Below are 72,089 nucleotides of genomic sequence, written 5' to 3'. Positions count from 1 at the left end.
CGTCTCTCATGCTTTCTTGATCTTTTCAATCATTTCCGCCATGTTCGCATTTTTCCGCTAAGTGTTGAGAGGAGTTATTCACAAGAATCCGAGCAAGGGAGAGTTTGGACCTGTCGGTGGGCCCGCATTGAGCATTTGTTAAGATTTGGATCAAACAGGGGGGTCCGCATATTGTTTTGATGAAAGGCATAAACGAAACCAATATCCATGGAGGGCATAGTGTATTTCCTCTGGCATGGGCCCATTATTATGAAAAATAAAAATCTTAAGGTGGCAGCCCATCAATTGGACAAGGTGGATCATTCTACGGAGATAATACCATTTGGACCGGTTGAGATCATCTTACGAAGAAGGTTTGAGGAATACAAATTGCTTTTATTATAGATCAATAAATTGGATGGTTTGGATCATCTAATGAAGAAGATCTATAGGGCGTGGTTAATCTATCGGATGATTTGGATCAGCCCATAGGATTGATTAGTGGAGCACAAACTAAATCACATTGCAGCCCACTGTTTGAACGGTCAAGATCATCAATTGTCGCCCATCAAATGAACGGTTCGGATCATCAAATGGGAGTGATTTAAAAATGGGATAACATATTCACATTTTGGTCCCTTATTCGGACGGATCGGATCAGCCAATGGAAATGTTCTGAAGGGTGCAACCAATTTGCATTTTGGCCTAGCACTTGGACAGCTTGGATCATCCAACGGAAATAATTTAGGGGGCGCAACCCATTTGTACTGTTACCTAACATTTGAATGGTGTTGATCATCCCATCTATGCACGTCCGGCCTTTACTGGGTGTTGTTATTAATTTTATACGAGTTGCGCGATTTGTGGCTTTTGCATGGATTAGATAATGGAAAGAAAAAGAGACAAGGATCCTCAATTTAAAAAGTGATTTTTAATTTCCTTGTTTAATGCCTCTATGGAGGTCCTCCCTCTTTTTCCTCCGTGCCTTGGGGAGCTTGTTCCCCTTTGCTTGGCTTTTAAGCCCCCTTATTCTGTTGCACATGCATGGAGAAGGAAAAGAGGGAATATTTTAAGAAAAGATAGCAAGTGATTTTTATATTTCTTGGTTGCACATGATGGAGAAGGAAAAGAGGGAATATTTTAAGAAAAGATAGCAAGTGATTTTTATATTTCTTGGTTGCACATGCATGGAGAAGGAAAAGAGGGAATATTTTAAGAAAAGATAGCAAGTGTAGAGAGGAGGGAAGGCTCGGTTTCTTTGGGGTGGGTGGCCACAGCAGCTTAAAAGGAAAGAAGCTCGATCTTTTTTTGAGGAGGGAAGTTGGGGGGAAGCAGCCGGCCACCTCTCCCTGGGGTTTTTCCATCTCCCCTTCTCCCTTGGTGTTTGGATTTTGACCTCTATCCCTCATCTTCCCCCAAGGCTCAAGAGCCCATTAATTAAAAAAACAAAAAACAAAACAGAGAGCCAGCCATCTCACGGCCGCTCTCTCCTCTGTTTTTTTTCTCTCCTCGTTCCCACTCTCCCTTTGTTACTCACCATCTCTCGCCCACTCCTCATGACTCTCGGCTTCTCACTCTCCTTTCACCACCCTACGTTCACCCTCTTCCCCCAATATCTCTCACCACAGCAGTCTTCCTTTTTTAAAAAAAAAGAAAAAGATAAAGAGAGAAGACGTGAACAAGAACAGAGCATCGCATGCTCTGTTTTTTGTTCTCTCTCTCTCTCTCTCTGTCTCTGTCTCTGTCTCTCTCTCTTCAATATACTCTTTCTCTCTCTCTCTCACACTCACCCTCTGTTTTTTTCAACTTCCCAACACCCTCTGTTTTTTCTCTTCCCACCTTCTCAACATCTCCCATCTCACCCTCAATAGCAGCCTCTCTCATCTCTCAAATCTTTCTCTTTCCACCCTTTCAACATCCTCTATCTCTCCATCGCTCAGCCGCTCACCCCCTCTCCTCTCCTCGAAACAGCAGCGAAGGTCCCTCCTAAAAACAGCGGCTCCTCATCACTCTATCTCTCTCATTTCTCAAGTTCTATCTCACACTCTGCTACTCTCACTCTCTCTCTATTTCTCTCTCAACCACTTTCACTTTCTCACTCTCATTCCCCATCTCTCACACACTCTCTATCTCTCCTGTGAAGAAAATGAGAGAGAAAAATAAAAATAAAAAAAACAAAGAAAAAGAGAAGAAGGAAACGGAACGGATCGAGCGGCGGCGCGATTTTTGGATTTTTCGTCCCTCGGATTCGGCGGAGATCTCCACCACAGGTAGGTACACTGTTCTCGAAATATTTCTGAATTTTTATTTTTCCGAAAATCGTGAAAACTCTTCAAAAAACATCTTTTTGACGAAGAAAAATAAATTATATACTAAACAGATTCCAAAATTAATGAAATTTCGTGGAAAACTAATATGGAACTGATACTTTCTACCATGAATTTTTAAAGATTTTTGGATTTCGTTTGGTATATTATTTTATTCTTTCTTTGAAAATTAACAGATTTTGGAAGAATTGTTACTGACATGATATCACAGCTAAAATTCTCAAAATTTTTACAGTAGTCTTTGATTTCATATTTCTTGTTTCTGTAAAATTTTCAAGTGATTTGGATCTTTTTTCATATGGGATGTAGTGTTAATTCATAATCTGGTTTGAAAATTGAAAAATTCGAAATTGGTAGTAAATAGTATTTAAAATTCATGAAATTCTCACAGAATGCTATTTTTAATCATATCTCATTTCTGTAGAAATTTCCATGAATTTAGATTCCTATTTCTAGCAGTTTCTGTGTTATTTTTGCAATCTGATCAATTAATTGTTAAATCAAAATTAAATATGAGTTTAATGTAAAAATCTGTAAAAATCTTTCAGTAAGCTACATCTCATCATATCTTGCTGCTGTAAAAGTTTTAACTCATTTGAAATTCGTTTGCAACAGTTTCACTTGTAAAATCATTCATATGTTTAAAATTGATAAAATTCATTGAAAATCCGAAATTAATCGAAAATCATCTGAAAATCTCTAAAGAATCTTAAATCTCTGTCACATATCAATTCCTTAATCCATTGAAACAGAAATCTTAGGATCTTTAGATTTCCTTGGAAAAATGGCCAGTGCATCCATAATCGTATCCCAATTGCAACCGATTTTTGACAATTTGAATATTTAAGCTATAGCACGTTGTTGGCTCCGAGGTTACTGTCCACGGAAATCCTGAGATATGCCAGGCAATAAGGTGTTATAACCTAAGTATTAAATTGCGCAAGGAAAGAGCACACGATTCCCTTCCTTGGATGCTATTCTGGGCCGAAATTAGTAAACCCTAGAGCCGTTGGTAATCCTTAAGTGTTCATAAACTGAAAATCCTTAAAATCTGAAATTCATTAACCTTGAGAATTTAAATCGATTTGTCTTGTGTCTTTCTGAACCGTTGGATCGCGGTTTCCATCGTAAGAACCATTAGAGCCCAATTTACAAACACTTACGTCATGTCGTGTCCTAAGTTTTAGGGAGTCTTAGGTTTTAGGGAGTCCTAGAGTTAGGAGTCCAGCCTCATCACGGACGCTTGCTATGGATAGCAACCGTACCATAGGTCTAGTTACACTAGTCACCCGATCTTTCCCTAGGACAAGCCTAGTAAACTAGGATGTAGGCAAACCTGCATTAGTCTAAGGGACAACTTGCATTTAGATAAGAATCATATAGCATCTTAGATGAAATCCTAAGATAATAAAATCCTCAACTTGAATTAAATAATTCTTCTTAAAACTGTTGAAACAATCAAACCAGTCTAGATCGGTGTCTTAGTTGAGTTAGGCATAAGTAGCTTAGCTTAGGTACACCGAACTACGTCGACTCTGATCCTAGTGAGGCTTGGGTACGTAGGCAGTTTGGATGTCTGATGGCATACCAACCGCGAGTCGGCACCACAACAAATTGTGGTGTTTTGTATATTAGTTTTCATGTAAATGCTTAATCAAATCACTTAGGGCTTTCCATGAAATTAGAATTCTAGGAGAACTTTCACTTAGATTGAATCCAGACAAATTAATAAATCAAGATACACATCTAGGATTCACATTGAAATTAGATTCTAGGATGCATGTCACTTAGTTCGCACATTAACATAGAGTTGAATGAGCCATTTAAAATAAATTTAAAAGAGTTAGCTTTTGGAATCGAAGACCGATTATTGGGCAGGAATGGTGCATGTGGCGGATAACTCCCCATACCTTCCATTCTCGTAACCAGGTAGCGAGTCTAGATTTCTGGTTAATGATGGGTCATAGATCCCACATCTAGGTGGCGACTATGTCAGTCTCTTTTGTGTGGAATTCGGATTGCCTTAGTGATCCCAAGTTCACATAAAAGATGAATTAAAATCAATAATAAAAATGCACACGCCAATCGCGTGGGTACGAGAGACCAAGAGAGAGCGCGTGGCGGCTCGCGCCCCGCCCCTCTCGCGGGATCGGGTCCCACAGTTTGGCGACTCTGCTGGGGACCACCTAACTTCATTAAAATTTCAAAAGATAATTCATTTGAATTTATTTTAACTGGCTCATAAAAACTCTATACTTGTTAGATTAGTTTGTCTTGTTTTATTTTCTCATCACATTTCACTTGAACTTAATCTAACAAAACCTGAAGGTATCATAGATTGCGCAAACATATTGCACACACTTACATCACTTGCATCTAAACCCCTGCATCTCACATGCACACACGTCCTATTTTAGGAACCCGGAGTGTTATCTAGCATGGTTGACTGGGATTTCATCACCTGGTGCCTCTGTGCTAGAGAAGCATTCCACCCTTAGCCTAGTACCTTTATGGTACGTAAACGGATCTCTTGTTCACGTACTGATACGCCGGACACTGGTACAGTATATCGAACAGGGATTCGCGCTAAGGGAACTCTTGGCCTTACCCCTAGATTAACCCACACATGCATGTAGTATACGAACACATGTGCATCACGTGTGTGAGCCTACTTTAGGATATCTTACCCATTTGTGTCTAGATTTGGCCGTGGTCATTCTTCCAATGGCTACGATCGGTCCTTAGATACACGAACAAAGTCATGAGTCGAGATCCTCTCTCCACTCCGCTAGATTAGGATTAGGGTTGATGCCTTCAGGTAACACTGTTAAAATGTGCGAGATTAAAAAAAAAACTTTCCCTTTGGGGTTAGGATATAAATCCCATCATTTCCAAAGATCTCATAGGATTAGTCATTCATGATCTATCCGTTGAAAGCAATCTTATGCTCTCTCATTTAATCTCTTGATCGTGCGTCTTTCATTCTTCTGTCATACGATTCGATCGTATCTTCATGCCATCCCCTAACTGGCAGGAGCGGAATCTCACAATCTTTCGATTATGCAATCTCATGATCTGATTATGCCTGATCTTGATGATCTGATTGTACTTGTACCCTTAGTCTTTTCTTACTCCAGGGGCAACCTTTTTCAAGAATATTTTGCTAAGTCCTTCAGAGTTCACTCTCATAATCCTTGAACTAGGGGCATTCCCCTATGCGAATCAGTCATCATTGTCATGTCTTGGTCCTCTAGGATTCATTCTATTGTCCCAACTACTTGCTTAAATGTGTAATCTTTGTTTCAGTCATTGAGAATGAACACTCCTTGAATGTCAAGCTCATATACCGTTCTTATTGTTTCCATGTCAGGACTATTCACAGCTGAAAATCCAAGAAAGCTTCTTGGATTTGAATCTATTCGTGGTCAGTAAGGAAGCTAATTCCCCATTTTCTTTGGAAGCGTCTCCAATCCTCTTTTTCCTACCTATGGCGGATTCAATAAAAAATTTCCAACTCTTTCATGTCAAAGAAACGCTGGCCCAGCTTGTCCAACAGATGAAGGAATTGAAGGAAGAAAATCAATTCATCAAAACTCGACTTACTGAGAAATTGAGTCCAACCACTGTTGTTTCTAAGGGCAAAAATCCGAACCTCTCCATGGTTATGGGTTCGGAAGAACTAATTGTGAACCTCTCTAGACAAGTGGCTGCGTTAACAGAAGAAGTTCATCAGATGAAGCAACAAATGCAAACCTGGTATTGTCAATCCCAAGGCTCTGAACATTTCGCTGATAAAAATACCAAACCCCAAGATGTTGTTACCAGAAACTCTGTCTCTCAGCACCAGCAGGATTCTGTTTGGCCCTTAGTTCTTGAATACGACCAAGAGCCGCCATCTGAAACTCCTAAAAGAGAATTCACCGACTTGCCGATCTCGCGACCCGATGCTTTGAAATGGTTGCTCAAGGAAAGAATGATAACACTATTGGGATCAGAGCCTGTTCCTAATCCTCTTCCCAGTCTCGGGACCTTCCAAATGAAAGAATTTTGTGATTATCATTTACTTCAGGGTCATGCAACTGATGAATGCCTCAGCTTGAAATATGATGTTCAAGACCTTATAGACATGGGGCTCCTCGACCCTCAAAATCTTTTGTCAAGCGGCGAAGCTCCATCCTTTTCTGATGACCGCAAACCGTGGTTTGAGCAAATGAAGAGACAGTCTCGCGATAATCGCAACCAGCAATGCACAATGATGGGTCGAAATATATTGAGCCCGGTCTCCATAAGTCAGGAAATCAAAGTGGCCACAACACATGGGGCTTATAGCGGGGGCAATTGTACTTCAAAAAATATCCACGGACTACAAAATCCTATGGCATTCAAATACAATCAGTTAACGGCTACACCTAAGCAAGCGCTCAAGAAGGAATTTACCCCTCTCTCGTTTCCACCATCAGTCATTTTGCAGCAAGGGTTAGCTTCAGGTCACATTATCCTACCTGGCATTAGGGCTCCTCCTAATCCTTTACCAGCAAATTGGAGAGTGGACCAGTATTGTGAATACCATAGAGGCCCTGGCCACCTTACTGATAATTGCATTGCTTTAAAATTTAGGATCCAAAAGTTGATTGATGAAAGAAATTAGCCTACCTGAATCATGCAGTACTGCCGCCAGCTGATCGCAATGCTTAGATAACTGATGGTTCAAAGGTGCACAGGTCCGGTTGCAATGAAAAGAATCAGAAGTTGAAAGTACCATTTATGAGCCTGCTTTCGCCGAGCCTCCAAAGCCAGACAGTTGCAGCAGTCTCAGTCCTTTTGTTATTTTAATTAAGTCCAGTCATGATGTCAAGTCCAGTTATTAAGTGCAGTCTTCTAAAAGTTTGAATAAATTTCTAGTCCAGTTGAGTCGTTTCTTACTTTTATTTTTGAGTCGAGAGCGTGAATTCTGAGTCTGTTCAGGATAAGTCTTATCAGATGTGGTCCTTTTCAATTCAATGAAACTTGCTTTCTCTATACATTCCAACGTGTGCTTCTAACTTTAATAACCAATGAGAATAATACTCCCTCCTCAAATGAGGAAGAGGATGCCGACGAAACTCCTCTCGAGTTGCAGCCTATGCTCAAACAAGAGGAGGAGCGCCGATCCCAGCTTTTCAAAGATAAAATTGAAGTGGTAAACACTGGCACTGAAACTTTGATTTAGTGAATGCTGATTGAAAATACATTACCCTCTGAAGAGTGTGAAGAATTGATAAAATTATTTCAAGAATAAGAAGATTGCCTAGAAAAGCTACGATCGATACCAGGGGCAAGACATAGATGGAAAGCTCAAAGAAAATGAAGAAAGTGAGGAGACATATGCTATACAAGGGGCATAGAGTGGAAACAACTTTCATATTTCCAATCAATGACCTTGGTTCTCAAATTCATAACATAAAGCCAACAAATTCAAGATAAGAAGTTCAAGAGCAAGCATTGAAAAGTGATCATCAGATATCAAGAGTACGAATCCATAGATGGAGGATGTCAAAGAACATGTTTTGCTCTATTAAAAGTCGAAAGCACGTATTAGAATCTTGGAAGAAGAAGATCCATTATCTCTTACCTGGAAATGCCGTCAAACTCCGTAAAAAAAAAAGAAATAAATAATCAGTACCAGAGGGACCCTAGTAACCTAGATCGATTCCCAATTTGAACATCGGAAGGCCTCCTTTGGCCGAATAAATCCCAAAATCAGAACCCAACGTCAAAAGAATACCGGTTTGCAAACCCTTCGAGCCTGAATCAAATTTTCTTGAAAACCCATCAAACTCGGGGCATTCGCCCCAAACTACGCGAGACCTGATCCCTATACTGGGGTACGTAGGCAACTCGGTTGAACCGAGTTCAGTCGATTCAAAAAAAAAAAGAAAAAGAAAGGAAAAGAAATTCAATCCTTTCAAAAAAAAAGAAAAAAAAAGAGGAACAAGTTCCAAAAGAAGAGAAGTTAATTATTCCAGAAAGAAAAGAAAAAAAGAAAAAAATCAATTAACCTTCAAACAATTTATCTTCAAACTAGGGGCATTCGCCCTGAACTACACACGACCTGATTCCTACCTTGGGATATGTAGGCAACTTGTTCACAGGTTCGGTCGAAATCTTTGTTGAACCTTAAGCCATTCTTTGAAAAGCCCTATCCTACCTATAAAGTCCTTCCGGTGTTCAGAACTAATGAGCTAGGTCCCGAAACACAAAAAGTAAAAAAAAATGAAAAAAAAAGAAAAAGAACGGAGTTTGAAGATCTGCTAGACCGAAAACCTGAAAGGGCTGTCTAGGCAAAATTTAAGATCATTCCCCTGCTAAGTTGAAAACCCGAAAGGGCGGCTTAGGCAAAAGCTAAGGGGATAGCCTGCTGGATCGAAAACCTCGAATGGTGGTTCAGGCAAAAGTTAAGGCTAGCGCGGTCCGCCAAGTTAAAAACCCTGAAGAGGTGACTTGGTCATGGTAAGAGAATCAGTATAAGAAGGCTACAGCCGGTATCAAGACTGAAGATCAACTGAAGTTCAAGCAAATTCAAGTGATATCCTCAAAACTGGGGGCATTGAAGCTAAGCAATCTTAGGGGTCGTAATTAAATTCTTGAGGCATTACTGTTTCGAGGAAGAAGTCCAGTGTTTACGATTTCAAAAAAAAAAAAAAACATTCCTTGAAAGGATAGACTTACCAAATAAAACGTTAACTAAGTCAGAAGCATTACTGTGTCTGTCAGTGTAGTTAGTCAATCTTTGTCATTCTACGTTCACTCCTTCAGGGCTGCTAAATCCTTTGAGTAGTGCCTTTCATCTAAGTTTTCTCTTTAGAAAAAGTCAATCGTCGTTCCTATGTCCAAATGATGTAACTGTCTTGGTGAAGGAGACCCGGCCTAGGCGGCTCCCTTCAATTGTACCTGAAAGAGCTCGAGAATTTAGTCAAACAGCTTCATTTCAAAGAAGATCAGCTCAGAAAAATTCAGAAGTGGAAACATCAGAAAGCCCAGCTTCCGTAAAAAGATCATACCCCAGGAAGGCACTTTAAGCTTGGAAGAGCCTCAGATGCAATGGTGGCTGAGCCAATTTCTCAGAAAGATGAACCATTAAAATTCAGAATCTCCTTCCAGTTAGTTAAATACCTATCTCCTACATACTCTAGTGGTTTGATTGAGGTCAAGATTTACTTAGCAGGGGAATGATCTTAAATTTTGCCTACACCGCCCTTTCAGGTTTTCAGTCTAGCAGATCTTCAAACTCCGTTCTTTTTCTTATTCATTATTTTTTTTAAATTGTGTCTCGGGACCTAGCTCATTAGTTCTGAACACCAGAAGGACTTTATAGGTAAGATAGGGCTTTTCAAAGAATGGTTTAAGGCTCAACAAAGATTTCGACCGAACCTGTGAACAGGTTGCCTACATATCCCAAGGTAGGAATCATGTCGTGTGTAGTTCAGGGCGAATGCCCCTAGTTTGAAGATAAATTGTTTGGAACTTGTCCATCTTTTTTTTTTTTTCTGAAAGGATTGAATTTTTTTTTTTTTGAATCGACCGAACTCGGTTCAACCGAGTTGCCTACGTACCCCAGTATAGGGATCAGGTCTCGCGTAGTTCGGGGCGAATGCCCCGAGTTTGATGGGTTTTCAAGAAAATTTGATTCAGGCTCAAAGGGTTTGCAAACCGATATTCTTTCGACGTTGGGTTCTGATTTTGAGATTTATTCGGCCAAAGGAGGCCTTCCGATGTTCAAATTGGGAATCGATCTAGGTTACTAGGGTCCCTCTGGTACTGATTATTTATTTCTTTTTTTTTTTACGGAGTTTGACGGCATTTCCAGGTAAGAGATAATGTATCTTCTTCTTCCAAGATTCTAATACGTGCTTTCGACTTTCATAGAGCAAAACATGTTCTTTGACATCCTCCATCTATGGATTCGTACTCTTGATATCTGATGATCACTTTTCAATGCTTGCTCTTGAACTTCTTATCTTGAATTTGTTGGCTTTATGTTATGAATTTGAGAACCAAGGTCATTGATTGGAAATATGAAAGTTGTTTCCACTCTATGCCCCTTGTATAGCATATGTCTCCTCACTTTCTTCATTTTCTTTGAGCTTTCCATCTATGTCTTGCCCCTGGTATCGGTCGTAGCTTTTCTAGGCAATCTTCTTATTCTTGAAATAATTTTATCAATTCTTCACACTCTTCAGAGGGTAATGTATTTTCAATCGGCATTCACTAAATCAAAGTTTCAGTGCCAGTGTTTACCACTTCAATTTTATCTTTGAAAAGCTGGGATCGGCGCTCCTCCTCTTGTTTGAGCATAGGCTGCAACTCGAGAGGAGTTTCGTCGGCATCCTCTTCCTCATTTGAGGAGGGAGTATTATTCTCATTGGTTATTAAAGTTAGAAGCACACGTTGGAATGTATAGAGAAAGCAAGTTTCATTGAATTGAAAAAGACCACATCTGATAAGACTTATCCTGAACAGACTCAGAATTCACGCTCTCGACTCAAAAATAAAAGTAAGAAACGACTCAACTGGACTAGAAATTTATTCAAACTTTTAGAAGACTGCACTTAATAACTGGACTTGACATCATGACTGGACTTAATTAAAATAACAAAAGGACTGAGACTGCTGCAACTGTCTGGCTTTGGAGGCTCGGCGAAAGCAGGCTCATAAATGGTACTTTCAACTTCTGATTATTTTCATTGCAACCGGACCTGTGCACCTTTGAACCCTCAGTTATCTAAGCATTGTGATCAGCTGGCGGCAGTACTGCATGATTCAGGTAGGCTAATTTCTTTCATCAATCAACTTTTGGATCCTAAATTTTAAAGCAATGCAATTATCAGTAAGGTGGCCAGGGCCTCTATGGTATTCACAATACTGGTCCACTCTCCAATTTGCTGGTAAAGGATTAGGAGGAGCCCTAATGCCAGGTAGGATAATGTGACCTGAAGCTAACCCTTGCTGCAAAATGACTGATGGTAGAAACGAGAGAGGGGTAAATTCCTTCTTGAGCGCTTGCTTAGGTGTAGCCGTTAACTGATTGTATTTGAATGCCATAGGATTTTGTAGTCCGTGGATATTTTTTGAAGTACAATTGCCCCCGCTATAAGCCCCATGTGTTGTGGCCACTTTGATTTCCTGACTTATGGAGACCGGGCTCAATATATTTCGACCCATCATTGTGCATTGCTGGTTGCGATTATCGCGAGACTGTCTCTTCATTTGCTCAAACCACGGTTTGCGGTCATCAGAAAAGGATGGAGCTTCGCCGCTTGACAAAAGATTTTGAGGGTCGAGGAGCCCCATGTCTATAAGGTCTTGAATATCATATTTCAAGCTGAGGCATTCATCAGTTGCATGACCCTGACATAAATGATAATCACAAAATTCTTTCATTTGGAAGGTCCTGAGACTGGGAAGAGGATTAGGAACAGGCTCTGATCCCAATAGTGTTATCATTCTTTCATTGAGCAACCATTTCAAAGCATCAGGTCGCGAGATCGGCAAGTCGGTGAATTCTCTTTTAGGAGTTTCAGATGGCGGCTCTTGGTCGTATTCAAGAACTAAGGGCCAAACAGAATCCTGCTGGTGCTGAGAGACAGAGTTTCTGGTAACAACATCTCATCACCTTTTTTTATATAGTGAAAAACTTAGTGGAGAGGTGGAAATAAACAATGAGAATGGTGGGTGTGGTGGAGAAATAAACAATGAAAATGGTGGGTGTGGTGGAGAATAATGGAATATATAATGGTAATGGTGGGAATGGTGGTGGGAATAATGGAATATATAATGATAATGGAGATAATGGTGTTATTTTAAAGGGAAAAATGAAGTTAGTGGAAATGGTAGAGAAAGTTAAGTCATGCTAATGGTGAGTCCCACTTTGGGGGTTCCGCAAGTAATGGGTCCTGCCGATATTGGGTCCTGTTTGGTGGGTCCAATGTGGGCCCCCCCGGTTGATTCGAATTTAAACAAATGTTCAATGCGGGCCCACCAAACGGGTCTAAATTTAATCAAAATGCATCATGCGGCCCCACCAAATGGGTCCAACTTCTTTCTTGCTCGGATTCTTATGAATAATCTTTCTCAACATTTAGCGGAAAAATGCGAAAAACGACGGAAACGACCAAAAATATTTAGAAATGTAACAAACGGACGCGGGAAGGAAAGACATTGGAAAACCGATGGAAAAACCCTAATTTCTTAAGGCAGAGCAAAATGGGGTGTCTACACGCCCAAGCATAACGAACTTGGGTCCGGTCAAAATGGGGTGTCTACAGAGAGCCGTCGATCTTCCTCGGCAAATCGTTTTTCCAAAGATTTAGCAAATCGGTGATCCAAATGAACCAACTGATTCGATCAATTTTGGATCAACGACCAAAACTATTAAACCATGACATCTACACCAATTAAGATTTTTTATTTTTTATTTTTTATTTTTTGTTAAAGACGATGAAATACTAACTTCTTTGCTGATTAAGGCGGGGAAAAATGGGGTGTCCACATCTTGTTCAAACAAAGAAAGGCGTCAAGCGCATCTCCAATGTTTTCTATGTTCCCGGTCTAAAGCACAATCTCTTAAGTGTTGGGCAACTTCTAATGAAAGGGCACGATGTTCATTTCAAGAAAGATGTATGTGAAATCAAAGACAAGAATCATGTTCTCATAGCCACGGTGAGAATGACTCAAAACAAGATGTTTCCTCTAAAGTTTCAAAGTAAAGCTTTTCCTTGCTTCAACACTATTGTCAAAGATATGTCATGGCTATGACGTCTTCGCTATGGTCACTTGAGCTTTAGCACTTTATCTCTCATGAACAAGAAGCATATGGTGAGAGGCATGCCGAACATCGACCGCCAAGATCAAATGTGTGAAGGATGTGCACTTGGAAAGCATCAAAGAGACTCTTCTCCCATTGAAAAGGCATGGAGAGCATCAAATTCTCTTGAGCTAGTGCATTCGGATTTATGCGTGTAGACACCCCATTTTGACCGGACCCATTTTAACCGGACCCAAGTTCGCTATGCTTGGGCGTGTAGACACCCCATTTTGCTCTGCCTTAAGAAATTAGGGTTTTTCCATCGGTTTTCCAATGTCTTTCCTTCCCGCGTCCGTTTGTTACATTTCTAAATATTTTTGGTCGTTTCCGTCGTGTTTCGCATTTTCCCGCTAAATGTTGAGAAAGATTATTCATAAGAATCCGAGCAAGAAAGAAGTTGGACCCATTTGGTGGGGCCGCATGATGCATTTTGATTAAATTTGGACCCGTTTGGTGGGCCCGCATTGAACATTTGTTTAAATTCGAATCAACCGGGGGGGCCCACATTGGACCCACCAAACAGGACCCAATATCGGCAGGACCCATTACTTGCGGAACCCCCAAAGTGGGACTCACCATTAGCATGACTTAACTTTCTCTACCATTTCCACTAACTTCATTTTTCCCTTTAAAATAACACCATTATCTCCATTATCATTATATATTCCATTATTCCCACCACCATTCCCACCATTACCATTATATATTCCATTATTCCCCACCACACCCACCATTCTCATTGTTTATTTCTACCTCTCCACTAAGTTTTTCACTATATAAAGAGAGGTGATGAGAGGAAGAAAAAAGAAAAGAGGGGAGAAAGAAAATAAGAGAGGGAGAGAAAATAAGAGAGAGAGAGAGAGAGAGAGGAAAATATAAAAACAAAGAAGGAAGCGGAGCGGATCGCACGTCGGCCAGATTTTCGGATTTCTTCGGCTCTCGGATTCGGCGGAGATCTCCACCACAGGTAGGTACATTGTTCTCGATATATTTCCGAATTTTTCTGAAAATCGTGAAAACTCTTCAAAAAATATCTTTTTGACGAAGAAAAATAAATTATATACTAAACAGATTCCAAAATTAATGAAATTTCGTGGAAAACTAATATGGTACTGATACTTTCTACCATGAATTTTTAAATATTTTTGGATTTCGTTTGGTATATTATTTTATTCTTTCTTTGAAAATTAACAGATTTTGGGTGAATTGTTACTGACATGAGATCACAGCTAAAATTCTCAAAATTTTTACAGTAGTCTTTGATTTCATATTTCTTATTTCTGTAACATTTTCAAGTGATTTGGATCTGTTTTCATATGGGATGTAGTGTTAATTCATAATCTGGTCTGAAAATTGAAAAATCCGAAATTGGTAGTAAATAGTCTTTAAAATTCATGAAATTCTCACAGAATGCTATTTTTATTCATATCTCATTTCTGTAGAAATTTCCATGAATTTAGATTTCTATTTCTAGTAGTTTCTGTTTTATTTTTACAATTTGGTCAATTAATTGTTAAATCAAAATTAAATATGAGCTTAATGTAAAAATCTGTAAAAATCTTCCAGTAAGCTAAATCTCATCATATCTTGCTGCTGTAGAATTTTCAACTCATTTTGAATTTTTTTGCAACAGTTTCACTTGTAAAATCACTCATATGCTTAAAATTGATAAAATCCATTGAAAATTCGAAATTAATTAACAATCATTGTGAAAATTTCCAAAGAACCTTAAATTCTGTCACATGTTCACTCCTTAATCCATTGAAACATAAATTTTTAGGATCTTTAGATTTCCCTGGAAAAATGGCCAGTGCATCCATAATCGTATCCCAATTGCAACCGATCTTTCACAATTTAGATATTTAAGCTATAGCATGCTGTTGGCTCCGAGGTTACTGTCCACGGAAATCCTGAGATTTGCCCGGCAATAAGATGCTATAACCTAAGTATTAAATTGCACATAGAAAGAGCGCACGATTCTCTCCCTTGGATGCCATTCTGGGCCGAAATTGGTGAACCCTAGAACCGTTGGTATTCCTTAAATGTCCAGAAACTGAAAATCTTCGAAATCTGAAATTCATTAACTCCAAGAACTGAAATCGATTCATCTCGTGTCTCTCGGAACCGTTGGATTACGGTTTCCGTCATAAGAACCATTAGAGCCCAATTTAGGAACACTGGTGTCATGTCGTGTCCTACGTTTTAAGGAGTCTTAGGTTTAGGGAGTCCTAGAGTCAGGAGTCCAGCCTCATCACGGACGCTTGCTATGAATAGCAACCGTACCATAAGTCTAGTTACACTAGTCACCCACTCTTTCCCTAGGACAAGCCTAGTAAACTAGGATGTAGGCTAACCTGCATTAGTCTAAGGAACAACTTGCATTTAGATAAGAATCATATAGCATCTTAGATGAAATCCTAAGATAATAAAATCCTCAACTTGAATTAAATAACTACTTTAAAACTGTTGAAACAGTCAAATCCGTCTAAGTCGGTGTCCTAGTTGAGTTAGGCATAAGTAGCTTAGCTTAGGTGCACCGAACTACGTCGACTCTGATCCCAGTGAGGCTTGGGTACGTAGGCAGCTTGGATGTCTGATGGCATACCAACCGCGAGTCGGCACCACAACAAATTGTGGGGTTTTGTATATTAATTTTATTGTAAATTCTTAAATAAATCACTTAGGATTTTCTATGAAATTAGAATTTTAGGAGAACTTTCACTTAGATTGAATCCAAACCAATCAAGAAATCAAGATACACATTTAGGATTCACATTGAAATTAGATCATAGGGTGCATGTCACATAGATAGCACATTAACAAGGAGTTGAATGAGCCATTTAAAATAAATTTAAAAGAGTTAACTTTTGAAATTGAAGACCGATTATCGGGCAGGAATGGTGCATGTGGTGGATAATTCCCCATACCTTCCATTCTTGTAACCAGGTAGCGAGTCTAGATTTCTGGTTAATTATGGGTCCTAGATCCCACATCTAGGTGGCGACTCTGTCAGTCTCTTTTGTGTGGAATTCGGATTGCTTTAGTGATCCCAAGTTCACATAAAAGACGAATTAAAATCAATAATAAAAGGCACACGCCAATCGCGTGGGTACGAGAGACCAAGGGAGAGTGCGTGGCGGCTCGCGCCCCACGCCCCTCTCGCGGGATCGGGTCCCACAGGTTGGCGACTCTGCTGGGGACCACCTAACTTCATTACAATTCCAAAGGATAACTCATTTGAATCTATTTTAACTGGCTCATGAAAATTCTATCTCTTTTATGCTTGTTAGATTAGTTTGTATGCTTTATTTTCTCATCACATTTACTCAAACTTAATCTAACAAAACCTGAAGGCATCATAGATTGCGCAAACTTATTGCACACACTTACATCACTTTCATCTAAACCCCTGCATCTCACATGCACACACGTCCTATTTTAGGAACCCGGAGTGTTATCTAGCATGGTTGACTGGGATTTCATCACCTGGTGCCTCTGTGCTAGAGAAGCATTCCACCCTTAGCCTAGTACCTTTATGGTACGTAAACGGATCTCTTGTTCACGTACTGATACGCCGGACACTGGTACAGTATATCGAACATGGATTCGCGCTAAGGAAACTCTTGGCCTTACCCCTAGATTAACCCACACATGCATGTAGTATACGAACACATGTGCATCACGTGTGTGAGCCTAGTTTAGGATATCTTACCCAATTGTGTGTGTGAGCCTAGTTTAGGATATCCTACCCATTTGTGTCTAGATTAGGCCGTAGTCCATCTTCCTATGGCTACGATCGGTCCTAGGTACACAAACAAAGTCATGAGTCGAGATCTCAAGCTCTTTGGCTACGATGGATATTAGAAGAACTCAAACATCCACAACAAGGTGGTACGGGTTTATTTTGTGATAATAGTTCGGCGATTTCACTCACAAAGAACCCAGTTTTTCATGACAAAAGCAAGCACATAAGGATCAAGTATCATTTCATTCGAGACTTGGTAAATGATAGAGTTGTCAACATTCATTTTTGTAAGACTTGAGATCAAGTTGCGGATATTTTTACAAAGGCTTTGAAGACCGATTCATTCATCAAGATGAAGGCAAAACTCGGTATTGTAGTGGTCTAGCTTAAGGGGGGCTGTTGGAAATTTAATCTTGACCACTTGATCTTGATCATCTATCCACTTGACTTTCTTGGCTTGGAAGACAAGACTTGACAACATTGGAAATCTCCTTTGTGACATTTAATGGCCTAGGGACTATCTTTTGTGTTTTGAAATTGTGCTAGTCATTTACTTTTCATGTAATAGTGTGTTAGTGGTGCTTAGGAAAGCTAATAATAATTAAGAAAAGTTAATTTCAGATTTGTAATGAGGGCTAAGATTTAGACCTTGTATCTTCCTCATTTGTAAGTTCTTTTAGTGAAATTTGAAGGGTTTTGAGTAGTACAACAACTTGGGTTACTTTCTTTGTGTGTTTGACATCAAGAGAACAATCTTCTTGTCTTGAAACTCATCTTCTCCCTCCAACCTCGTTGGTTTCATTCCAACACTGCTTTCACCAAGCAGTAGTGTCCCTTCATAAAGGGACCGTATGTTCAGGAGGTATATCTTGTCAAACCAGGATAAGGGAGCCCAGTCCTAACTGCATATTCACATGCACATAAATGACCTAGGCTAGCAAAGTTGAACCCCTTTTTAGGACACTAACAGGAGAATAACATGTAAAGGTACTACTGGGTTGCTTCCGCTCATGCGATGATGAAAAAGCCACTCCGGAAGAATCTGTTCCGGAATCTATCTTTCATCATGTCTAAGATCTATCCACCTTCTACTGTGCAAGGAAACAATATCCTTGGTATCCTCCCTATATGTTTCACTTAAAAATCCAATCCATCTGTCATGTGCTATGGTCACTGATGGGGTGCGACAGCGCAGCAGCCTGTTAGCTTCCAACACGTGGCTAGAGGAGGGCCCACCGCAGGACCCTCGCCAGCAGGGGTAGTTTGGTAATTCCCTCGGGGTAGGTGAACCCGAACCTATAGCTGGTCGACACCTGCGTTGGAGGCATTAACTCCCTACCTACCCCAAACCTTCCTTATAAAAAGGCTTCCAAAGCTCATAAATCGGGTATTGAAATTCTCACCCACCACTCTTAAAAACACCCTCTTCACTCCGGCTCATACTGACTTGAGTGTCGAAGGGCCTGTCCGGAGTACACTCCGGGTCGGTCATTCTGACCTCGTTTGCTCCTGTGCAGCACACAGCTCGTCCGGACTCTACTTCCCCCCAGCTCGGCTCTTACGTCACTGCCATATCTGTTAACCGATTTTGGGCATAACAGATTGGCGCCATCCGTGGGACCCCTGAACTAAAGGCTGTTCCAACCACTTCACAAAAATGGCAGGACGCAAGAGTGCGCGGGTGCCAACCGCACGGACCACCCGAGCCGTGCTACCCGGCAGGACTCGGAGTGAGCGACTCGCCTCGCTGGTAGTGGTAGCCTCCGCCACGGCTGAACAAAACCAGCCTCGCTCCGTAAATCTTAACTCCATGCCGACTCCAGAGCAAGTCCAAGCTCTCTTCCAACAGATGACCGCTCTCGTTGGTCAGTATCAGCAGCTGCTCCAGGCGCCTCCCCAACCTCCTCCGGAAGCTCCACAACCTGTCCTCGAAAGGCCAGAAATCCACAGGGGAGGGTCGTCGCGTCGTAGTGAAGACCGGACTCACCATTCCCCCGGACAAGTCCGTCACCCCATAGCCAGGCATGCGCAGACAGAGCCGCACCGCCGTAGGAGGTCTAGGTCTCGCTCTGCGCAAAGGCGCCGAGCTCATGAGGAGCGCGCGCCACGGGCGAAATCAGGGTCCCGTCGTCGGAGCCCGGAGAGCCACTCCGGCTCTGCCGCAGGCCAATCCGTGGGGAGAAACAGGTCACCAGAACATAAAGACGACCCGGTGATGCGAAGGATAGAAGAGATGGGCCACAGAATCGAAGAGCTGGCTAAGGATCAAGGCCGGCCTGTGTCTAGGGCGTTCTCGAGCAGAACGCCGTTCACCGACGATGTGATGAGTGCCCCAGCACCAATGGGGTTTAAAATGCCAGCTATCCCGCAGTATGATGGGACCACTGACCCCGTCGACCATTTGGAGACGTTCCGGACATTGATGCTCCTCCACGGTGCGTCAGACAGTTTCCTCTGTAGAGCATTCCCGACAACCCTCACAGGTGCAGCTAGGGATTGGTACTCAAGGATCCGACCGAACTCCATCAATAACTTCGAGGACTTCGGAGAAGACCTAGTTCGTCACTTCATGAGCAGCCGCAGGCCAAGGAAAACAGCAGCATCCCTGATGACCTTGCGGCAGGAGGATAATGAACCTCTCAAAGCCTTCGTCAGCCGCTTCAACAGGGAGGCACTCCAAGTGCCAGATTTGGACCCCTCGGCCGCTACGAACGCGCTTCTCGCGGGTGCTAGATCGAATGATTTCCGCCGAGCAGTGGCCGGCCGGAATCCTCACTCCCTGGCAGACCTAATGTCCGGGGCAGAGGAGTACATATCTGTAGAAGATACACTGGCAGCTCTGGATTCGAGTCGGAGGAGAGCCTCTGATGACAGGAACCAAGACAAGCCCCATGCTAAGCAGCGCAGGGACGACAAGGTCGTCAGAAGGGACAAATCCCCGCACAGGAGGGAAGAAAACTTCACCCCTCTCAACACCTCCCGGAGGCATATACTGGCGGCCATCAGCGGAGAAGAGTTCATAAAATGGCCAACTCCAATGATCTCCAAGGGAAACAGGAGAGACAAATCGAAGTACTGCCGGTTCCACAGGGACCACGGACACGATACAGACAATTGCCGACAGCTGAAGGAGGAGATCGAGCAGTTAATCAGCAGAGGCTACTTGAAAAAATATGTCCGGAGTGACACCCGCAGGAGTGACCCCAAGGAGAAGGGTCCCCAGGGCCGAAGCCCTCGGCGGTCTCAACCGCCCCCAGTCCGAAGACAGTCTCCATCGCCGCCCAGTCCACCGCCAGAAGCACACGGCTCCCAACCAAGAGGAGTCATTGGCACAATCATGGGCGGCCCGGCGGCTGGAGGCACCTCCTCCGCTGCTCGGAAAGCATATGCGCGCCGGGTCAATGCCGTGCATACATGCAGCAAGAAAGCGAAGACGGAGAATGAGATCTCCTTCTCGGACGCGGACCTTGACGGCCTGATATTACCACATGACGACGCCCTAGTCCTGACTATGCTCGTCGCAAACTGGGAGCTGAGGAAAATCCTGGTAGACAACGGGAGCTCAGCCGACATTTTGTACTATCACGCCTTCGAAAGAATGATGATAGGTGACGACCGCTTAAAGCCCGCAAACTCAGATCTTTTCGGCTTTTCAGGAGAAGTAGTCAAGGTTGAGGGACAAATCGAGCTCCCTGTCCTCGTCGGAGAACCGCCCTGCCAGGCCTTCGCCATGGTCAACTTCCTAGTAGTGAGGGCCACCTCGGTCTATAACGCTATTTTAGGACGGTCCCCATTCAACCTGTCCTTCGGAACAGAGGCGGTAATACCTGTCGATGTAGGCACCCCGTCCGCTAGAATTTCCAACTTCAACGAACAGCTCAACGGTGACGGGCTCCGCGCGAATCTTGACTTATTAGAGGAGACCAGAAAAGAATCCCGAATAAGAGTCGCCGCCTACAAGCAGAAAGTATCTCGCTACCATGACTCGAAGATACGCCCTAGAGAGTTTCGAGTTAGAGATCTTGTCTTAAGGAAAGCTGCTATCTCCCAACCCAAGAAGGCCGGAAAGCTTTCCCCAACCTGGGAAGGGCCTTACCGAGTAAAAGAGGTGATTCGCCCGGGAAGTTATAGACTGGTGTAGACACCCCATTTTGACCGTGCCCTGCACCTCCTTGTTCTGTGCTTAACCCCTTCAAATCGGTGTATTAAAACCCCAAATTGCACCTGGGCTGGCTTAGGGTCCCACCAAGGTCCCTGTGAAATTCCGTCAAGATCTGAGTTGATTCGCCTAGTGGGCAAGCCTCGATAGTGTCGCGGTGCAAGTTTAGAAGGGCGGAGGTGAAATATGTCATTTCCCGTACAAGAGGGCATTCTTGGAAATTTCTATTGCTTCCTCTACAAGCAATGAGTGAGGGCCTTTAGATTAGGTTAGAGGGTTAGGATCATGTAGAGAGAGGAGAATCTTTACCCCTATTTTCTGCTTGGACAACCCCCTGTTGGTACAAAAAGAATGGTCAAGTACACTAGAATGGGCTGTCCAAAGGAGAGGAAGGGGGCAGAATATATCATCTTTTTCTGGACCATTTCTTTCCTGGGCCCCCCCCCCTGTTGAGAAAGGAGTAGTCATAAATATGCATAGAGGGTGGTTGTCCCAGGGGAAAAGAGGGCCTGAATTTATCATCTCCCTATATGAACTAACGCATTAGGGTTTAGAGGGGGGCCTCATTTTCGTTCAAAAGGGAGGGAGAGAAAACAGAGAGAAAAGGAGAGGGAGGCAGCACGAAGCAGAGAGAAACAGAGAGAGGAGGAGAAGAGATTGCAGAGAGGGAAACTTCTCCGACCAGAACCCGTCCCCAACCACATCACCACCGCACCCAAAACCCCTTTCAAACCCTTAAAACCCATTTCCATCTACCCATCTTCTCCGGTGGATTCTTCACCGGAATCCGGCTCCATCCCCACCCTCTCCTCCGGCTGTTAGCTTCATCATCTCCATGCTCCTCCTCCATCCTCCTTAGCCCATCTCGACCACCCACCTCCTACATCTTCGTCACAACCACCACCAAACCCCTCTCATTTTTTTACCTAAACCCATTTCCTTTCCACCCATTTCTACACCCCAAAACCCATTTCCACCCATTTCATTAACCTTAAACCCAACCTAAACCCCATCTCCCATTTCTACAAACCCTTTTTTTTTCATTTACCCAAAACCCAAATCCATTGATTCCGGTGGCTCCTACCGGAATCCGACACACCCACATCACCATCACCACCCATCCCATATTCCCATTACCCCAAACCCATTTCACCATTATTTTCTCTTTCTTTCCCCTACAACCACCACCATCCCCCAACCATTTCTCAGCCACCATTGTTAAGACCCTGAACCTATTTTCGCATGTTGAGAAAATTCAGCAGAGAGGAGCGGTAGCAGAAGGAGGTCTTCCCATTTTTTTTAGAAAAGCAGAAAGAGGGAGTCGGCCATTGTTGGAGCTCCAACTCCGGCCTCCCAAGCTCCAACTCACATCCTTCTCCCTTTGGTTCTTCCTCCAAACTAAGAGCCTCTCTGTCTCTGCAAAAAGCGGTAAATCTCTCTCTCTCTCTTGCATTTCTGTTTCTTGTTATTTTGGAGTAATCTGCATCAACTATAGGTATATTTGAAGAGGTATAACAACTGGTTAGGGTATTTGAGGTTATGGATTGTTTTGCATTTTCTCTGTTCTAATGGGTTGCTATTGAGTTCTTTATTCATTCTTCCCACTACTCTAAAATTACCGTTACCTATTTGATTTAGCCTACTGATATTGCCACTACCATGCTTTGGTAGCTTGTCTTCTCTTTTCTAATGGGTTTCGAAGAGCTTTTTGTGAACCTTTTAACAGCTGTTTAAATAATGAAAGACAAAGCTGCTCTTGTTAGGCTGGCTGGAGCCAAGGGACCAAGTTCTATCCTGTATGTGGATGTATGTCAAGAGAAGTACCTTTCTTTGTTTGGAGAGTTATTGTTACTCTATTAGTGTTGATGTACAGCAGATGAGCAAAATGTTGTTTTGTCGATTAAGCATAATGGCAGCCCTCATGTATTTTTGTAGTAGCAGGCCTCACTTCATTAGATAGTAGCAGCCCGTCATGTTTTTGTTTAGGCATGCACAGGGAAAAATTTGCTCATTTATTGGCTTTGTCATAAGTTGAAGGTATGTGTGCCTTCAGCAAAATAATTTGTCCAGCAAAGGTCTTCTAAGAAGCAGGTTGATTGTGAGTGCTAGGCTATCAAATTGCCCATCTATGCCGCACCTAGTTTGTGAATGTATAGTGGTGCTGTCTATCGTCTTGGAATGAGTAAAATGCATTGTATAGTTTGATGTTCAGGCTCCTTTTGTTTATAAGATTATGACTATCTTCTACCCCTACTCTCGATCATTTAGAATGTCCTTTCGTCTATAGAAGATTATAATTTCTGTCCCATTTAATGCCAATTGTTATGGTCTCCCTCTCTAGCTTGTTCATTTTACTCACCAAATCATTATACCATGTGAGAATTTTCCTTGTAATCGCGGACATGTGACCCTCTTACTTTCTAGGTCTTGAATTGTATTGCAGTTGGGCTTTCGTGTGTCAGTTGAGCTTGTTGCGCTCTCAAATATCATGTTGTGATGATTGGGACTTAATCTAAAAAGTTAGCATATGATGTCGCCGTGGTTACATTTAACAAGCTAGGCAGGGTTTATCATTTTTCCTTATGGTTTTGTAGATTTGAATTGTTTGTGATGGGTTAATGATAAAATGGAAAGAAATGATAGTGATAGCTGTCATGTGGTTGGATAATGTCCAAAAGCTTTTGTTGGTTATCCGAATCTGTGTTTATGGATATCTCAAGGACTATTCTTCTATGTATAAGGGTTCATAGTCAAGTGAATAGGGGGTGTATCTTGTTTTAGTGAGCGTAGCAAGTCCTGTTGGCTTTACCTTATTTTGATAAATATACCAAGCCATCCTTAGGGGACTTGCTCAGTCCAAGTAGCATCCCCCCTCCTTTGTATAGTAGACTTGCCTAGTCTTTTTAGACGCCTTTTAGGTATTAGAACCCTATTCTATCATCGCGAGGGGCAATGATAAGGTTACTTGGAGCCCGTCTTTATGTTTTGTGGCTCACCGCTTCGCACTTGGATCTGCACAAGTTGATGTCCCCTGTATGCACTGAAATTTTTACTAATTGGGATTATCATAATCGGGATTATCATAATCTTTTGATATTTCTAATACTCTTCTTATCTTAAGCATTGAGTTAGGTTCTGAAGACAATAATGAATGGACTGTTCAGGTGAGACTATCTTGAGGCTTATGATATTTGTTTAATTTTATTTAAATAAATTGTTTTAGGAAAGAAGGAGATCAGATGACTACTCTATTCGATATTATCGACATGAGTACTGTTTGATTTCAAGGCGGGATTAGAAATAATATCATGTGTATTATGATATCAGATGATTACTTTAGCATCATCTGATTTCATCCCCATATTGGGGTGGTGTTTGTGGTTGGGCATAGAAGTGTTTGATATTGTCTTTGCTTTATTAGGCTATCCAGCGGCTGGTCTGGACTAATTTATGTTGTTTATCATTTTATGATTGCTATAGGTTGTGTATTTTTTAATTGAAAATTCTTCTTTGCTTAACACTTGATTTATTTTTATAATAATTGAACGGAAATCTGAGTTTATTTGATAACCTTTTTCTTCACTTTGATTAGAGACTAACTCAGTCTTGTTAGAGCTTTGCTTGCTTGGGATCTTGGATCGTTTTCTCTCTTCTTGGGGCGCTATCTTTCTTTTTGTGGTTCGTCTCTTTGAGGCGTTAGTTGCTTGTTTGGGGTTTCCCCTTTTTGCTTTAGGGCTTTGCCCTAGTTTATGGTTATGCTTGTTTGTTCTCTGTAAGAGTGAATTCATCTAAAGGTCCTGTGCATTGGAAAAGCTTTAAAATCCAAAAATATTAGAAATTTAAAGCTCAAAAACATTTAAAAACTTTAAAAATATCAAAAACATTTGAAAAACATAAAAAACCTTTAAAAAAATCTAAAGTGTTGAGTGTTTTCTTTTATAAGCGTAGTTTGAGAGTTCGTTTCGAACTACGTTGGCTTGATCCTCTTTCACGAAGTACGTAGTGCAGCTTGAGATACATATCCCAAGTCCAGCCAAACTTTTGTAAATAATATTTTAAACCTTCTTCAAAAACCTTTAAAACCTTGTTTTCAACAAGATCTTCCTCTAGAGTTAGGAGTTTGTCTTAGATAGAGGGTTTTAGAGTTAGGGTTTGTTTTTGATTTGTTGTGTGCATGTTGTGTGTTTGTATTAGAGTTAGGAGTTTGTCCTAGCTAGGAGCGCCTCCGTCCGGTCAGTTGGCGATCCGCATCGCCGACTGATGACTTGGTCTTGGATACGTTAGCAATCCTATTGTTTTCCTTAGGGCATACAGCCTAGTTACACGTAGGTTGTAGGAACCACCTGCATTAGCTTAAGGCTAACCTGCATTTAGCTAGGACATATAGGGTGTCCTAAAATCTACAATCCATTTGGAATTTAAATAATCGCGCAAGAAGCTTTAAGAACTAGTCCGGTCTTTTAGATCGAGTCTAAGATAGAGGTCTAGGTGTCTTAGGCATCCTAGTTTAGAATAGGTGCGAAGAACTACGTTGCCTTGATTCTCGTGGAGGCGGGGATACGTAGGCTTCTTTGGATGAACATCAGACCATCCGAGGACTCGGGTTAAATCGTTTAGAGTCTTAGGATTTGTTGTGTTATATTGTATATTTTATATTTTGTTGTGTTTTCTTACTTTCCTGTGCAGACCTATACCTTTAGTTGTAGCATGTATGTGTTTGTTCACCAGAACTTAGACACCAGTTAGGCATGTCACTCATAACCTAGCTGTCATTAGGTGACACATCTTTTATTTTATTTTATGGGTGTTTATTATCTTTATCCTCAGGAAATGCATGCTTAGGTAGACGACTCCTGAGGATTGTTCCCATTTCACATGATTTTCGCCTAAAACTCTTCAAGGTTAATAATAAATGGCATAAGAGACCAAGTGTTCGCACTCGGGCGAATTGGGGGCGCTCTTCGGACCTTCTCCATTCGTCATCAGGCACGGACCTTTTGTATCTCTGGTTATCCATTGCAAACAGAGCATTTGTTTTGGTTCCATGGCGTGTCCATGGATGGCGACTCTGAGTTATTTTTCAGATACATCTTGGTTTCGAGCCCTGGCTCCTGATCAGGATGTATCTCTTTCTTTTTATATCGCCACTCATGCTATGCTGTGAGGGTGGCATCCGTTTCGAGAGTTCCTTGGCAGAGCTCTCTTCCGTTGTGGAGATCTTAGAGGATTGCAGGAGGGATCTCGCGTCCCTCGGCACCGTCCTCTCAGGATCGGGGTCCACAACTGGAAACACTCGAGGAACAACTATTACCACATGCCTGGAACTCGAAGAACCTTCGCAAATATCATCAGTAGCAAAGTAGCCGACACACACAAAAAAAAAACTTTGTAAATATCTCCTGAATGTGAATGAAAGAACCTTTTCTTTTTGCAAATGCCTTCGTGTCCGTCAGATTTCGAAACCCAGTTCACTAAAACTAGGGTACTCAACGTTTGGTTCGCCACGGCTCGTCTCCGCAAAGACCGGGAGCCCACTCCTGGTCCGGAACCAGCCCGGATGCAAAAACCAAAGCTCCTTCGAAACCCAGTTCACTAAAACTAGGGTACTCAACGTTTGGTTCGCCACGGCTCGTCTCCGCAAAGACCGGGAGCCCACTCCTGGTCCGGAACCAGCCCGGATGCAAAAAACCAAAGCTCCTTCAAAACCCAGTTCACTAAAACTAGGGTACTCGACGTTGGGTTCGCCATGGTTCGTCTCCGCAAAGAATCGGGAGTCCACTCCTAAGTCCATGACTCCTACCTGGAGCGATAGTTACGCATCATACAAAAAAGCAGTATAAACTAGAGACGGACAAGCATTGAAGAGTTAGACAAACAAAAGTTCTTTCCATTCATATGTTGGGGCCTCAGAGGACCATTACAAAAGGGAGTTGGGCCTCCAAGGGGCCATTACAAAAAGGAATCAAGAAATCGCCAAAAAAGGGGAGGAAAAGAACTCAGGGCGCCTCATCGCCCCCATCTCGCGCTGGATCTGCCCCCGGGGGCAAGAGTGCGTCAGCTGAGGCCGGCTTCTCGCCAGTGAGCGTCTGTGGATCAGGTATAACCATCCTCGACAGGTCAACGCCCGGATTGGTATCCTTGACCTGCCCAAGGCAGTCAAAGAACCCTATCTTGTAGGCCTCACTAGATAGAAGAAGGAGTTCGTCCTCCTTCTCCTGAACGGCAGTCGCCTGCCTCGATAGGGCTCTCTCCCTCTGAGCGTTGAGGGCTTCCGTCGCCTCCTCCTTCTGCGCGGCCAGCTGAGCGGCAAACTCTTCTCTCAGCCGCTTGATCTCTTCGGCAGATTTTTCTACGGACTTCTTCAGCTCCTTCGCCTCCTTCTTCAACTTCCCATTCTCCTCCTCAGACTTAGTTATAGCATCAGAGAATTTCTTACTCTTCCCCCGCAGATCATTGAAGTACACTCCGATCTGTAAAAATACAGAGGAGCAAGTGTTAACACAAGCAAACAAAGCAGAAGGCGAGCAAAGAGTAAGCGTACTCGTCAGCCATCTTACCTGATAAAGAGAAGAGAATACGGCCTCTTCGGCCGTAGCCGGCGGCTCGTGGAGAACCTGTTGCTTGTCTTTGTCAAGAATACATTTAGTTTGAATCTCTACAGCCACCCGGCTCTCTCCAAGGCCGGAATCAGTCTTTTGGACGGCCCAGTTCGGCCGAAAAACGTTATCACCGTGCCTCGACGGGGGCGGAAGGGTGCCAGCAGACGTCGCCACGGTCTTCGAGGACCCTGCGCCCCGGCCGGATGAACTCACCAGTTTCACCGAACTCTTGGGCTTGGGCTGGGGCGGTGCGTCCTGAGTCGGAGCCGGACTCGCCGTCTCTGGGGCCTTCCTTTTCTGGCCCTGACGGACCGTCCCGAAGGCCCCCTTCCTCATCTTATCCACTAACGACTGCTGCTGCATCTCTGAAAGATAGGCGAAAACGAAACCAGTCAGACACAAAAAAAACAAAGGGGTGGAGAGACGAATTTTAAAGGAGGCTATCTACGTACGTGCCCGGGTCGCAGTACTAAGGCCCAACCCAACCAAAACCTCTTCCCCTTGGAAGTCTGAACAATCAACAGGCCCCTCATGGTCCAGCACCTCCCGAAGTAGAGCGAGGCTTCTCGCATCTTCACCCTCGAGAAACGGTTTGCGACTGTATCCGGGGTTCCCCATTTCAAAGGGACCGGCCAAGGCTCGCTGGACTCCGTGTCCTCGACATAAAAGAACCTGTTCCTCCACAGGTGTATGGAGGTGGGAATGCCAGTGATCATTTTTATCTCCGGACGCTGGCTAATGTAAATCCAACCCCCACCCTTGTGCTTCTTCAATTGCGCACACGCGCGGAACAACGGTACTGACAAGTCCCTCCGAAGCCGGCCCCGAATGAGGTATACAAACCCCGTGAGCAGCCTCCACGAGTTCGGCGCCACTTGGGCCGGAGCTAGCCCGTAATGCTGAAGCACCGAAGCGAAGAAGGGGTGTAGAGGAAATCGGAGTCCGGCCCTCAGTGACTCGTCATATATGCAAATGTCGGAGCTCTCGTTACAGGCTCTATCTCCCTCCGTCGCCTCCCTCAGTCCAAACCTGGATGGGATGCAGTACTTATCCCTAATCACTGCCATGGCGGACTCATCCAGGTAGTTCTCCTCATTGAGAGCCTGTATGTTGTAGGTAGGGTTGGCATCCATACGGGCCCGTGCTACGACCTCAACGGCCCGGCCTGGTTGAAACGTTGTGGACGCCTCGCCGGCGTCACTACCAACACTCCCCCCTTGTGGGACGTAACTATCCGTTAGAAGCGGAGCGGTGTTCAGGTCTAATATCGCCTCGTCCTCCCCCTCCTCATCACTACCTATAACAGTCACACTCGCCATTTTCGGGGCCGGTGACCAAGTAGGCCTATCCTCGATCCTAATCAACGATCTAGACCCTGAACTACTAGAAGACGACTCCCCCGAACCGGACTCAGAACTAGAGCTACTAGACATGAAAGCAGGAAAAGAAATGAATGAGACGCGCTCAAGAAAAATTACCGGATCACACTGAATGCTCCCGAATCCACCGCCGTTCACAAAACTACACGGCCCGAACTGACCTTCGCCGAACTGGACTTCGCCGAACCGACAGAGGAAAAAGAGGGGAGAAGGAGGAGAAGTAAAAAGTGAAAGTGAGAAGGCAAAACCCACTCTTATATAGATTTCTCTGAGGCGGTGTGCATTAAATGAAGGGCGCACGTCTCGAGGACGCCCGAGGGGTGCCACGTGTCTTGTATTAATGGCGGGCACAAACTTCGAGACAAGTTCCAAGCAGTCCGGCCCAAGCCGGACTGGATATGACGCGTTTCGCTAAACGACAAAAATCAGTCCGGCCCAAGCCGGACTGGGTCGCTAAACGACAAAAGGCAGTCCGGTCCAAGCCGGACTGGATATGACGCGTTTCGCTAAACGACAAAAGCAGTCCGGCCCAAGCCGGACTGGATATGACGCGTTTCGCTAAACGACAAAATCAGTCCGGCCCAAGCCGGACTGGGTCGCTAAACGACAAAAGGCAGTCCGGTCCAAGCCGGACTGGATATGACGCGTTTCGCTAAACGACAAAATCAGTCCGGCCCAAGCCGGACTGGATATGACGCGTTTCGCTAAACGACAAAAGGCAGTCCGGCCCAAGCCGGACTGGATATGACGCGTTTCGCAAAACGACAAAAATCAGTCCGGCCCAAGCCGGACTGGGTCGCTAAACGACAAGAGGCACTCCGGCCCAAGCCGGACTGGATATGACGCGTTTCGCAAAACGACAAAAATCAGTCCGGCCCAAGCCGGACTGGGTCGCTAAACGACAAAGATTAGTCCGGGCTGCCCCAATTTCCAGACTGATTCAGACTCCGGACTGCCTCCATTTTCCGGACTGCCTCCAGATTCCGGACTGCCCCAATTTCCGGACTGCCTCCAGATCCCGGACTGCCTCCTATTTCCGGACTGCCCCAATTTCCGGACTGCCCCAATTTCCGGACTGATTCAAACTCCGGACTGCCTCCATTTTCCGGACTGCCTCCAGATTCCGGACTGCCACCAGATTCCGGACTGCCTCCAAAATCCGGACTGCCTCCGATTTCCGGACTGCTTCAGATTCCGGACTGCCTCCAGATTCCGGACTGCCTCCGATTTCCGGACTGCCCCAATTTCCGGACTGCTCCGGAACCCGGACTGCCCCAATTTCCGGACTGCCTCCAGATTCCGAACTGCCTCCGATTTCCGGACTGCCCCAGATTCCGGACTGCCTCCGATTTCCGGACTGCCCCAATTTCCGGACTGCCCCAATTTCTGGACTGATCTGGAACCCGGACTGCCCCAACTTCCGGACTGCTCCTGAATCCGGACTGCCCCCAGATTCCGGGCTGCTCCAAAATCCGGACTGCTCCAGATTCAGGACTGCCACAGGACAAGCCTCGACCTCTCTCAATCGGAAGCGTACCCCACCATATTTCCCCAAGTCACCATAATAACTTGGAGAACTGGGGGGCAACTGATGGGGTGCGACAGCGCAGCAGCCTGTTAGCTTCCAACACGTGGCTAGAGGAGGGCCCACCGCAGGACCCTCGCCAGCAGGGGTAGTTTGGTAATTCCCTCGGGCTAGGTGAACCCGAACCTATAGCTGGTCGACACCTGTGTTGGAGGCATTAACTCCCTACCTACCCCAAACCTTCCTTATAAAAAGGCTTCCAAAGCTCATAAATCGGGTATTGAAATTCTCACCCACCACTCTTAAAAACACCCTCTTCACTCCGGCTCATACTGACTTGAGTGTCGAAGGGCCTGTCCGGAGTACACTTCGGGTCGGTCATTCTGACCTCGTTTGCTCCTGTGCAGCACACAGCTCGTCCGGACTCTACTTCCCCCCAGCTCGGCTCTTACGTCACTGCCATATCTGTTAACCGATTTTGGGCATAACAGTCACCATTGCTCCGGGAGGGAAGCCAACTAAACTCGGAGCCACCTGCATGAGGGAATCTTTCTTTCTTTTTCTTTTTTTCTGAAAATTGACTTTATTGATTTCAAAAGAAACAGGGATGTCCCCCGATGGGATAGAGATCCATCCCAGGATACATCGAGAAAAACAAGGAAATAGATTCGAACTACTCTAGTCAACTGATTTCTGGCTCAAAGTACCATCGATTCCAGTACCACACCCTTTTTAGCCGGTGCTTAATTTCAGCGATGATGTTGGATAGACGCCATGGAGCATTGGAAATTTCAGAGGCCCAGGATATGACATTTGACGAATCACCCTCTACGTTGAGGGGTCTGGTGCCGTTATCTGCGAACCATTGTAATCCGATCAAGAGAGCTCTCACTTCAGCTTCGTTTGCATCGCATACTCCAACAGGAGCAGAATATGACATGACAACTCTCCCGCCATCATCCCTAATGACACCGCCGATCGCCGCCCTGCCAGGATTCCCGATTGAGCTCCCGTCGTAATTCAGTTTCAGCCACCCCGCCGGAGGGTGCTCCCATTTTGGTGATTTATAATCTTAAATTTCCTTTCCATAATGATAGCTTTCCAATTCCTAATCATTTCACTTGTCCCTTAGGAAACCCTTTTTATACTTTTGACCCATGATATTAAATCGATCTTCACTTTAATACAAAGTCTATCCAGTCGTTTTGCATGATCATAAAAAATCCGATTGCCGCCGGACCAATTGAGTAATACCCTCCGTATTGATTTTTCGAAAACCCAGGTGATGCCAAAAGCCTTTATCATGTAAGCCCAAATCTTATATGTGAAAGAACAGTGAAGTAGTAGATGATCTAGGGTTTCTACCGCTTGATAGCACAAAATACATCTGGAAGCCATTTGCATTTTTCTCCTCTTGAGCTGATCGCACGTGTTGATACATCTATGCACAACCGTCCAAGCGAAAGTAGAAACCTTTGGTGGAGCCGAGAATTTCCATATCCTGGCGAGTCGTGACGCATGTTTAATGAAGGGAAGAAAGATCTTGTCTGGGGTGGAGCCAGGAATTTATGATTGTTGGCGGGGGGGGGTTGGGTGGGTGGGCACTCCCAGGCTATATGTGGCTCTGCCCCTGGATGTCATGGAGAAAAACCCACCAGAATCTAGAATCCATATTCTTTCATCTTCTTGAAAAACAGAGCAATAGAAGGAATTGAGACTATCGGTCAAAGTTATAAAACATTCGATTTAGTCGTCCTTCAGGTTTCTTCGGAGTCTAATATCCCAGAAGATCGAACCGGATTCGGCCTCCCTCATCATATAGCTTGAGACAGTGGCTTCCTTGTTGACCGCAAGTGAAAAGAGGGACGGGAATTTATCACATAGCTGTGAATCACCCATCTACAAATCCATCCAGAATAAAATCTCATTACCCCTGCCTACCTTAAATCGCACCAAAGCATCAAATTCTTCCTTAGTAGAACTTATTGATTTCCAAGCTCCAGAGCTCTTTCCACCCCTTGAGCTCCTGACATTCCATTCTCCCCATTGCTTCCTGTACTTATCGGTGATTACGGAACGCCACAATGCCTTTCATTCGATACCATAGCACCACAACCACTTGCCCATTAGAGATTTGTTTCGCAGCCATAGCGTTACAATCCCGAGTCCCCCGTGTTTTTTTAGTTTTGAAACATTTTTCCAATTGCGAAGGTGCTTAGTCCTTTTCGCATTACCGTCACCTTCCCAAAGGAAATCTCGCTGCTGCAATTTCTCTATTCTTTGTGCCACCTTCGCCAGAATTTTAAAGAGAGACATATAGTACGCTGGCATGTTGGCAAGTGCAGCCTTGATTAGTGTTATCCTTCCGCTAGAGAAATATATTTTCTCTTCCAAGTCGCTAGCTTTCGTTCGACCCTTTCTATCACCAGACCCCATTGCGAAATAGAAGGAATACCATATCCCAATGGAAGGCCCAAATGCGTTATAGGAATGTTACTAACTTCACATCCAATGATAGCGGGAAATTCTTGCATGAGGGAATCTTCTCGTCTTTCCCTCCCTTCTTCAGCCAATGAATCCATCCATTCCTTTACACCACCTTTGGAAATGGGCGAACCAATAGAGTCCTTCCTATTCGAGTTGGAGATGTTGTACACTTTCGTTTGTACACTTTCGTGTTGCAAATCAAAGGCCTCAATGAATGGCATGACTTCCTCTAGAAACAGTTGAATGAGCAATCCCATATTCAATCTCCCCACACTCAATCAACAAATACAGCTCTGGAAGCCGTCTCTGCCAAGGCACCTATGATAGTTGACATAGCAAATGAAGAGCAGTACGCAGAGAAAAATTGTGCGACATCCTTCCCTACCCTGATAAGGCTCCATCCGGAAAAATAGAGAAACGGTAGAGGAACTCTGACGAATCAAGTAGAGTGACTCTAAGAGCTTAGACATTAACAACCTCAGTCAATTCCCCGCCATCAAATTGCCTGATAACTTCAAGATCCCAGACTTTGTGAGGCTTGATGGGACTGGCTGTCCCACAATCCAGCTTACGATGCTCATCGGTCTCCTCCATGCTCAGGGCCTCAGTGGCGAACAAATGGCATAGTTCTTATACTCACGATCAATTTGAACTGCGGGTAAAAAGATAATATACTAGCAATTCTAAATGACAGCTAATAAATTTGCATTAGTACAAGCCTAAATTTTTTTTTGTAATGACACCACCAAAAAATGGGTAGATTTAGATGTGTATTGGAATCCATTGAATTAGTGGGTAACTAAAAGTATCGCCCATTGTAGCTGGTTCTACCATAAGTGGATGATCCAAGAACCTTGATTAATAAGGCATATTGAAGTGTTAGAGAGCCATCGCTGACTCACACGACGTCGGAGGGGCCGGGCCGAAGTGAATCGGTTTATTAGTGTTGCACTTAGAATAAGATACTATGGGAAGTTGATCTTAACTAATATTTTATTCTTTTTAGAAAGTGCTTGTTTTAGTTAGGATTTTGTTTGACTTTTAGAAGAAGTTAAGAAGAGGAGGAGACACACAACCTAAAGAAGGTTAGCTTCAATAGAGTTTGATTCCTATTAGGTTTCCTAGATTTGTTTATAAAAAGGTTGGAAGCAAAAACGTGAAAACGTGAATGTGAAGTTTTGGTGTAATGTTTTTGAATTTAATATTCGAAGAGAAATGGTTTTCCCTCCCCTTTCGCTTTGTGTTCTTGGTATTTGGTTCTTGTGCTTTGATTTCTTCTTCAACAGGTGGTTTCAAAGCCACCTTTGATTTCTTCTTCAACAGGTGGTTTCAAAGCCACCGGTCAAGGACTGGTGAACGGTCATCGAAGCCATCAATCAGGGATTGGTTAACAATTGTCGAAGGAAGTAAGATCAAACAGCCGGTTAGGGACTAGTGTATGTTACCGATAGAAGCAAGATCGAGCTTTGAGGGATGAGATCCAAAATGTTTGGGCTCAAGGTAGTAGGTCTAGGATCTGACTTCAAGTTTATCACTCGACTTAAAATTTATCACTCTTCAGAAGTGAGATCAAGGAGATGGATTTCGTCAATTCAGTCAACGGGATTAAGAAGCTAAATAACACAAATTATTAATATTGGAAGTCTTGCGTCGAATCGTATCTCCAGGGGAAAGATTTATGGGAGATATTGAAGGGTACAAAAATCACTTCACCCAACAGAGGTGCCGAAATTGTAGAGGTTTTGAGGAAGTGGAAGTACATCATCACATTATCAGGAGAATTTTCTCTCATGTGAATTCGTTCATATGATGAAGTTACCAAATAATTGAGCTACAAGAAATTGTTAGTGATTTTGGATTTTCAAAATCATGTGTTTTGCATGTTTTAGTGTTTTGGAAAATGTTTTATCAAAAGCGTTTGGGAAAAAGAAAATATTTTCTTGGAAAGATTTGCTTTTACAAAAGGATGTAGAAGTGTAGTTGAAAAGATAGTCCCGTACCGGATGAGAGAAAACAAAGAGAAAGGCTTATAAAGCACTACACTTTTCTATTACTTGTTTGATTGCACATTGGGTTGAACCCATGGTTGGACCCGCGGGACGGTGCAACCCACCGTTCGCACACGTGCGCGCGCGGCGTGGGCAATGGGCTATAGGGCGCATAGTGGCGCTTTTTTAGGCGGTTGGGTTGGGCTTCGGTTCGGGCCTAATGGTCGGCCCAACGGACCCATAACTCCAACGGTCAAAGAGTGTGATCAAATGGGTTGTGTCCCTTCCCCCAACGGTCATGTGCCAAGGGGGTGCGATCCACACCATAGATGGTTGATCTAACGATGACTGGGTTGGAGAGAGGTTTTACTCAAACCAACAATCACATCTAGGATCGATCAGGACCGTTCAATATCAATGGGTGCGATCTAACGGTCATATTTCAAACATTCTAGAAAGGTGCCTTGTAGAGGTGTTTTTCACACTGAAAAGACACCAGGTGGTCTACAAAATGTGCAGAATTCAGTCATTTCAAGATACAAAACGAATTGGCAATTCTGACAGACTTTACACTCTCTTCTACACTCCTACAAAAATCCCCAAGTATTTCTACATCCTGTTTTTCTTTTGTTTACTGTTCTAGATACTGTTTTTCTGCAGAAACATAATCTAGAGATTTCTCTAAGGCTTGAAATTTCGGAAGGGCATTTCGGATTTGATTCCGCTAGTGCTACGCGTCATCAAACATTAGTAGGGCTTCCCTACTAGGCTTCATTGTATCTTGGAGACAATTCACGGATCCCCTTTGCACACTACTAGTGGGGGCGAATCTTGTCTTAAGGAAAGTAATATCACGGCTTGAAGCAACAAGTTTCTGTTTTCTATCATCAACAGTACCCTCAACATATTTTCCAACAGTTTGCAAACTTTAGAAAGGAGCTTGGCATGAGCAGTAGAAAATGAGCACTCGGGTGTGTTTGAGAGTCATTGCTAACTCACACACGTCAGAGGGGCCATGCCGACTGAACGAGTCCCACTTTAATTTGGTGATTAGAGTTATTGTTAGAGTTGCCGTTAGAATAGGCTACTATTGGAAGTTAATCTTATCTGTTATTTTATTGTTTTAGAAAGTGGTTGTTTTAGTTACGATTTTGTTTGACTTTTTGTCAAAGTTAAGAAGAGATGGGGACATACAACTTAGAGAAGGTTAGTTTCAATAGAGTTTGATTCCTATTAGGTTTCCTTGATTTGTTTCTTAAAGCGGGGAACAACAACGTGAAACCGTGAATGTGAAGTTGTGGTGTAATTATTTTAAATTTAAATTTCAAAGAGAGAAAGTTTTATCTCTGCGTTTACTTTGTGTTTTTGGTATTTGCTTCTTGTGGTTTGATCATATCTTAGCAAGATTTATTTGGCAGTGAATTGATATATTTAATATCTGGATCAATGTCCAACAATAATTACACATACCCACATACCCATTAAAAAAAACAATAATTACATAGAATTATGAGAAATCCATCTCTGAAACATAGCTGAGCATTCCTTTGGCTTGTACTCTGGAGCTGTGTGACCTCCAGCCTGCATACACCATATTGACAACACTTATGAGATATCTTTGTACATCATAATCAATATTTGTAGTCAATGTAGAAGTTCAAGTAAGGAATTTCTTACCAGTATAGTAACAAATGTCAAGTTGTTTGAGTATGACCTTGTATATCTGAGCAACCAGAGAAAACACCAAGAAATTTTAAGTGAGATCTAGGTTATGGATGGTTTTGCACCCCAAAAAAATAAAATAAAAGCTGAGGTGAGGGGAAGAAGAAGAAATATTCACCCCCTTTTTTAAACTTGGGAAAGCCCCTTCTAGTGTTAAAGAGTAGTCATGGCTACACTAGGGGGCTATCCCAAGTAAAAAACAGGGCGAGGGGCTATCCCAAGTAAAGAACAGGGCGAATATATCACTTCTCAAAAAAATAAAAATAAATGATCTTACCCCGCTACTTGGCCGTCTACGGACCACGACCGCCAGTCATCAAGGGTGGAGAAGTTGAGAGATCTTATCCATGCTTGTGTACCCACAAATGGCACCATTAAGTCATGATCACCACTGAGTGAAAAGAGGTAGTTGTGTCACTGACTTGTTTTTTTAGTATACATTTAAAAGAGCAAATCCTAAAAATCACACAAATCAGAAAATCCTTTTGACTATCCAGACCCAAATGACAAAAAAAATAGATTTTCGCCCTGTTCGTTTTTTATTTTGGTAATTGATTTTGAATCCAATAATCAGGTTTGAGCAGAAAATTAAATGCAATTTTGAGCTCAAGATAAATTCTAAAAATCCAAAGCGAACAGGGACAGTAAATGGTAGGATTGTTCGATTCTTGTGATCATGAGGCCTTAATTTGGAGGTCCAAATCGAGCATATAAGATGGATGGTCTAGACCAACCCTATAACACAGAGAGAGAGAGAGAGAGAGAGAGAGAGAGAGAGAGATTTACCTGTATATTAGAGCTCGATAACCTCTAATGGTGATATTTAGATGATAAGATATGGTACTATGGATGTCTTCCACATAATTTAGAGTAGAGCTGCACCTCTCCCATGCTCCTACTGTGCCCTGTTTATTATGGAAAATTCAGCTAATTCAGTTGTGCAACCATGCAAGTAAACATTGGTGATTAGAGATAACTTCAGTACTAATTACTATTGAGTCAAGACGACAAGACAACCCTTTTCTTTTCATTTATAAAGTGTTCTCATTTTACACCAATGCATTAGTATGAAGCTAATACCTTTCGGACTTGGAGTGCATTTCTAACACTTTCGTCGTTGGCCCAATAGTAGGAGAGCAGATAACCATATGTCTGCATTAAAGCTTCGATTAGTTACTAAAATATCTTTTGGTTCTCCAAACGCGTGCAATTTGGATCATTTTAAAGGGAAGTGATTTACTCACCCCCTTTTGTACCCACATGATACGAAGACTGCAGTGGCACTGGCAAAACTTAGAGAAATCGAGAAATTCCCTAGCAAATCTCTGTCTCTCTCCCTAGCAAATTCCCTACAACTTGCGAAAACAGTTTCTACACACAAGTGTAGATAAGCTCTCTACACACTAGCTTAAAATACAGTGGAGGGCATGTTTGGGTGATCCAAACCATTCATTTGATTGGCCCTCACATAGATAGGGTGTCCACAAAAAATTAGCTCCATAGGATCATCCCAACCCTACAATTTGTGGAGGTAAAATGGACGTGTATAAACCTTCACAAATCTGTCCATTTTTTGCCTCCACGGTTCGAAGGGTTAGGATGATCCTATGGAGCTGATTTTTTGTTGACACCCTATCTATGTGAGAGCCAATCAAATGAATGGTTTGGATCACCCAAACAATGTGGGCCTCCACTGTATTTTAAGCTAGTGTGTAGAAACCGTTCTCTCATATATATATAGTGTAGATTATCTGAGCAACTGCTTCAAAAACTCATATGGCCCACATTTTTGGAGTGGTCCAAGGCATTCATTTGGAAGGCCCTTCCATGGATAGGGTGTGTACCAAAAATCAGCCCTATAGGATCATCCTAACCCAATCATAGGTGGAGGAGAAAATGGACAGACATTGTTTCTGACCATTTTTTCCCTCCATAAATGGCAAGGTTACGATGATCCTAAAGAGTTCATTTTTGGTACACACCCTATCCATGGAAGGGCCTTCCAAATGAATGCTTTGGATCACCCAAAATATGTAGGGCCACATGAATTTTTGAAGCAGCTTATATATATATATATATATATATATATATATATATATATATATATATGAGGAAAATGATTGTGAGCTTGAAGCTCATATAGCTTATATGAGCTTGAGGGTCCAAACACATGGGTCCCACATTTTTTGTGGTGATCCAAACCATTCATTTGCAAGGCCCCATCATAGATAAGGTGTGTACCAAAAATCAGATCCATTGGATCATCCTAACCCTTCCAAAAGCGGAGGGCAAAAATGGGCAGATTTGTGGCAAACGGTGTCTGTCCATTTTGCCCTTTACATTTGGATGGGTTAGGATGATCCAATGAAGCTGATTTTTTGTACACATCCTATCTATGTAAGGGCCTTTCAAATGAATGCTTTGGATCATCCTAACAATGTGGGCTCACATGTGTTTGGGCCCTCAAGCTCATATAAGCTATATGAGCTTCAAGCTCTCAATCATTTTCCTCTATATATATATATATATATATATATATATATATAGGGGGCGAGGTTTCTGAGCTATAGCTCAGCCGAAGCAAGCCACTATAAACACACCATCTCCATGTTGTTTGACTCGTCCAACCCATTCATTCCATAGAACCTCACATAGATAGGGTGTTCCTAACAAATCATCTCCATACAATCATCCTAACCACTCGATCTACAGAAGCCCACTTTCTAGCCGTCCATTCTAAAACTCCACAAATCAACAGATACCATGATCCTATGGAGATGATTTGTTAGGGACACCCTACCTATGGCACGATATATATATAAAATGGGGGGCCACATGAGTTTTTGAAGCAGGTGCGCAGGAACACTTTTCTCTCACACACACACACACACACACACACACACACACACACATATATATATATATATATATATATATATATATATATATATTGGCCAGATTTCTGAGCTATAGCTTAGCCTAAGCAAGCCACTATAAACACACCATCTCCATGTTGTTTGACTCGTCCAACTCATTCATTCCATAGAACCTCACATAGATAGGGTGTTCCTAACAAACCATCTCCATACAATCATCCTAACCACTCGATCTGCAGAAGCCCACTTTCTAGCCATCCATTCTAAAACTCCACAAATCAACAGATACCATGATCTTATGGAGATGATTTGTTAGGGACACCCTACCTATGTTGGGTCCTATAGAATGAACAGGTTGGATGAGTCAAACAACATGGGAGATGACGTATATAGAGGGCTGCTCAGGCTGCGCAATACCTCAGAAATCTTTTCCTGATATATATATATATATATATATATATATATATATATATATATATATATATATATATATATATATAGAGAGAGAGAGAGAGAGAGAGAGAGAGAGAGAGGAAATGGTCTGTGAGCAGCTGCTCAGATAAGCTTATCTGAGCAGAGCTCACAAACCATAGGGGGGCCACATTTGTGGGGGCATCCAAAGCATTCATTTGGAAGGCCCTTCCATGGATAGGGTGTGTACCAAAAATCAGATCAATAGGATCATCCTAACCCAATCAAAGGTCGAGGGTAAAATGGACCAACACTGTGTGTCCATATTTTTGCCCATTTTTTCCCTCCACAAATGGTAGGGTTAGGATGATCCTATAGGGCTGATTTTTGGTACACACCCTATCTATGGAAGAGCCTTCCAAATGAATGCTTTGGAACCCCCAAAAAATGTGGGGCCACATATGTTTGTGAGCTCCTGCTCAGATAAGCATATCTAAGCAGCTGCTCACAAACCATATATATATATATATATATATATATATATATATATATATATATATATGAGAAAAGTGTTCTTGCGCAGCTGCGTAGGGAGTTACCTGCGCATTAGAGGCTTAAAAAGCCACCGATTGGTTCGTATGACGGGTCCACCTTTGCAGGGTCCATAAAAAGCGACCAATCGGTGGCTTTTTAAGGCACTAATGCGCAGGTAACTCCCTGTGCAGCTGCGCAAGAACACATTTCTCATATATATATATATATATATATATATATATATATATATATATATAGAGAGAGAGAGAGAGAGAGAGAGAGAATAAAGTATGTGCAGTTGCACATATAAGCTATTTGTGCATGGGCATATAAGACATCCATATTGGTTCATTACGTGGGGATCCAAAGCATTCATTTGGAAGGCCCTTCCATGGATAGGGTGTGTACAAAAAATCAACCCTATAGGATCATCCTAACTCTGCCATTTATGGAGGGAAAAATGGGCAGAGACATGGACACACAGTGTCTGTCCATTTTCCCCTTCAACTTTGATTGTGTAAAATATTGAAGATTTCCACTAATCTTTGCTTATCTTACAATCAAGTCTAATGAGTGTTTATATAGAACACTCAAGAGGATAAACATAGAAACTAGTATCACAAGATTTATGGAAAGAGATTTGATAAGATATGAGAAGATAATCTCAATACCTAATCTAGCCTCGCTGCATAATCTTTCCTAATTAATCCAAATCAAATCTTGGAAGATGTGATTTTATTCTACCTAGTCAAACCATAGTTGCCTAATCTAACCTGTTGGTGAGATCTCACATATTGGGTTAGGATGATCCTATAGGGCTGATTTTTGGTATACACCCTATCCATGGAAGGGCCTTCCAAATGAATGCTTTGGATCCCTACGTAATGAACCAATAGGGATATCTTATATACCCATGCACAGGTAGCTTATCTGTGCATGCTGCACATAAAGTGAGTGTGTAGCTAACTTAGCTACACCGACGGCTTAAAATACAGTGGGCCCACATTATTTGGGTGATCCAAACCATTCATTTGATAGGCCCTCACATTGATAGGGTGTGCCCAAAAAATCAGCTCCATAGGATCATCCGAACCTTACAAATTGTGGAGGAAAAAATGGACAGATTTGTGAAGGTTTTTACACATCCATTTTTGCCTCCACAAATCATAGGGTTGGGATGATCCTATGGCACTGATTTTTTGGGCACAACCTATCTATGTGAGGGCCCCTCAAATGAATGGTTTCCATCACCCAAACAATGTGGGGCCCACTGTATTTTAAGCCGTCGGTGTAGCTAAGTTAGCTACACGAGTGTGTAGCTACACTTTTCTTATATATATGCACGATATCTCATAAACCTCGCCCCCTGTGTGCGTCGGATTTGCAAGCGACCATCGCAGAAGGCATCTCACGGATGGGCTGTTGCATGTGAGAGCAGCCACACAGGCTCACTTTTCAGTAGATTTTGTCTTATTTATTTAATTCAACTGACGTTGCTGGTCTCACATGTAACAGCTCATCTGTGAAATTTCTTACGCGATGTCCCTAGCAAATCCCTATATATGTATGTATACATATGTATGCATGCATGTTGAATATGGGAAACGATATGTTCGAGCGGGGTGGGGGGAAGAGTACCCTACAGCCAAAATCTGGAAGAACATGTGGAAGTAGAAAGTTTGTTGAATTATTCTGTAGGGATCTTCTCTGTCCCGCCTTCGGCTTTGGGCTCACGTAAACGCATTGGGGCTCCAAAATATATGCTTTATTCAGTCCTGAAAGACACTATTTATACAGAGAAAAAAACATTTCAGAATCCATTTGCATTACCAAAAAAAATAATAAATCACCCACTAAAGATCATTTGTATCCTTCAAAGACACTAAGCATCCTACCTCATTTACAGCCCCAAGATCATTTGCACATTGTGCATTCCTTGGTTCAAAGTAATCTCCTTCACAATTTTTCTTGGCCGACTGGAGCAAAAGAAAAGAAAAGAAAAGAATAAAATAAATCTTTATTTCATGTCAAAAAAAGAAAAGAAAAAAGAAAAGAAAGAAACAAATCTTTTTTTTTCGTTGGGTACAGAATATTTTAAGTTTGCCCTTGATCCACTTGATTCTTCTTATATTTATCCGTAGTCCCATCCTGGTAGAACCCACCATATGAATGCGCTAAAGCCTTTTTTTGATTGCAAGTATTTTGTCAAAAACTTTTCATTTTCCATCAAATTGTAGAAATAAAAAGAAATCCTCAAGAAATATTTTTCTACAATCCAAATGAGGCCAAAGAGGGGGAGCATATGAGGCCATAAGGTTCTGTTTGCGTGTTTGAGCAATATTTAGGGAAGTAAAGTCTATGGAGTCAATTTTCTGGTCCTGCAAGAGTGCATATGAGGCCATAAGGTTCTATTTGGGTACTTAAGAATTCTTTAGGGAAGTAAACTCTATGGAGGGGTCAGGCTTTTTGTAATGCCCCATCCCCAAAGCAATTAAACAGTATTTTTAAAATATTTAATTATAAATTAAATATAAATGTGGGACCCACTTGAAGTAATCTTTCTAAGAAGAGACGACTCGTGCCAAATTGATGGAGTAAAAAGAGGTAGGGGCAGACCGAAAACAACTTGGGCAGAAACAGTGAGGAAAGACTTGATAGCTAGGAACATAACAAAGAACATGACCTTGGATAGGATAGAATGGAGGAAAATGATCCACGTAGAAGAACCCAACTAGAGCTAGGATTAGAGCCGGATAGATTCCTTTTTTTCATGAAATTTTTCTAAAGATTCGTTTAGCTTACTCCAACTAGTTTGGGACAAAGGCTTTGTTGAGTTGAGTTGACATCTAAGCTCAATAAAGAGTCCGATAGCTCATTGTGATAGCTAGATCGGATTTATCGGATTGATTAAATGAAAAGCTGAAGACTAAGTTTGTGATTGAACCCTTTTTGTAACACTAGATTGATGGTTAGATGTTTAGATCAATGATCAGACTATTAGAACCCTTAGATCTATGATCCAGTAGTTCCGATCGACGATCGGGATAGGTTTATTACAAAAAGTTTTTGTTCGATGATCGATTAAATTGGAAATTGATAGTAATTTGAGAGGGCTACAAAATCAACTGTCATTGTGTACTTCAGTAGTTCAAATTATTATTATCAATATTATTATTAGTCTCACTAGTGTTAATGTTAGTATTTAATGGATATTCTATATTGCCCAAATTGAGTTTTTAATTGGTTAGAAATATAGGGATTAAGAGATGCTAGTGAGAAATATAGGGATGTAAATTGTTTTCTTCAAATTGGTGTTAAACGAATTTTGTGGCCTGGGGAGATATTTTAGAACTGACAGCTATTTTGTAGGGATCTTCCCTACTTTATTAAGCTACAAATTCGTTTAAAATAGAAAGGACGTGGGAGTTTAACTATTATTTAGGGAACCTCAAAATTGGATTGGAGAGAAAGAGATTTTCAAATTAATATTATTAGTTATTTGGTATGAGAGAAACTACGAAGTTTCCTAAGTTGTAGGATTTTCACTATTGCCCTAAAAACACAAATTCGTTTGGCGTTGGAGGTGATTAAGGAAGTTAGGAAAAATTTAAGGAAAGCACTTTTGATGTATACTAATTGGAGATAGAGATTTTAGAAACCCACTTTTGGGTATCCTATTTGTATTATGATAGAATTCAAAAACAATTATTTTACTAATTATCTCTTCCTTTTGATTGGTTTAGAGAATTTAAGATTTAGTAAAGTCTATTAAAAGCACTAAATTTGCGAACGTCCAAGTCTGTTTAAATTCATATTAGAAACGGAACCTTCCATAATTAAAAATTAAAGAATGTTTTCAAGTACAAATTGAATTAGGGTTTCGTATTCAAACTAAATTATGATTCATACTAAAGGCTATAGATACTTGCATAAACCCAAAATCCTGCAGAAAATCGAGTCCTGGGGAGGAGAAAAATCATTCTTTTAAAAAGGTATGTGATGAGTTCAATTTACTTATTTGATCATAAAAACCCTCCCTAAAATTGTAGTCATTAATAGTTGTTACGTACATAGGATTAGATATTTGGGTTAGTTTTTAGATTTAGTAGGACTTTTTGGATAATTTTAAGTGCTTTATAGGATTAGGTCTCTTGTTTGTTAATGGCATAAATAAATTGTAATCGGCTATTTTCAAATTAATGAAGAAAATTATTCTAGAAAGTTTGTCGTTGTGCACAAAGGAGGATCGATCCTTCCCTCAAAGTGGATGAAGAGGTTGATCTTCCCTCTAAGAAAATCAATCATGTTACGAACTGATCTGGGTTCGTAACAATTGGTATCAGAGCAGCACGATCTGAGTCGTGGAGATGAAAATCGAAGGAGGAATGGATCCGTGGGAGGAGACAATAAGGGAGATCAAAAGGCATCTAGCTTCCATGAATGCCAAGTTCAACAAGATGGCACTCTCGCTTATAGTGAAGATAGAAGAGCCCCATGTTTGAAGAAGTTAAATGAAGAGTTCAATGAGAGGATCGTCGAGAAGGCTTCTGTGATGAAAAAGAAAAGAAGAAATAGAAAAATAGGACAAAAGAAGAGAGAAGGAAAGCAGATGGAAGAAAAGGAGAAGAAGGCACAAAAGAAAGGTCACCGCCGAAGAGTCTACAATTCTGCTTCCTATCAATCTGTACAACGCAATCGAAAAGATTCTCACCCCACAACCATCCGTCCATCAAAAATATAAATTACTTTAAAATAGCACAACCAAGAAGCTTCGATGAACGGCACGATGAGATCATGATGACTAATCGCAAGACGAAGAGAAGAAGAAAATGAGCAGAAACAAAAAAGGAAAAGAAGAGAAAAAAGAATTTTGGAATGGTCTATACAAGAAGATATCATTTTTCACATATTGGCTTAATCTCCAACCTTGAAGACAAGGTTGACTTCAAGGGAGGTGGAATGTTACGTACATAGGATTAGATATTTTGGTTAGTTTTTAGATTTAGTAGGTCTTTTTGGATACGGGCTAGTGGTTATATTTTTAAGTGTTTTATAGGATTAGGTCTCTTGTTTGTTAATGGTATAAATAAATTGTAATCGGCTATTTTCAAATCAAGAAGAAAATTATTCTAGAAAGTGTGTTGTTGTGCACAAAGGAGGATCGATCCTCCCCTCAAAGTGGATCAAGAGGCTGATCTTCCCTCTAAGAAGATCAACCATGTTACGAACCGATCTGGGTTCGTAACAAAAGTGGATGGGAGAAACAAGAACTATCCTAGGAATTTGTGAAGTTGGTCGGGAGATTTTTGAATTGTCAAAATATCCCAATGTGTACTTCTTGAATTCTTTGGTTCGAATGAGAATTTAAAGCTGGAGATCACAAACCTAAGATGGACCTTGATAGTGATGCTATTCAATTAAGAAGAAATCAGTTTTAAGAAAAAGAGATGATTGTCAGAATTAGTTTACGAGATTTGGATTTTGAAAATTTTCTTTCCTTACTTTTTGCAGTTATCTTTACAGATTTAAAGAATCCAATTCAATGTTAGGACAAAGGATAAATCATAGGAATGGATTGTGTGCTTTTAACGGTGAAATCAAGGATTTTCGGAGGGTTACTGTGTAATGCAAAAGCCAAATCGCGCAAAACACAGTATCCAGAGAGGGTTTTGGTTAGTCGACCAAGCATTACTCGGTCGACTTTGATAGTCAACCGAGTAGGGGTCGGTCGACTATCCATCACGCTTCTTGGGTACTGTGATTTGATCTGCATATTCAGGTTTCGATCTTTGTTTTGAGATTTTGGGGATTGTAAAGACCAACAAGCTGTTCTAGAAGGGCTACCAAGTCTCTAAATTGATTAGTACATGATTTATTAGGTGAATTAAGTGATTGATTTTGAGGATTCTAGTGAAGGAATTGATTGAAAGTATCTGTACGTAACTTGTGCTTCTATATAGGAGTTTTTCCTACATATAGATTGTGATATTCAGACCATGTTAGTGAACTGAAATCTATGATTTCGAATTGATATATCTATGTTTATTTGAAAAGCATGTTTAGTATGTTAAAACACATGAAAACTTGGATCAAGTACAGTATTTGTTACATATGTTTTGTTGAGCAAATTTCGCAAGTTTATTTGTCTCTGTAATCTGTTGGATTCCCGTTGCTCACAAATCTCAAGTTGATAATGTTTTATAACATGATGGTGGATATTCCATGAAAATACTGTTCAGTCCGACGGGACCGGATTGGTGCTATGTGGACGGTGACTAGTATAGCCATGTTGTGGTATCCCGACCTTAACCAATTGGTGGGTGATAACTGGTGCGTAGTCATGAAAGGTCGGTCATTTGCCTCGACAGTGAGGTTGCGCACTTGTGGGAAGTACCTGTTGTACCTATGATATTGTTACCTTTGCTGGTAGGGGCTGTGAAACTTGGCCATGACTATGTGGGGCAGATCGACAACCTTTACCGTAGGGGGTGTGAAGCTGGTGTTTCTTGTAACCCGTCATTGTGAGATGTGACTATGGTCATAGCTAATCTAGTGGAATTGAGAATAGTTACATGTTCTGTATCATGAAAACTCGTTGACTATTTACAAGTGGTATTTAATGTTGCTCTCATGTTTATGCCATGATACATCACGTGTTTTCAAGAAACTGTTCCATTTTTATTAAATGCATTTGATCGTGATTTTGCGTTGTGTGTACATGATCAATCTTATATAGAATCCTTGTTATGTATTGAGCGTAAAAGTCCATCCCCCGTTTTCTTATATTCTTACAGATGTTGAAAAATAGCTAAAGATTCGCGAGATTTAAGAGTGGAATGGATTTTCTAGAGACTTTTCATTTCAGATAGACATTCAGTTATTTAGTTGGTTGGGGAGTTTATTTACCTTAAAGTTTTGGAAGACGAGCAATGTTGGCTCGTGGATTTGTTGAGAATAATTGTGTTTGATTCTTTTTATGGATAATTCATGTTTCCGCTAGTTGCTCTGTATGTCTCTGATAAGGAGGTATTTGTGGATGTTTTTGGCCTTGCACGCCAAAAACGTATTTGTGGTGGTAGTTGGAGTGTGGGCGTGCGGCACTGTCACAGGGATCCCGGTTCAGGCATGACAATTTTTTATGCAATTAAAACCCTGGTAAAGCCATGTGCTTTATTTTGTCTGGATGCAAGTTAACGAGAGAGGGAGAAGAAGAGTGAGAGAGAGAGAGAGAGAGAGAGGAGGATTAACTAGAAATCTCTTCTTTTTTGGGATATTTCATAGGTAAATGCTAGTGATGCCCACGTCAGCACACATGCAATTATTACTCGTGTTTCTTGCCCGGTAATCTCAGGGGTTCGGATGTTACTTTGGCAAACAAACACTGCAAAGTTCAAGAAAAATGCATTTTATGCTTAGGGATTGCTTGAGAATCCCTTGCAAGTGTCATCCAAACATCCAAACATAGACATCCCGTGCCTATGATAAGGGACTACAAAAATCAACACTTCATCTTTTCTTGGCAAAACCCATGTCTGGATTTCACAAGCTGGAAACTGGATTTTATAAGCTAATTGAAACTTGGATTTTATAAGCTAAAACCTGGATTGTATTGAGCGTAAAAGCCCATTCCGCATATATATTTTTACAAATATTGAAGAATAGCTAAAGATTCGCAGGATTTGGGAGAGTGGAATGGATTTGCTAGACTACTCATTTCAGATAGACATTTAGTTATTTAGTTTGTTAGGGAGTTTATTTAACATAAAGTTGTGGAAGACGAGCAATGTTGGCTCGTGTATTTGTTAACAACAATTGTCTTTTGGATTCTTCTTATGCTAGTTGCTCTGGATATCTCTGATAAGCAGGTATTTGTGAATGTTTTTGGCCATGCACGTCCATGTGGCCATGTTTGGAGTGAGGGCTGGAGGCATTGTCACATGGAACCCGGTTTAGGGCGTGACAATTTTGGATGCAATTAAAACCCTGGTAAAGCCATGTGTTTTATTCTGTCTGGATGTAAGATGTAAGTTATCGAGAGAGAGAGAGAGAGAGAGAGAGAGAGAGAGAGAGAGAGAGGATTACCTAGAAATCTTTTTTTTTTTTTGGGATATTTCATTGACAAATGCTAGTGAAGTCATGTCACCAGACATACAATTATTACTCGTGTTTCTTTCCTGGTAATCTCTAGGGATTTGGATGTTACTTTGGCAAACAAACACTATAAAGTTCAAGAAAAGTGTATTTTTTGCTTAGGGATTGCTTGAGGATCCCTTGCATGTGTCATCCAAACTGAGACATCATGTCCCTACGAAAGAGGACTACAAAAATCAACACTTTATCTTTTCTTGGCAGAACCCATGCCTGGATTGTACATTTTCACGATTGTAAAATCCGGGTTTTAGCTTATAAAATCTAGAGAGTAAAATTCACTTGCCCGGTCTATGATTGTGGTTCGGTCCACGGATCTGATCACTTGTATTAGGCAAAAATAGGGCCCAATAAGTGTCTTTTAGGAATGAGTAAAAGCAATTTTCTTGTAAACATTTTCCGTGCCTGGATATCATAAGATTACACATGCACATTGGATGAAGCACAACAAACCAGATGAGACCCTTTTTAGATTGCAAGAAAAATATTTCTGATGGAAACCTTTTAGCTTGGAAATTTTTCTTTCCACGATTTAGGCTCTGTTCGCTTCAGATTGCGACAACTGATGGTGGGGACCCTCTGTTACAAAAGATTAAATACTGCATTTTCCAACAGCTTAAGCTTTTGGAGTAATTGGTAAGTTTCACATGGTATTAGAGCAAATGCATGGGTTCAAACCTCCTTGATAGCAAAATCCACATGCAATGGCAAAACCCAAAAGAGGGGCCATATATGCCACGTGTAGGCCAACCCTAAAAAGAAGGGCCACATGTGAGGCGGAGTGTTAAATGTATAAAATATTAAATACTGCCTTCTCCAGCAGCTTAAGCTTTTGGAGTAATAGGTAAGTTTCACACCCTCACCATCGGTTGTCCCAATCTGAAACCAACAGGGCCTTCGAGGTAAATAATATGATTATAGTTAATTTAGAGGGATATTATCATGAATTGAAAGTCCCTCTTAGGAAAAATCGAATAGTGATGGTATAAATTATCTTTTTTCGTGTGTAAAAATAGCAGGTACGTCTAGAAATATTTTTCCTTTCCAAACTTTTCAGAAAATTCCAAAGTTACCTCGTAGAGTTCGTCTGATATGAGCCCCATCCCGTGTGCATGTGGTACAACTGATCCCTTATCGAACTTCCAATCTGTTGCTGGGTTTCCAATCATATAACCCTAATTCCATGGTGAGACACAATTGCATATTTAGGCAAACATGTAGTAGAAAGAATATACATACACAAGAATAGCTTGTTTTAGTATTTCCCATAACATACACCCAATGTTGTCATGTGTCCAGTCGCAATAAGATTATGTAAACGATTCTTCGGCCATGTTTGGCACCCATGAAAAATTATTCCATCGAATAATCATGGGCCCAAGTGATTATTGGACTCAAAATTACATTTAGGGCACATTTGGTTACCATGATTTTTTTTCATGAAAAACTTGTGTCTCCAAGTGGTGAGAGAGGCCTAGGTCGGGTGAAGTAGCTAAAAATCATGAAACTAGTGTCTCCAACTGGTGAGAAGTGGCTAAAAATCAGAAAAAAAAACCTCTACTCAAAATAGGATCGACCTTTTTCTGATTTTTAGCCACTTCTCACCCTCATATTAATCGTGCCTTCTCAAATCTCTTTCCTTCTCCCATTGCCTACCCCTGTCTCACAACATGGAGACACCAATTTATCATTAAAAAAATTCATGGCTGCCAGGCATGGCCTTAATTAGGGTATGTTTGCAACCATATTGTTATGGTAATGGGCACATCGGCCTCACCGTAACGCTCCCAGACAGCAGAGAGCAACAGAAACGTTGCAGGAATGGGGGCGTAATCGTTGGCAATCAAGGCAGGATTTTAATTAAGGAAAAACTCTTATATAACTGATGATAAGGATTAGGGAAAGAAATGCCTTTGATCAACAAAGAAATCTCCCTTGGCAATCAAGGCAGGATTTTAATTAAGGAAAAACTCTTATATAACTGATGATAAGGATTAGGGAAAGAAATGCCTTTGATCAACAAAGAAATCTCCCCAAAAGGTGTCGATTGTGTAGCCCCATATTCATCTTCTTCTTTCACAAGATCAGAGAATCTGTCACTGGCATCTATGTGTGGAATGTGCCTATTCGGCATATTTAGACATAGATGAGATTGTAGATCCTATGAGCTTTGACGAAGTGATTAAATCATGTGAGTTAGAAGAATAGCTGAAAGCCATGAAAAAAGGATTGTAGATCCTATTAACTTTGACGAAGTGATTAAATCGTGTGAGTTAGAAGAATGGCCGAAAGCCATGAAAAAAGGAAATTGATTCTATTGAAAAGAATCAGATCTGGGAGCTGTGTTAATTACCCGAAGACAGAACTGTCGTATAGTGTAAATGAGTGTTGATGATGAAATGCAAGTTTGATGGGTCTATCGACAAGTACAAGGCTCGGTTAGTTCTCAAGGAGTTCACACAAAGAAAAGGCATGGAATTTGAAGAAAGTTATTCACCAGTTACCAAGTTTGTCTCAATAAGATTATACCAGCATTGGTGGTTTATCTAGAGTTTGAGCTCTTTCAGATAGATATAAAACTACTTTTCTATTGAAAAGAATCAGATCTGGGAGCTGTGTTAATTACCCGAAGACAGAACTGTCGTATAGTGTAAATGAGTGTTGATGATGAAATGCAAGTTTGATGGGTCTATCGACAAGTACAAGGCTCGGTTAGTTCTCAAGGAGTTCACACAAAGAAAAGGCATGGAATTTGAAGAAAGTTATTCACCAGTTACCAAGTTTGTCTCAATAAGATTATACCAGCATTGGTGGTTTATCTAGAGTTTGAGCTCTTTCAGATAGATATAAAACTACTTTTCTATATGAAGAGCTGGGGAAAACTATTTACATGAACATGCATGAGAATTTTCATGTGAAGGGTCAGGCGGAAAGAGTATATAGATTTAAAAAATCTTTATACTTCTATATCAATCTTAGCATCAATGGTATTTGACGTATACATAAGTTAATTATCAAATAAGGGGTTGTGGCTAACAAGCTTGACTAATATATATATGCATGGAAAAGTGGGAGCAAGTTTACAATCTTGTCCCAAAATATAAACAATATACTCGTGACGAATAATGAGTTAGAAATGATCGAAAGAACTAAGTCGGGACTTAGCTTAAGGTTTAAGATAAAATATATAGGAAAAACATCCTATGTGCCCGGGATTAAAATCACTAGGGATAGAAATAATAAAATATTGTGTTTGAACCAAGAAGTACTTAACCATTTTGGAATGTAAAATTGCAATCATGCATAGACACCCATAGCGGTAGACCAGAAATTATCTTTGAGTCAATGTTCATATAAAGGACTGGAAAGACTCAATGTTTCGTAATCTCAATCGCTTAGTTGCTTGATATATGCGATTTGTACCAGATCAGATTTGGCAAATCCTGTGGGCCTGGTAAGTTGATATCAAAGTAATCCTAGACCAGCTAATTGGGAAGCAGTGAAGAAAATAATATATACATTAAATGAACTAAGCACTTCAAATTGTGTTTTTGAGCAGAAAGCTAGAAGTTCATGGTTACTCTCATGCGGATTTCGTAGGTGAGAGAGATGACAGTGAGTCCACTTCTCGAGGTATGTTTATATTTGGAGGTTCAGTTATTCCTTAGTCTAGTAAGAAACAGGATTGTGTAGTAAGATACACATAAGAAGCTAGGTACATAGTCTGTAGTAGGACGACTACTCATGCTCTCATGCTCTCTCGATTAGACGATTTTTGGACGATTTGGATGGTCTGGTCGATGGACTAATAGAATTATATTGTGATAATTACGCAGCAATAAGCCTGATATACAGTGGAGCGAATAGCTCTAAAGGAAGACACATATACGTGGAATGTCACTATATTTGAGAGATAGTGGAGAAATGGGAAATGAAGGCAAGTTATGTACATAGCTATGATATGACTGCTGAATATTTGATGAAATGAGTCATTTGGAAACTTTCTTCATGCATATATGGGCTTGATGGGACATACAAATGTCTAAATCAAGGAAAGGTGTATGGATGAAATATCACAGGAGGAAATATAAAGGAAATTCACTCGGCCATGTGGCTAAGTGGGAGATGTTTTGGTAATGCCTACATCGGCCTCATTGTAATGCTCGGGGAGAGCAGAAACATTGCACGAATGGGACATTGTGTGTGTGTGGGGGGGGGGGGGGAACAGTTGGAAATCAAGGCAAGATTTAATTAAAGAAAAAAAATCTTACATGATTGATGCTAAGGATCAGTGAAAGTCATGTCTTTGATCAACAAATAAGTCTCCCAAAAAAGATGTCGACTGTGTAGGCCCCTACTCATCATATATTCATCTTCTCCTTTCTCAAGATCAGAGAATCAGTCATTCATGGGCCCAATTCTAATAGAGGAGCTGAGGAGGGAAGGGGAGAAACTCGAGAGGGCGCGAGTGGATAGCTCATGGAAAGATGATGAGAAATTCTTAAAGAAAAAGTAAAAATAATACGCTAATTCAAACTGGTTTCTTTTTTTCTTGTTTTCTATGGGCTTTTCATGCTCCATCCGCTCAAGTGTCTCCTTCACCCGAATTCTCACAAGTGTCCCACTAATATTCCATGGAATATTTTTCACGGTTGCCAAATATGTCATTTTCATACAGTTAAAACCGGCCATTATTTGCAGATAAGATTATTTTGAGTTGATCTCGTTTGCAAATGAGATATTAAGGGCTCTTTGAAAGACATTAAAGATAACATTTCTAAAGTATTATAACCATTATTTGCATATAATCGCCATTAAGTTTAAACCCTTTTGCATATAAGATTGGAGGGCTGCTAACAAAATCGAATTTCGTTTGGAAAATAAATACGAAATCTCATGCTGTGATACATGCCCAAGAAGGCAAGAGAGCTCAAATCTCCACGAAATGCCAAAAACAAACAAACAAACAGTGGAAATGACCAAATTGCCGGTCAATTTCACTTTCGCCTTTATTTTCCAAATGAAACCCTGTTTTGGAAATGTTTTCCATAAGATTATATGCATAAATTATTAGAGGTATTGAAAGAACCCATAAATCTAGAGAGAGAGAGAGAGATGTACATTTTATATCTAATGTTTAGATTTGAGATTTAGATATAACTTTAGGACTTTAGATTTTTTTCTACTTTTTTTCTGATTTTTTAATCAAAATTATTTTATGCTTTTTGATAGTTATGTCTAAAGATAGTCAATGCAGCCACATACATAATAGAGGGTTTTGGGGTCAATGCTTGAAGTTGATGAACTTCAAGGATTTGTGGGTGAGCTTAAACACCCACTATTCTGCATTTGCAACTGATTACTTATTTCCTTGGAAGTAAGACTTGTATATCAGTATAGTGATCAATGCTTAGGAATATATGATTGGAAAAATGATTTCTTCCTAGCATTACCATTTAGAAAAGTTTATTTATAGTCACTTACCTTGAGATTGAGAATTGGTTTACTATGGGCTTCAATGTCTGCAACAAAATAAAAGAAAAAACAAAAACAAAAGAGAAACCTTAGAACGAATTGACAGGGAAACAATATATGCATTCCCTTTACTAAACACTTGCCCAATTAGAGGTAGATAATGTAATAGCCTGAAATATTCAATACCTTCTTGTTGGCTAATATCCAATATCTTCTTGTTGGCTAAAACCAAAATCATCTAATCGTTGGTTGAGACTTTTAATGGAATCATCATCACGACACTTAATATGAAACACCCATTCTTTATCGACAATGGTTTTGTGAGGATGAGGGACGAGCATTTAATTCGTCAGCCATGGTAGCTCTCCATTCTTGTTCTTTAGAGGTTTAGGAGAAATAAGTTGATTCGATGGTATAGTTAAGTTAGAGTCAATGATAAAGGTCAGTCGGTGGCAAGAGGTTAGAAGGGATTTTAGACGATGTACGCTTATTTTAGAAGGATTAGTCATAGGCTGAGTACTTTCAAATGGAAGGATAGATGGATGGGCGTTTAATTCGTCAGCCATGGTAGCTCTCCATTCTGGTAATTTAGAAAATTGGGAGAAATAAGTTGATTTGATGGTTGGGTTAGATTCAATGAGAACGGTAAGTCGGTGGAGAGAGGTTAGAAGGGATTTTAGACGATGTGTGCGTACTTTGAAAGGAATAATCATAGAACAGATAGAAAGATGGAGACTGGCTAAAGAGCCCAAATCGACGAGAGAAATACAGAGCATTAATTGTAGTATGATTGGGGTGGAGCAGAGTAGGGACGAGGGAAGTAAACTAGGTGAGATGGTAGAAGGGAGATACAACGAGTATTTTATTGAAAGATTAAGCTATTACTAAACAAAGAGAAATTGTAATATTAATTATAAAATAAAGAAGGCATGTGACTTGATAGTGTAGGCACAAGACCTTTGAATGCAAACAAAGAATAGCGAGATCGCATATCTAAGATGGGGGGTGGAGATCTCAATATGGAAGTGTAGGTGGAAGGTAGGGGAGAAGAATAGGAGAGGTAAGAATTGATACGTGAGGTGAAAGTAGGAAAGGAAACTGGGCAGATAGTAGTGGGTGCTGAAAGGTGAACTCAAGTTCATTGAAGATGACAAGGCACGAGATGTGAATCCTCCCAGCATGTACAGAAAGACACTGATAGCCCATATGGTGTGGGTTGTAGCAAATGAATACACATTGAACAGACCCAAACTACAATTTCTGATACTTGTAGGGTCTTGGGCAAGGATAACTTCACATCCAAAAACTCACAAGGCATAGTCATACTTATTGTGAAAGTAACATTCAAGTGGCTTCAATGCGCAACCACTGGGGATAGAAGATAGTTAATGAGATATACAATTGTTCTCAAATTGTCATCACGATAAGAAAGTGGGACGGAGGCATGAGTAAGAATGGTGAGACCTATTTCAATTATATGCCGATATTTTCTTTCAGTAGTTCTATGTTGTTCATGTGTGCGTAGATAGGAAAGCAGATGGCAATGCCAAACGAGTAGAGAAGGGAGTGAACGGTGTCGTATTCATCATCTCCGGTCCGATTGCAAACTTTTTTTTAGCGCTAATAAGATTTTCAATGTGCAATTTTAAAGTGACAAAAGCACTTACAACGTCGACTGTCTTAGAAATAGGTTAAATCAATGTGAATTATCTAAAATAATCATGAAATGAACATAAAACTTGTAATCATTCACAGGTTACTGGAGTAGGGTCCCAAATAAAAGAATGCACTGAATATAAACAAGGAGAGGAGCTAGAACTATACAAAACGAAAGAAAGTCTATCGCTGTTGCTGTATTGGCAAGAGGAAAAGAAAGAAAGATAGGTACTGGTTGCGATTGACAACTGCAAGTGCCAAAGAATCCGTGAGGTGAGACAAGACGAGGGGTGACCGAGATGTGGTGCCATATCTTAGTGCAGCTACACTCCCCAACGAAAGCATGTCGATGTGTGGGTAAATGATTTTTTATTTTTTGGGGGGTGGGGGGGGGGGGGGGGGGGGCGCTATAAAACCATCAATCACCACGCACCACTTAGAGAGAAGGGGTCCCTGTGCACAGGTCCTTACCAAACAATGAGAGAAGATAAATTCAACAGACAAAAATTTCAGAGTACTATCATCAAACATATAATAGTTTCTTATTAATGTGAGAAACATGCACAGATAAGGCTATCTGTGCAGCTGCACATACTTTATTTTCTCTAAAGATAAACCACCAGAGGTATGAAGAATAGACGAGAAGCTAAAGTGAAGAGAATGGGAAAATATTTATCTCTGACAATGCAAATTTGATCCTGACCATGGCATTCAAATGATGACTAAAGAGAGGCTAAATATGGGGAGAAGTGATTAGTATAACAAGAGTTAAAATGCCAAGGTGGCGGTGTCGCACACTAGTGACAGGTATACAAAGCAGATGGTGATTAAGGAGTAGGAGGTAACCAAAATCATACTGTAAGCAAGTCAGGGCAGCATGCCAAGCATGTCCTGACAAATAGTTTCGCCATGAGTCAATCGATAGTTGGTGAGGAGGAAAGTCGGGGCCAGAAGAAAAAGAACGCCCCTTTTGCTGCCATGGCCCTGGTCGCATCAATGCCAGGATTCGTCCGATGATTTGCAAGTTTGCTCCGTAGGAGTTAGGCCTTAAACTCCAAATTTTCTTTAAGTGCATTCAAATTCCACTGCTATTCTCTTACTTTTTAGGAAATTTTCTAAAAGCACCCGACTTTATCCTAGTTTCTAAGGGTGTACCTTTTGATTCATAATCCCCTTCTTTTTTTTTAAGATTTACACCCCAAAATTAGGCTAACGGGTTTGTTTGGATGCACGATATAGACTCAGAGAGAGTAGTGGAATAAAAAGTCAACAGGGAGGAGACAAGAATTGGATATGTCTGGAATTAAACCAGAGAATAGTGGTAAGTAGTGTTTGGTTGCCCTGTATAGACTCGAAGAGTAAGAGTATAAGTAGGGGGTGCCATTACCAATGTTGTTTGGGTTATGTTAGATTTTGATTCTATAGGACCTGACATAGATAGGGTGTTCCTAAGAAATAATTTCCATAAGATCATTCTAACCCTTGATTTGTGGAGGTTTAAAATGAACTGCTATAAAATGCGTTCATTTTGTGCCTATATAGTTCGAATGGTTAGGATGATGCTATGGAGATTATTTCTTTGGAACACCCTATATATGTTAGGTTTTATGAAATGAATGACTCAAACAACATGATTGATGTGCTATTTGTAGTTGCTAGCTCATATAGCTTATTTGAGGTCTCCCTCAGATCATCAGGCCCACCAAATATTACCAAACATGGGAGAGTTTAATTTTCACAATGAAATTTTTGTTTGTGCCAAGCATGGCCCTAAAATTATCCCCATATTAAAAGTATAAGATTTTTAAATGTGGAAGTGATATATTCGCCCCCGTCTCTTCCCCGGGCCATCCCCCTCTAGTGCATTTTTTACTACCCTTTTACACTACAAGCTGGTGGCCCATGTAAGAAACGTGGCTAATATATCATTTCCCTTCCAAGAGTGGATTGTGGGTAGTGTATATTGAAGCATGGGCCATGCAACCATAAATTTGCACTTTAGTGAAGTTTTTTAGCTTCAAATAAACAAAGATGGTACCATTCGATATTTCTTGTACGATGACTGGAAGAATCATTCCAGCATATGAACTACCACCAATGTAAAGTGGATTAGAGAGGAATTGAGGGTGATCAATCAGCCACTGCACCACAAAAATTGAAACAAGAACACAGCCATCAGAAACATTCTTTTTAATAGATCAAAATCTGATCAACCATATTAAAGTGCTTCCACCTTTATAAGAAACTCATGGGCTTCTTTAGCAGATTTTTTATCACCCGTCTGATAATCTTTTGAGCCTCCTGTAAATGAAAATCCAGTCCCAGAAGGTTGATCTACAAAGATGATATTTGAAACCTGAAAAATCACTACAATTCAAACCATAGTACTAAAACACAAAGGCTCATCTTGGAATTCAGTGACTCGAGTTGGGTTATCCGAAATACATGAAAAATTCATAAAATTTACTTTTCCTTTGGTGAAGAGTTAACTTAATTTCACACCTTTGTCCATGAATAGGGGTTTAAAACAAGTTGTGGCAAGCTCCCATTGTACTCCACCATCTTAAAATGTAAAGGACCTACAAAATCAGCAGACCCCTTAAGATAATTCATTCCTAATGAAAATAGATTCAATGATTTGTTGAGATCTTCAAGCACTGATTTTCTGCCACAAAGATATTGCACCTACTTTAGAACCCAGGCGGAAACATCACACCCCCTAGTTTTGTTACTGACACCCCATATTTTTTTACATCATTCAAGCCCAAAGATGGTCAACTTTTGCTGGGCCCATTTAGGCCGACGGGCTGTTGATAGCATCCCATATAGGAAACATTAAAGCCCATTTGATAGCGTACTACAATGACTAATCACAAATGGGCCATTTAGAAAGTACGTTGTTCTCCTAATTGAAAATTTACTTTATAAGCTCTAGATTTTATATGTGGAATCCGAGCATTCTTTAGAAAGTACAGCGGGCCCACTTCTTATGATGATCCAAATCATTCATTTGATGGGTCGCAACATAAACAGTCTGTAATCCATAAATAATCTATTTAGGATGATCCTAACTCTCCATTCTATAGAGGTTTCTATAATTTACAGTCCCATTATAGATCGCAAGAAATTATATGATGCCTGACCATGAGAATGTAAAGCGCGGGTAGAGATAAAACCTGCAGCCTTAGTTTTTTAACCAAGGAGAAGTCAGAAAAAGGGCTTTCTCTTGGATTAAAAATTAAGAGAGAGATGGTTTTCTCTCTCCGCCCTCTATAATCTCATGGTCGGGCATCATATAAGTTCTCATAGATCGCAGGGCTACCACTATCCTATGGGGATGATTTATGGGGAAAAACCTATTGACATTTATCCTCCTTTTATTCTCTTTCTCTCCACTCTCATTCAGGGCACCTTCTCTTTTACTTAATAAAATTGCACCATTTAAAAAAATACTATTTACATCGCTGTCCGAATGAATGGTTTGGATCGTCGTAAGTGGACCCACTGTACGTTATGAAAAATAATGGATTTAACGCGCACCTATCATATAATATTTCTCTCTTTCTCTCTCAATAATTAAAGGAAAAGAAATTTTGTATTTTTAAGGTCTTAAATATCCTCTCAATGGGCATCCTTGTGTGCCTTCTGCTAATCCAGTAGTGAAGAACTTATAATTTATTAGGTTTTAAGTTCCTCTTGCTAGTATCCCCAATTTTTAGGGCGGGACTATTCCCTACCGAATGATGCAGTCGGTTTAAGATGAGGGGAAAAGTCTCCTCCTAGCCAGTACAAGAACAGGCAGCCGGAAAAATCTGTGATGACGACAGTTGTTCAAAAATTTAAGCCTTAAGTAATGTTATTTCAGCCACTATTTTCGTATAGTTAAAGAAAATTTTACATTTATTAGGTTTTAAATAGACTCTGGCCGGAAAAACTTTAGGCAAGGAACAATGATTTGTTTAAAAGTGATTTCAATCAATAAAGTTTGGTAAATTACTTTCAAAAAGAAAAAACTCTCTTAGAAAAGCGTTCCTGTGCTTAAGTGGCTTAAAAAGCCTCCCATTGGCTCGTATAGTGGGTCCACCTTTGCGGGTCCACAAAAAGTGACCAATGGGAGGCTTTATAAGCCACTCAAGCGCAGGGAGCGCAGGAACACGTTGGCCATTTTCTGATTATCTAATGAGCTCTCGGAATATGCATGCACAAAAAGAAAAGGCAAGAAGCAAAAAAGATTCATTATGATAATGGGGCCCAAAGAGCTGTCAACAGGCAATTAGAGAATTTCAAAAATAAGGATTCTAGACAATCTCGGGGCTCACTTTTGGATGAGAGAATAGCCACCTCGGATGAATTAAAAGAATAAGACAAAGGGAAATCTTATCAGCACTACTGTATTTTGATAAGGGCACTCCTCACTTTATTAAAAATACGGTATGGCCCACACCATTTATGAATCCAAACAATCCATTAGATGGGCCACAGCCTAAATAGGTTGTGCCCCAAAAATCATTTCCATAGATCGATCTATAGAGCGTTAGGATCAACCCTTTAACTTTCAGATCGGAGGGCTAGGATCAACCTATGGAAATGATATTTGGGGCACAACCTATCTAAGCTGTGGCCCATCTAATGGACGGTTTCGATCATTCTATGATGTGGGCCAGACCGTACTTTTAATAAAGTGAGGAGTGCCCTCATCAAAATACAGTAGTGCTGATAACATTTCCCTAAGACAAAATGTGCTAAAAAGTCAGCCTGTGTGTCTATTCTCTAGTGCAAAAGTCAGCTGCGAAATGGCTTTATGCAAAATTGCCTATCAAATATCACAAAAAAAAGTGGTTGCCAATGTCGCAACTAGCTGTAGACCAAAAATAAATAACAAACGAACATTACTAGCAAAACGGGAATCCATTTTCGGAAAATAAAAAATAAATAAATAAATATCAAACATTGGATCCCCTTCCACTAAAAGACAAATGAAGGGAACTCAAATCCCCATAAAAGCAATAAATGCATCTTGAAAAGCGTGAATTAAACGGTCATTTCACTCCCATTTTTATTCTCCAAACGGAATCCCGTTTTGAAAGTGTTTTCCATAAGAAATTAAATAAAGTGACGTGGAAATTTAAAATCTAGAAACAGACAATAATGATACGATAGAATGTGTTGGAAGAGGAAAACTAAACGGAAAGAAAACTAATAAATTGACCACAAACCTTATCTTTTATTATATTATGTAGTAGACGATAAGTTGTCATTGTATATGCCGCATATTTCAACGGTTACAATGAACCGATAACTAATGCTTAGGCTGAACAAAAAGATATCTCTCTTCGAACAAAATTATGACTACCTTGAAACTAATAATTCTAGATGCTCCCGTTATCTTCATGACCATGGTTTCAAATTCCGGTTTAGGAATGCGTTTTTCTCCTCACCAAAACTGAAATTTCGGCCGAAATCCGACGAAATGAAATAATATTTATGTCATACAAAATTTCGGCCGAAATTGCAGAATGATTTCGGCCGAAATTTCTGGAAAATATTAAAAAAAAAGAACAAAACCAAGATTTTTGGGAGAAATTTCTTAAATTTCACCGAAATTTTGAAACATTTTGCGTATACCCAATTTCGGTTTCGGTCACCGAAACCCGAAATTTCAGATTCCGGTCGAAATTTAAAACCATGTGCGAGACATAGTCTGGGAGATATCACAAACGGAGTCTTTATATGGTGTAAGGCCTTACGACAATACCGTAGAGGTGCCACCCTTGATATTTGATCGAACAGCAGCTTCTCAAAAAGTGAGCTGCCCTTGGATCAAATTTCAAGGGTGGTACCTCCACCGTACAAGGGCCTTATTGTCACAATAAGGCCTTACACCGTATAATTTCTCAAACAAAAGGGATGGGAGAAAAGAAAATATAAGAAAAACGTGTCCTTAACTAAAATTCATCAGAAATGAAATACTAATACTAAACAACACGATGAAGGAATGCTAAAAATAACAAAAAACAATAGTGGAAAGTCGTAATGAAAAAGAGAACTATAAAAAAATATAAGGTTATTCACACTACCTTATTTTCATAATTGCACTAATTCACCTTGTCTTTTATTAGTGGAAAACACTTCCAAAAGGGAATTTAATTTGGAAAATTAAAACAGAAGTTAAATTGACCAAATATTTGGTCATTTCCACAGTGTTTTTGGCATGTATCACAACATAGGATATCGTCTTTATTTTCCAAATCAGATCCCACTTTGCTAGCAGCCCTCTTTATTTATTTACAAGGGGTCAAAGCTTTATCACAAGTACTAAAGTCAGATGCTCAAATGTAGAAATCAGATGAAAGAGCGCCCCCACGCATTCTTAATATGTAAAAGACAAAGAACATTAATTAAACTGTGGTAACATTCAACCAATGGGGGAGCCCCTTCATCAGACTTCTGCAAGTATATACGCCCCTGAGTTTAGCATTCGCATTCCCAAAAAGCTCTCAATAGCCAATTAAAGAATAAAAGACAAGGTGATTCTGTGCAATTATGAAAACACGGCAGTGCCAATATCAAATTCCCTAAAAATATTTAGCTGCTTAAGTGATTAGTTTATAGAAATGAAGGAAACATTAGTTGCTGGCCTGAGAAGTTACCTATCTCGTAGACAACTGCGCTAAATGCACTACAACCAGGGCCACCTGTGAGCCATAGAATAAGAGGGTCTTCTTTTGGGTTCCTCTCTGACTCTACAAAGTAATAGAACAGCTGATCTTCATTAAATTCCCCCACACTTACATACCTAAAACCCATCACATAAATTTGTTAGAGAGAGAGAGATAAATCCACAATATAAACATATATAGGAAGAAATGAAATGATCTGATAAAAATAGAGAATAAATGTACAAAAAGATCAAAAGGAAACAGATGAAATGGTTTTGGAGAGCTTACCCGGTTTCAAGTTGGAATGGGAGAGGGCCAGGAAAGCCAGGTAGATATCTTATATTTGTCTGGGAGAGTACTTGCAACAACAGGGAAAGAAAAATAAGTATACAAAGGGAGGTGATGGAATAAAAAAGGCCTATTGCCATTCTTCAAACCAAAAGCTCTGGACCAGGAATGGGAATACTGAATAATAAGCCTCTAGAGAGATGTTAGTTGTTCAAATAAAAAAAAGGGATGACGTGTCCCAAAAGATAAGAAGGAGGCTTAGGTCAGACAGGGATTAATCCTATATTGACTAAAATGACAAAAATACCCTTACTTTTAGGTATAATATTTTTTGGTATTTGCTAGCGACCATCTTACAAGGAATTTCGCGGACGGGCTGTTCCATGAGAGAGCAGGCACATCAGATGAATTAAATGAACAAGATAAAATCTGAGCCTAAACTACTTAGATCTGAATTTAGTTTTGACCTAGCAGTCTAGCACACGTCTCTAACGAAGCTAATCTAAAGGAAGTAGAAACACTTTGATTCTAAATCTCTCCTTAGTACTTGAAGTTAAGTAGGATTTTGGGTCTAATTAATATTTAGTAGACAGAAGTTTTTCGGTCTTCTTAGCTTATAAGGAAAATACCTTAGGAATGAAAAGACCACTTTTTATTTTTATTTTTTTTGGTAGGTAAGCTGGGGTTAGGCAGACCCCGACCAGATATGATAAATAAAACCCTAAATAAAAAAGAAGTTACAGCCTTTCATAGACAGAACCCGAGCATCAGAAACAATCACATCATTGAGGGGAAGGGATCATTGAGGGGAAGGGGATCTGAAATTAGGCAGGATGGATATCCGATGTCGGTAGCTTGGTTAGCTTCTCTCCATGAAAAAATGCTTCTCACGTGTATTGTGTGATTGAGTTTTAAAGGAATATCTAGGGCGATGATATCCCCTCTGTACTACGCATTCGCCCCACTGTTAATTTGATTTGACGTCAAATAGCGTTAAAGTTGCACACTGTTCACGTTCTAAGGGGGCGAATGCGTACAGCAGAGGGGGTGAAAATATCATCTCCCAATATTTATTGGTAGGAGTTTTGTCTAGAGTAAAGAACTATAGGCTTTATTTATAGCTATCGTGAGGCTTGTTGCATGACTTTTTACTTGATTAGACATTAGATTTTGAAGAGATCCTTCGTGGATTCAAAGGCCTATTACAACCCTGACTTGCTCTTCGCATTACTCGTTTTACCAAGTTTCCCACCTTGTTTAAGGGAAAACTCTACCCTTGGATAAAGTGTATTCTTCTAATTTACTACTTTGGTCCTCGTAAAAAAGGGTTGGCGTCCTTCCCTCAATCTCATACTGTCTAAACCCCAAAGTATTTACCAAAATTTACCTAAAACCAACAGCAATCAGTTAGTATTATAGAGCAATTTACCCTTGTAATGTTTGGAATTTACAGCTTTATTTCTACGTATTTTTTAACAAAATATAGCAGGGCCCACATTATGCAACAATCCAAAGGGAGATGTTATATTCGCTTTTCCCGAGCCACCACCCCCTCTTAATTTAGGCTAGCTACTGATGTTGGGCACTACCATGTTTGTCTTTTATAATTTTGATAGGGGAAATAATAACAACACAACCATATTTTAATAAGGGAATTGTTATCAGCACTACTATATTTTGATGAGGGCACTACTCACTTTATTAAAAGTATGGTATAGCCCGCACCATAGGATGATCCAAACCGTCTATTAGATGGGCCACAGCCTAAATAGGTTGTGCCCCAAAAATCATTTCCGTAGGTTGATCCTAACCCTCCGATCTGAATGTTAGAGGGTTGATCCTAACGCTTTATAGATTGGAGGGTTGGGATCAACCTATGGAAATAAATTTTGGGGCACAACCTATTAAGGCTGTGGCCCATCTAATGGACGGTTTGGATCATCCTATGGTGCGGGCCATACTCTACTTTAATAAAGTGAGGAGTGCCCTCATCAAAATACAGTAGTGCTGATAACATTTCCCTTTAATAATTTTACAAAGCTAGCTCGTGTTTTCTTTTTTTAATTGGCTTGTGAAAGCTTTTTTGAACTGTAAGAGCCTTTCACAGCTCTTTGAATAATATAAGACAAGATGGGCTAGTGCATATATCCAAACATGGTTGTGCTGATATCACTGCCCATATTATATAGCTGTCAAAGGTTGTTACAGTTCTCATGAAGGTCTCGGAGTCCCCCATTAAAAAATAAAAGACAAGTTGAGTTTGTGCAATTATCAAAACATGGTGGTGCCAATATCAGTAGCCTTATTTTAATGCAAAAAATACTACCGTTTATCAAGTAAATTATGAACTTTTCAGTGCTTTCAACCTAGTTTCACGAGAGAATGATGTACCTTCTTCTACCTTCATATTGACAAAAATACCCTTATCTGTTACATTATAAACACGGGTGCAACTCGGGTGGGGTTGGATCGGGTTGAGGCCAACCCTAGCCCAACCTGAGATAGCATTCCCTCAACCCTAACGCAACTCAAGCCTCGGGTTGAGGATGGTCAACCCTAACTCAACCATCTGACCTGAAATTGGGTTGGGTTTGTCAGGATTCACCTTGGGTCAAATAGAAAAATACAATAGCCCAATGAAAATTAAGATAAAATTAGAGGACGGAGGTCAGGTTCAGGTCAGGTTGCTTAGGCCTCAACCCTCACCCAACCTGAAATTAGATCGGGTTGGCTTTTCCCAACCCTAACCCAACCCGACCCGAGGAACTTCCAACTCAACCCAAGCCAAAATTGGGGTTGCACTCCTAATTATAACATGACCATAATACCCCCGCTGATTTCCTGGCCCCAACTATTTGTGGGTCATGTTTGACAAGTGGAGCTGTTTGGATCCATTGATCCAATTGACAACCACAATTACCACCGACAATTGTTGACTTTAACTTGATCAGATGATCCTAACCACTCAATCCTTCAATTTTTTATCCAGGATTCCACCAAAAACATGTTGAGCCATTGAATTTCTTACTCATTTATCTTACTGTCCTATTTGGATTGCAAGAAAAACTTCTCCGAAGGAAGTTGTTTTTCTTGGGAAAATTTGTTCTTTCCACGATTAAGTGGAAGTTAATATTAATGTAGTTAATTAATTTTGAGGATATTATCATAAATTGAAGGTCCCTCTAAGTAAAAGTTCAAGCTTATTTGAGCAGCTGCTTACAAACCATTCCACCCCCCCCCCCCACACACACACACACATATACTAGTTGCAAACCCGTGCGATGCACGGGGTGAGGAAAAAATATTGCCAAAAAAAAATACGCGTAAAACGCATAAAAATATGCGTTCATAAGAGGCTTAAAAAAACCTATAAGGATTTTAATAACGATTTTAGTTTTCTATTAATTGCGATTTTATTGGAGATTTTGATGGGATTTTAACGATTTTGAGGCTTTATATATATATACGCTGATTTTGATGGCGTTTTCGAAGAATGAAAAATCCAACGTAAATCATCTACAGAAGCTGTACACCCACTTTTCATGGTTCTGAAATCTGAATAAAAAAAGTAAATCATAAGATACAAAATCCGAAGTTCAGCTTCAGAGGTCACAAAATAAAAATAAAGGTAATGAAATTCTAAATAGCGTCAAACCACAAACCACCAAGAGTGAGATTCTTATCCTTTCCTCAAGAACTCTAATCTCATAAGCAATCATATAAACTGATCCCATCGGAACCATATTGTATAGAAAAATCGCTGACGCTCGAGAGAAAGATTGATGTAAAACTGTTTGAAAAGGAGATGCATCAAACAAATAATAAAGGTAAATAAAGTTTAATGAAATGCCGGGCCATTTATTAGTAAAATAATTAAAAATGAGAGATGCATCAAGATTCAAATAATACTACTCACTTGCTAAGCATGATTTTGCCCCTTCTTATTTCATTTTTCGCATTTTGGCGTGAAGCATACCCGGACTTCACCCGATGGATTGACATAAGGAGCTTTTAACTGTCCCGTATATTAGCAAAGATTTATCAAAAAATCTGCCCCGCACCATTTACTTATTCTGTTTTCCCACATACAAAGTCAGTTTGCAAAATTTAAAGCATTTTAACTTGTCAAGTACGATGAGAAGAAATGGCAGAAGTCCAGGTCTCTGCCATGGGAAGAGAATCGGTTTATGATGGCTAATCCTAAGATGTAACGGGGATCCACTTGAGAGAGAAGATGTCCCGTATGATTGAAAAGTGCCAAAAAGTTATACAGTAGAGAGGTGGAGTGTGATGTTGGGCCAAACAAAGGCGGTCTATGGCCAGCGGATGAGCGGAGCGCCTCCTGCCTTCTCGTTTTGATGTATAACAGCATGCTGCCTTCTCGTTATCTTCCTTATTGCTTCCTTTTGTAGCTTCAAGCTGATAGTGAATTCTTAGCATTTCGTCCTCCTAGTCTTTTTCAAAAAATATCCAAAAAGCAATGGAAGGGGGAAAGAGGCTTGACGTTTTGGAAAGCCATGCAAGAGAGAGAGAGAGGGAGAGAGAGAGAGATACATTTTGGATTTTATAAGAGCCTGGTGTTTCACTTACTGCTGCTAATTTTAATGCGGAACGTTTTTTCAGAAATAAATGGGCGACAGAGATTATGATTTACTGGCCTTCTCAGAGGACACGTTTGGAAAGGATATAAAGAAGGCTATTTCTCTTCCCACAACAATGGTCCCATTTCATATTCCATTAATTGCGGGATATATATATATATATATATATATATATATATATAGAGAGAGAGAGAGAGAGAGAGAGAGAGAAAACGGTTGCTACACACATGTGTAGACAAGTTATCTACACACTAGCTTAAAATACAGTGGGGGCCACATTATTTGGGTGATCCAAACCATTCATTTTTAAGGCCCTCACATAGATAGGGTGTCCACAAAAAATCAGATCCATAGGATCATCCTAACCATTCGAACTGTGGAGGCAAAAAATGGACTAATTTGTGAAGGTTTAAAGACATCCATTTTACCTCCACAAATCGTAGGGTTGGGATGATCCTATGGATCTGATTTTTTGTAGACACCCTATCTATGTGAGTATGAGAAAACGGTTCCTACACATATGTGTAGAGAGTTCTCTACACACTAGCTTAAAATACAGTGGGGGCCCACATTGTTTGGGTGATCCAAGCCATCCATTTTAAAGGCCCTCACATAGATAGGGTGTCTACAAAAAATCAGATCCATAGGATCATCCCAACCCTACGATTTGTGGAGGTAAAATGGATGTCTTTAAACCTTCACAAATTAGTCCATTTTTTGCCTCCACAGTTCGAATGGTTAGGATGATCCTATGGATCTGATTTTTTGTGGACACCCTATCTATGTGAGGGCCTTAAAAATGAATGGTTTGGATCACCCAAATAATGTGGCCCCCACTGTATTTTAAGCTAGTGTGTAGATAACTTATCTACACATGTGTAGGAACCGTTTTCTCTCTCTCTCTCTATCTCTCTCTCTCTCTCTCTCTCTCTCTCTCTCTCTCTTTATATATATATATATATATATAGAAACGGTTCCAACACATATGTGTAGAGAGTTCTCTACACACTAGCTTAAAATACAGTCGAGGCCCACATTGTTTGGGTGATCCAAGCCATCCATTTTAAAGGCCCTCACATAGATAGGGTGTCTACAAAAAATCAGATTCATAGAATCATCCCAACCCTACGATTTGTGGAGGTAAAATCTGTCTTTAAACCTTCACAAATTAGTCCAATTTTTGCCTCCACAGTTCGAATGGTTAGGATGATCCTATGGATCTGATTTTTTGTGGATTCCCTATCTATGTGAGGGCCTTAAAAATGAATGGTTTGGATCACCCAAATAATATGGTCCCCACTGTATTTTAAGCTAGTGTGTAGATAACTTATCTACACGTGTGTAGGAACCGTTTTCATAAGTAAAGCGGAATCCTCTAAGCTGGGGTGTTGCCACATGGCAACCCCTCTTTCCACTGTCTACTTTCGAAAGTCTTTATTCCTATTTGTAGGGCTGCAACTCGAGCCGGGTTTTACCCGACCCGCATCGACCCGACCCGAAAATAACCTGGGTCGGGTTCAGGTTTCATGGGTTTCGGGTCGAGCCGGGTTGAGCATTCAAAAGCCCGCATGAATCTTGGGTCGAGCCGGGTTTGAAGGGGCCAGACCCGACCCGACCCGAGTTACATAAGTTATAGTATGTACATTTTTTTCTATTGTTAGTTACAAGTTAAAAGTGAAAACCCACTCACCCACTGTCATTGTATGTGAGTGTAATTTCTGCTTCTACTAGTTGAGTTGATTCAAGCGTTTGATTCAGCATTGTTTGATTGTAATTAAAACATTGTTTGATTACGGCATTGTTTGATTCAAGTGTAATGTGAGTGTAATTACATCATTGTTTGATTCAAGTGTAATGTGAGTGTAATTTCTACTTCTATGAGTTGAGTTGCCTTGCCAAACAAGAATTTTCCTTAAAAAATTGCGTCAACGTGAAAAAACCCGACCCGACCCGAGATTTATCATGGGTAGGGCCGGGTTTGGGAATCGTGGGTTTTCCGAAAAAAAACCCGACCCGACCCGACCCGAGATATCGGGTAGGGTTGGGTTCTCCAAAACCCGACCCGCGCGACCCGAGTTGCAGCCCTACCTATTTGTCTAATTTAATTCCATGTTTTCTCTAATCTCATACGTTGAAATCGGCTTTCCATATTCCAAATTGCCACGTTTCCTTCTACAACAGATACATCTACGTACATGTCCATCTCTAGATTTCCCTAAGATTGCAATTACTAAAGACGTTTCACTAATTTCCTTAATATTGCAATTATAATAGACGTAGGAGGCTATTATGGAATATAAATGTTTCCCACTTATTGCAATTACTATAAGGGCCCGTTTGGATACCCCTTGGATTTGGATTTTTAAATCCAAATTCGGCGTTTGGCAAGCCTTTATGACAACTGGATTTGGATTTGAGTGAAATCCACAAGATTTACAAATTCCTCGTGTTAGTGTAATTTTTTGGATTTATAAATCCTTTATGCGAGAGGTTATTTATAAATCTAAATCTGACCCCTAAGGGGTCAAAATGACCAAAATATACCAAAAAAATGTTAAATGACTTAAGTACCCACATGACATTAAAAACTGATCAAAATACATCCTATTACGTAAAATGACTAGAAAACCCGAGTCAGGCAAAATGACTAAAATACCCCTATACCAGGTAAAAATGACAAAATACCACCGAGTCATGCAAAATGACTAAAACACTCTTTTGACATAAAAATGATCAAAATAACCTCATACAGGGTAAAATGACTAGAATACCCCAATATCATGAAAAATCACTAAAATACCCCTAGATCAAATTAAAATGACCCATGACTCATAAAAATGACTAAAATACCATCATAAGATAAAAATAATAAAAATACACCATATTAGGTAAAATGACTAGAAATACCCCTATACCAGGTAAAAATGACAAAATACCCCCGAGTCGTGCAAAATGACTAAAATACCCTTATAACATAAAAATGATCAAAATAACCTCATATAGGGTAAAATGACTAAAATACCCCAAGATCATGAAAAATTATCAAAATACACCTACATCAAGTAAAAATGACCTATGGCTCATGAAAAATGACTAAAAATACCCTCATGAGATAAAAATGATAAAAATACGCCATATTAGGTAAAATGACTTGAATAGCCCCGGATCATGCAAAATGACCAGAATACACCTATATCGGGTGAAAATGACCAAATACCCTGAGTCATGGAAAATGACTAAAACACCCTTATGACATAAAAAATGATCAAAATACCCCCATATAGGGTAAAATGACTAGAATACCCCTGGATCATGAAAAATGGCTAAAATGCCCCTATATTAAGTATTTTAGGGCTTTTTGGTTTTGTTAGATTTCAAATTCAAATCCAAAGAGCATCCAAACAAAAATAATAATTTAGATTTGAAATCCAAATCTATACGTGGTCATCCAAACGGCATTATTTATAAATTTGTGAATTTTAAAATTCTTGATTTAAAATCCATGGATTTTGGAAATCCAAATTCACCTCCAAATCCAAATCCAAGGGGTATCCAAACGGGCCCTAAGTGTTTCACCAAATTTTTGACGTGGCGTTGACAATTCGTAATTGAGCATTGATAATTCGGAATTGAAAAACACGAACAATTAATTTTTTAATAGACATAGATTAGAAACGATTTCTTTCCATACGACCTTTCCTAAACAATCGATTCTCGTGTTTCCAAAGTATAATGTTTTATGCCTTAATCTAATGCTGTTATTGTGCAGTTAATTTAGGTCTCTACACTCAAAAAACGAAAACGCTCACAAAATAAAATGTCGTCTCCTTAAATTTAGAGCTTTTTAATATTCTGCTCTAAATGCTCACAAAATAAAATCAAAATAAATTCTCCTTTCAATAGGAGTCTTTCAAAAGCTTCTCTCTCCCTCGAATACGTAATACATTTCGCATATCCTGTTCTCCTCAAGATTACCGATTCTTCAACCATTTATTTTATTTTGGATTATGTGTTTTTTTTTCACTCAATTGGTTTTTTAAAATAAGGGAATACAAACGTTTTGGAAAACGGAAAGACAATACAAACGTTCACATATACACTGAAGTTGCGTGTATAGAAGTCTTTTGAAATTTAAATTTTGTAAAATTTCGGGATTAAGGAGGAGCTGACACGTGGCACCACGACGGCTTAGAGGATTCTGCTTTACTTATATTTTTATAATATGAGAAAAGGGTTGCTGCTAACGTTAGCAGCTAGCTTAGCTGCTAACATTAGCATAAAACAAGGGTGTGGCCACATTATTGGGGTGATCCTAAGCATTCATTTGAAAGGCCCCATCATGGATGGGGTGTGTACAAAAAATCAGCTTCAATGGGTCATCATAGGATGTACATTTCTTGGGGTGAAAATGGACAGATACTGTTTGTCCCCGAATCTGCCCATTTTTTCACCCCAAAAATGGACACCCTAAGATGATCCAATGGACCTGATTTTTGGTGGACACCATATCCATGAAAGGGCCTTCCAAATGAATGCTTTGGATCACCCCAACAATGTGGGCCCGACCTTGTTTTATGCTAACGTTAGCGGCAACCCTTTCCTCTCTTTCTCTCTATATGTGTGTGTGTGAGGAAAAAGATTGTACGCTTGAGCGTACACTACTTATATGCGCTTGAGGTATTAGGGCG

The 72,089-nt window shown here is 40.6% G+C and overlaps 1 protein-coding gene across 2 annotated transcripts; it reads right to left on the bottom strand.

Moving 5' to 3' along the window:
- Positions 1-36,426: 36,426 nt before the first annotated feature.
- LOC143851856 (serine carboxypeptidase-like 7) lies at positions 36,427-62,997 on the bottom strand. Of its 2 annotated transcripts, XM_077361356.1 has the most exons (14): positions 62,801-62,996; positions 62,504-62,649; positions 58,356-58,432; positions 58,087-58,209; positions 57,892-57,994; positions 54,207-54,244; positions 49,796-49,897; positions 42,470-42,550; positions 42,213-42,359; positions 37,834-37,905; positions 37,540-37,658; positions 37,031-37,144; positions 36,709-36,754; positions 36,427-36,612 (listed from the first exon to the last, which is right to left on the bottom strand). In XM_077361356.1, the coding sequence occupies exons 1-14, from the start codon at positions 62,938-62,940 to the stop codon at positions 36,529-36,531; spliced, it is 1,392 nt and encodes a 463-aa protein (XP_077217471.1). In that variant the 5' UTR covers positions 62,941-62,996; the 3' UTR covers positions 36,427-36,528. The 2 variants fall into 2 exon arrangements, with proteins under 2 accessions (XP_077217471.1, XP_077217472.1); XM_077361357.1 differs by lacking the exon at positions 37,834-37,905 and having other exon boundaries at positions 62,801-62,997.
- Between the last annotated feature and the right edge of the window lie 9,092 nt (positions 62,998-72,089).

This window comes from Tasmannia lanceolata, unplaced genomic scaffold (assembly GCF_043159265.1).
Source record: "Tasmannia lanceolata isolate RefF3 unplaced genomic scaffold, GAP_Taslan_0.1 ptg000018l, whole genome shotgun sequence".
Classification (NCBI taxonomy): Eukaryota; Viridiplantae; Streptophyta; class Magnoliopsida; order Canellales; family Winteraceae; genus Tasmannia; species Tasmannia lanceolata.
This window is presented reverse-complemented; position numbering and strand designations above follow the sequence as displayed.

What these genes read in the sequence shown, in the direction of transcription:
- LOC143851856 (XM_077361356.1), bottom strand. Translation starts at nt 62,940, where the DNA reads ATGGCAATAGGCCTTTTTTATTCCATCACCTCCCTTTGTATACTTATT. An exon ending in TATCAGACGAACTCTACGAG is followed by an intron (nt 42,551 to 49,795) that starts GTAACTTTGGAA and finishes CTTTTGCTCCAG; the next exon opens with TCGGCCAAGAAAAATTGTGA. An exon ending in TTCCAGATTTTGGCTGTAGG is followed by an intron (nt 37,906 to 42,212) that starts GTACTCTTCCCC and finishes GCTTTAATGCAG; the next exon opens with ACATATGGTTATCTGCTCTC.